This window comes from Rattus norvegicus, chromosome 16 (genome assembly GCF_036323735.1).
Source record: "Rattus norvegicus strain BN/NHsdMcwi chromosome 16, GRCr8, whole genome shotgun sequence".
In the NCBI taxonomy this organism is placed as follows: domain Eukaryota; kingdom Metazoa; phylum Chordata; class Mammalia; order Rodentia; family Muridae; genus Rattus; species Rattus norvegicus.
The window spans coordinates 27272132-27344220 of record NC_086034.1 but is presented as its reverse complement, the minus strand read 5'-3'; the positions used below and the strand labels follow the sequence as shown (position 1 = coordinate 27344220).

The 72089-nt window shown below is 39.0% G+C and overlaps 1 long non-coding RNA gene and 1 pseudogene across 1 annotated transcript; both read left to right on the top strand.

Annotated features, from left to right (window-relative positions):
• The first annotated feature begins 2123 nt into the window (after positions 1-2123).
• On the top strand, positions 2124-3459 carry Eno1-ps8 (enolase 1, pseudogene 8; annotated as a pseudogene).
• A 26310-nt stretch (positions 3460-29769) lies between these two features.
• LOC120097535 (uncharacterized) lies at positions 29770-47049 on the top strand. The gene is made up of 3 exons (XR_005495039.2): positions 29770-29894; positions 40426-40551; positions 43157-47049. It is a non-coding gene; the product is annotated as an uncharacterized LOC120097535 (long non-coding RNA).
• The last annotated feature ends 25040 nt before the right edge of the window (positions 47050-72089 follow it).

The window sequence follows — 72089 nt, the reverse complement described above, 5'->3', positions numbered from 1 at the left end:
GGTCAGAGAGGATTGGGAAGCTGCAGCATGTGGGCTATTACAAAGGCCATCATACCAGGACCCTGGAATTGGAGGAGAGGAGAGGAGAGGAGAGGAGAGGAGAGGAGAGGAGAGGAGAGGAGAGGAGAGGAGAGGAGAGGAGAGGAGAAAGAGATGAAAATCTGCTGTTAGGCCACCTCCTTTTCTCTGGTTTGTTTCCTTAGTGCTTAGTTTCGTTTTAAGTTCTTTGTACATCCTAGATGCTAAACTTTTGTCAGACATTCAGTTTATTGAGAAAGAATCCCATTCCCTCCCTTCTGTGATTTCTCTTCATCCAATTAATGTTTTCCTTCGCTGTACTGAAGCTTTCTTGTTTTATCAGGTCTGATTTGTCAGTTATTGGGTTTTGTTTCCTGAGTGTCCAAATTCTTACTTATAAAGTCATTTCCCATGCCTGTAACTTATTATAGTCTACTATCTTCCCTTTCTCTAAGTTTTAGAGTTTCAGGTTTATGCTAAAGTCTTGATCCATTTGGAGTTTATTTTTGTTCAGGATGAAACATTAATATCTAGTTTAATTCTCCTGCATATAGATATTCTGTATTCCCACAGCATTTATTGAAGTTACTATCATTTCTCCAGTGTATGCGTGTGTGTGAGTGTGTGCGTGTGTGTGTGTGTGTGTGTATGTGTTTTTCTGTTCCAGCATCATGCTGTGTTTATTACTTCATCTCTGAAATATAACTTGAGGCCAAGCATGGTGATAATTTCCACAGGGTTGATTTGTTCAGCATTGTTTTGCCTATCCTTGGTCTTTTGCATTTCCATACATATTTAATATTAGGTTTTTTATTTGTTTGCTTGTTTCTCTAAAGAATGGCCTAAGAATTTTCACTGAGATTGCACTGAACTTGTAGATTGGTTTTGGCAAGACGTATATTTCACAGTATTCATTATTCTCTTTTATGAGCGTAGGAAGTCTGTTTATCCTCTAATGTTTCCCTCAACTTCTTTCTTCAGTGTTCTTAAGTTTTCATTGTATAGATATTTCATTTCTTTGGTGAGTTAACTTTCTTATTATAGTTCAAAAATGTGAAGAAGATATTCCTAATCTCAGTGAGTAATATTTAACTACTTTAAAAAATATAAACATGTAGCACATATTAATTACAGGAATGAAATCTAGATTAAAAATTAAAATGACTGTCAGAAAAAAAGGACTGCAATTTTAATGTTTTTAATGTTGGCATCAATCAGAAATAAGTTTTTATTGTCTATTGATTTACTATCATTGGTGAGATTATCTGGAAGTTAATAAACTCAGTAACTTATGGTGGAACTTTATTTAACTTTGTTTAACAAAGGGTTTCATTTGCCTTTGAACCTTCAGAGATTGTCCTTGTCATGGTGTGCATGGATAGTGTAGTAGAAAGTACATGTGTTAACATTTAGATAACTGGGGGTTGCCCAAATCCCCCAAACATCCCCAACAGATGACTTCAAACAGACACAAGATGGTACATGTCTGACTCTTGGAAGAATTCCACTGAACAAGATTCCAATACCTAAGAAAGCAATAAGCTAGTTTACCTCAAGGCTTCCTGCTACTCACTATTTCCAGGGCAAGTATAAGATTGGCAACTTTTAAAGTAGAAGAACATCTGTGAATTTCAAAAAATATTTTGTTCAAATAGAAACAGAGATATTGTCACATGAAATGTCTGAATGAAGTGTTCAGTTTCTAGATTGAAATCTATTATTACTTTCAATCACATGTTGGTGTTTATGATTTCATGCTTGATACCAAGTGCAACAAGCAATTTTGGTTGTCAACTCTGTATACTTATGACTTTTGAGTCCTGAGGAACATTCCAATAGTTTGTAGCATGAAAATATAAAGTGAATTCCCAAGATGTGAGAGTAACGCCTAATAAGTTATCAATTAAGAGTTAAACACTAATGGCATTTCCTTAGGGAGAAATCGGTGTATGGCTGATATTTTCTTCTTGTATTTATAACCTGTAGTGTAGGCATTAGTGATAAATTGTAGAATATATTCAAGTATTTAATTTGCTGAGAAAAATACAGAACTTGGGTATTTTCTAACTAAAGGGATGATTTGAAAATCAGGAGTTTCGCTCTTTCCTTACTCCGCAGCGATCCTACTGCCAGAACTTCACCATGTCCATTCTCAAGATCCATGCCAGAGAGATCTTTGACTCCCGTGGGAATCCCACCGTTGAGGTGGATCTCTACACTGCAAAAGGTCTCTTCCGTGCTGCGGTGCCCAGCGGTGCGTCCACTGGCATCTACGAGGCCTTAGAACTCCGAGACAATGATAAGACCCACTTCATGGGGAAGAGTGTCTCAAAGGCTGTTGCACCTGCTCTGGTTAGCAAGAAACTGAATGTTGTGGAGCAGGAGAAGATTGACCAGCTGGTGATCGAGATGAACGGCACCGAGAATAAATCTAAGTTTGGTGCAAATGCCATCCTGGGAGTGTCCCTGGCTGTCTGCAAGGCTGGTGCCGTGGAGAAGGGGGTGCCCCTTTACCGTCACATTGCCGACTTGGCCGGCAACCCTGAAGTCATCCTGCCGGTCCCAGCTTTCAATGTGATCAACGGCGGTTCTCATGCTGCAACAAGCTGGCCATGCAAGAGTTCATGATCCTGCCTGTGGGGGCATCCTCTTTCTGGGAAGCCATGCGCATTGGAGCAGAAGTTTACCACAACCTGAAGAACGTCATCAAGGAGAAGTACGGGAAAGACGCCATCAATGTGGGGTGATGAGGGTGGATTAGCACCTAACAATCTGGAGAACAAAGGAGCAGTGGAGCTGCTCAAGACTGCAATTGCAAAGGCCGGATTCACTGACCAGGTTGTCATCAGCATGGATGTGGCTGCCTCTGCGACCTACAGGGCTGGCAAGTATGACCTGGACTTCAAGTCTCCGGATGACGCCAGCCGGTACATTACACCCAACCAACTGGCCGACCTGTACAAGTCCTTCATCAAGGACTACCCAGTGGTGTCCATTGAAGATCCCTTTGACCAGGATGACTGGGATGCTTGGCAGAAGTTCACAGCAACTGCAGGCATCCAGGTGGTGGGGGATGACCTCACAGTGACCAACCCTAAGCGGATCGCCAAGGCTGCAGGCGAGAAGTCCTGCAACTGCCTCCTGCTCAAAGTGACCCAAATTGGCTCTGTGACCGAGTCTCTGCAGGCGTGTAAGCTGGCCCAGTCCAATGGCTGGGGTGTCATGGTGTCCCATTGATCTGGGGAGACTGAGGACACTTTCATTGCCGACCTGGTGGTGGGGCTCTGCACTGGGCAGATCAAAACTGGTGCCCCCTGCCGATCTGAGCGCCTGGCCAAGTACAATCAGATCCTTAGAATCGAGGAGGAGCTGGGCAGCAAAGCCAAGTTTTCTGGCAGGTCCTTCAGGAACCCCCTGGCCAAGTAAGGCATAGACCGGAGATCCCTGGAGCTACCAGATCCTCTGTCTCTGATGTCATCCAGGCGGCTCAAGGCTGGCCCAGTGCTTGCCCCTCCCATGTTACTGCTTCCTTAGACGTCCACCCCGACCACCTGGAGCCCTGATGGACCCCCCAGCTTTGTAATCATGTAATCGGTCTGAATCATTGTTTCTGTCACCTGACTTTCCAGCTAGTGTCTGGAGCACTCAGAACTCCAGCCTAATCTCTAGGATGCCCACACCATCAAGACTCCCCCCAGTGGTTTACATGCAAAAATAAAAGCCACAGAAGCCCATGGAAAAGAAAAAAAAGAAAAAGAAAAAAGAAAATCAGGAGTTTCAAACACAAGAGTTCAATACTAAAATATCAAAGCAAAGACTTGGCCTTTGACACGGCCCTGGGAGTAAGGTGATTGACACCAAGCCTAGAGAACTGAGTTTGATCTACAGGACACTCAGAGTAAAAGAACAAATTTTCACAAGTTGTCCTCTGACTTTCTCATGTTCTGATCCTCATGGATGAGCTCCCTCATAAATAAGTGTAATAAAAATTAGATTAAAAAGTGAAGCATTATTTTGGTATAGTTATATATTTTAATTTAAAATGCTTATACATAAAGCATACTGTTTTATTTATGTTAATCTTTTATAATATATTCTTAATTAATGCTTTCTAATGGTCCCTTTATCTACCTATCAACTTGCACAACAAACACCTGTGCTCCTTTGAATATAAGTAGACATGTTAAAGGCATATACTCTCAGATTTCTCCACTAAGGCATCTAGATGCATAGTTACCAAGTCATAGAATGAAAAGAAGTTAAGATATGTCAGTAAAAACGTATCCATAGTTTTGAAAGCATAACAAAACAGGTTTTATTCATAACTGCTACAGTGGGTACCAGTGCAGTGCAGTGCAGTGCAGTGCAGTGCAATGCAGTGATGGTAAAAGATTGAACTTAATTTCAAATATTTCATGGTAATCTGAGTATGTTCCAAGAGATGGGAAACCACATCAAGAATGATAGAGTGTAGGGATAAACAAATCTAATAGCACTTTTGCTGAAGACAGCCGAAAGTGATCTGACATAGGTATTTGGGAGTGGAGGATAAGAAATCTGGTTAGGGACTCAGCTGATCAAATACAGAGTGTAGACAGTTTTTGCTAAAACAGAGCTTTATAAGGGAACACACAGATGGGCCTTGGAGAGTTTGGTCAAGAAAAGAATCTTTGCCAGATTGTAGTGTGCGCTAACAAGATGTGATGATGAGTATGATGATGGTGGTGGTGGTGGCAGTGGCGGTGTGTGTGTGTGTGTGTGTGTGTGTGTGTGTATTTTAGGAAGAAGATTTGAAGCGATAAGCTTAAGGTACTTGCTCAGGAATAGCCCAAATTTTAATTCTTTTAGAACTATCAAAGACAGAGAGAGGGGACTAAGTGCTTATTTTGAAAATAAATGTGTTCTGTGTTCTGTCACATTGACCTGGTAGAGCTTAGTCTGGCTGAGCCCCACTGTGAAGTTCAGATGCTTGGCATTGGGATAATGGGTACCAGGCAGGCAATCTGCGGGAGAGATCGAGTTATGACTCACTCCAGTCTCTGAGCCTGTGCTTATAGAGTTGGGCAATGTCTGTGTTTCAGGTTTATCTGCTTCTAGCATGCACATTTTATAGTGCTCTAGCAGCATCTGGGATGGCTTTTTTTTCCTCTAGACTTGTCACATTTCTTAACCTTTTGATATTGAAAAATATTTATATCACTGCTATTACTAAATATTATGGCTTATAACCTTTCTTCAAAAGAAATTCAGGAAAAAATTTTTAGCTGTATTATTTTTCAAGGATATAAAAATATGTTTACCCAAAATAAACATATTAGTCACTCTTATCTATAGTCATAGAGCTATGTAGGACAAAGGTTCTGTTCAAATAATTTTTCTAGACAATTTGTATAATAACTGTATGCATCTGTACACACACACACACACACACACACACACACACAACTTGTATTAATTCCAACAGAATGTTGCTTGTCTCCGATGTATATCAGGATATGTTTTCAAGATAAGTATGCAAAAAGTCAGAAAGAATTAAATAGTATTTCTTATAAGCTGGATGTTTGTCAAACAAACTGTTTTTGAAATAATCAGTAAGTATTGTGTGTAAACATTACAGAAAATCGAGTTTCTATATATTAAGGAATGAAATGAATGGGACCAAAAACATCAGAAGGAAACTACCGCAATCCCGCTCTTTCTATGGGTGTTTTTGGTGTGTACACTTGCTGGTAGGAATCTACTCAATAACTGAGTGGAGATGGACCTAGTCCGATCCTAAATCACCAGGGAGAACAGGTCCCTACCTTTTCCTGAAATCAAAGTCCACTTTGGTAAGGTCTTTCTGTCTGTCTGGGTTATACAAGACTTTCATGGGGTGTTCTAAAATGAGAAAAATTTAAATTCTTGAGAATGTTTTCTCTTGCACTCTAGTACTCACTGCTCTTACTTTTAACACTCACAACATTGTCCTCACAAGTTTCCTGGCATGAGAACGGGCTGGTAGGGAATGATTATGAATAATGTCCTTTTAGGATTTATTTTAAGTAAACCACTGAGAAGATAACAGAATTCTTCCTGAAAAAGACGATCTTCATTCAGACCAAATACATGATCAACTCAGAAATGAAAAATGGTAGTTTACGCTACTTGTAGTAGAGAAACAATATTTATTTATTATTTAGCATAAATTATGTCTCTGGGTCAAGTTGGAGGGTCTTCAAGTGAATTGTCCACTGTTAGGAAACTTATAAACATCAAGAAGAAATGGAACTTTACTTAAAAGCATGTTCTCATATATTTAGTAATGAATGAAATCAAATAAATTATAGTCACTGCTGGAAAGGCAACCCGCCATTTTGAAGGCCGTTCTAACTCTGGAAAAGGCAAACACACAGGCTCACTTCTGTGTCCCAATTCCTCCACTAGAGTCTTTGCTGGTGTCTTCAGTCCTAGAACCCAACAGTTTTTGTGAGCTTCAGCTTCCTCACTGGAGAGGGCCATAGAAAGGAATAACTGTTCAGTGTTTGTAGGGCAACAGTTGACTGAAATTTTCTTAACAAAAAGCCAAAAGCAGAGTGAGCAAGAGTGAAGTCTCCCGAGTTTACTAGCAGCAGAAAGCCATTCGCACTCAAGTCTCCAAAGCACCAGCAGCTGTATCAAATGACCACAGGGGTCTGACAGATGAACACATGCAGCTTTCTTCAGCCATGGTTCCATGAAGAGGGAGTCAGGATGCATAAGTTCTTCTTCGTTGCTCTCACTTCTAGCTGGTACCTCCAATGCAACAAGATGGTTGACATATATATGTATTGATAGTGTGCTATTGAGAGCACCCAGGAGTTGAGAGCCTAAGAGGGACACTATGCGAAAACAGGAGTCACGCAGCTATTAGTTTAAGTATACACTTTATGTCAGGCAGGGCAAAAATGACCACCTAACCCCTAAATCATGTTGTACTATGAACTTTCTCCACATCTAGCAAATCATCTATTTCCTTATTCTTTTCATAAGCTATGTTTTCTCCCAGTGAAAATCAAGATAATGGGTCCGATATTATAAATAGCTTAATGTCAGGAAATAAATAAAGAAAGGGGCAGAATAGAAAGATAAACGTATCAGTAGAATAGGAAGCCAGAGCCAGGAAAGGATTTAAAGACATAAGACTCTTGAGAACTTAGAAGTTTTCTACAACGTTATTTAAATTTTCTGCAAACCATGAAAGGAAGATATATTGAAAAATGTAACTAGTAAGTAACCAAATCTAATACACAAAAGCAATAGAAATATCCCAAGTAAGACATAGAAGGGCAGAAGGGAATAAAGTAAGACAGTGAGCTTGCTCAGATATGAGATGAAAATGAATAGAATTGTTACAGTAAGACAGAGACGTGTGCAAGGATGTGTCCCAAAACAGGTAGTGCATGACTAGCCAGTAGTCTGCTGTGTATCATTCCTCTGTCTAGGAGTTAAGAAGGTAGAAGGCAAGTTTCATGGCTGCTGCCAGAAGACATGAGATTTCTCTATCAGGCAAGAAGGACCTATGGCCTGGCAAGCAGCATGAGTTCATGAAAAGGAGCTTGTTTGTGCTCCTTTTCATTTGTTTGTGTCTCAGTAGAGTGGTTGAAATGGGCCTGGTAGCTACCTGCGTAGATATTTTGCTGCATTATTGAACTTTGAAAACATATGCTGTAAGTTTAGCATTTGTTTTACTGTCCCTATCTTCCAAGTCTGTTTACTTGACAGATACCCATGAAAATATTGTCCACCGTAAAGGACAGCCAATACTTCTCCAAGGAGACATGGAGAAAGGAATTTCAACATTGATGCGACTTTCAACCAAATGTAATTGTATTTGAGAGAAATGCCTCAAAATTTTAATTATTCTTAAATCTGCTCTATATAGACTTCTATTACTAACAAATAAAGAGAAGAAGGCAATTTTTTAAAATTTGAACTTTGTCTTACAGGATTTAGATATTCATACTTTATAGTTGCTGAGGAGAAAGAAACAAGGACACTGATAACCAGGGAGGACTCAATAAGTCAGTCCAGATTTTTTTTTAACATAGGATGATATGCCCAGGGGACAATTTGAGGTAAATTATGGTGTTTGTAATTAAACTAACTTTGGCTCAAATCCCAGTACAGATTTTTGTAAAGCTAAACTGGATTCACATAATTTCATTGTGATGCTCTTTGCTCTTGTTAAGGTTAATGGTCCATTTTTAAACTACTGGTGACTCGTGCCCTGGTGTATCATACCAGATCTTCAGAGAGGCACACAGAGTTAACGTTAAAGTAATTGGATGGATCACACAACAAACCCTAAATAAATACAACCATAAGATGGTGGCTTATGGATGTAACTAACTCTCTCCAAAGAATTACCACTCTGAGCCTGATTGCTGGGGTTGCTTATCCTTTTTGGCATTCAGATTGATTAAAGAATGACAGCAATTCTCACCTCTTAGAGGAAGAGAACTTCCATAATCAAATTAAAAAGAAGGAGAACAAACTTTTAGATACAGGCCTCCATTATATGCACAAGCATGTGTTAAATGCATGGCTAAGCGTGCATGTGCGAATGAGCGTGTGTGTGTTTGTCCTGGGTGTACATGCCTAGAACAACCTTGGATGTCATTCTTCAGCCACTAGCTACCTTGTTAGAGAGCCTCGGGGATCTGCCTGTCTCTGCCTTCTAGCTACAACTGCTGAGGTCACCGGGGCGCACCATCACACTTGGTTTATTCATGTGAGTTCTAGGGAGAGAAATGAGATTCCCATGCTTACAAAGAAAGTGCTTTATTAGCCATGACTACATCGTCCCCATTCATTCTTACAATGGTCACTTCTGTGACTTTAGTAATGACAGTTGCTGATGCTAACTTACATTCTGAAGTAGAATATCGGACAAGGTTTTCACACTTCGGTGATTTTTTCCATGTAGTTCAAATGAACATCAGAAATTGCTACCTAGATTTGCACTAGCAGTCCAGGCGCTGGCTCTAAAGCCTGCTACAACCTGCTTTCTCTTGATCTGCAAGGTCATCCCTGTCAGCTGTAGCCAGTAGATAGATGCTCTTCTATGGGATTTGGCAAAGCCTTCTTCCCTGCTAGAAGATGAAATTAGTTCCAGCTGGATCCCATCTTCTGAGGATGAAGCTCAGACTGTGAATTGGATCTTGAGGGAGTATCAAAAGACCTAAATCTGTGGTGAAGAAAGGAAAGCTTTATATCTTTATTTTTCAGTAGATCGATCTCTCTCTTTCTCTCTCTCTCTCTTTCTCTCTCTCTCTCTCTCTCTCTCTCTCTCTCTCTCTCTCACACACACACACACACACACACAGACACACACACATTCACAGACACTCACGTACACACACAACACACATTCACAGACACTCACGTACACAGGTCCATGGCTAAGAATCAATTTAACTCCTTTATTGATGCTTTTCTGTCTCATATTTCCTCTATTTTAAATGGAATAATAGCCACGATCCTATCACTAATGTTACACTACATAGGCAGACAGTGGGAATGTTGGGATGGAGCCATGATTAGCTTCACTAGCCTTCCATTTACTTCACATCTGCTTTTGGCCCTGAGCTTGAAGGTTTTCATCCCTAGTTAATAGGCTGTTAGTCTATGCCAGGATACCTAGAGATAACCTCTCACTGACATGTATGTAGGCGGTAGTTAGCTGATTATAAACTTTTGGTACTGGATTTAAATTTAAAGCTAAATAATAGACACATTAATTTAAAAAAATGAAGGCATCAGTATTTACATAAGAGTAGTTGCCTGTAAGAAAGCAAAGAGAGCTGTATTGTTATGACTACAGTAAGGAGAAACTTAAAATAGCTTCAGATATAATAAGACACCAAGAACATTGGAGGCATGTGATCTTGTTAAACGTTCAATGTTCAGTGCCAGAAAGCAAAGGAATCCCCCTCCACCTCTACCTCTGCCTTCTACATATAAACAAGTTTAAAGGGCTGATGTGGTGGAGGGCCAGAATTAACTCTCAAGACCAGAAGTTGAAGAAATGAGTTGGGATTAGAGTGCTCATTAAAGTATCTACTCCATTCCCCGGAAGGGTGGCTATAAAACAGCGGTAGAGTTATTTGACAAAGTATTTGCTCTGTACCCTAAACCAAAGTTTGGAAGCCACAGTTGTTCTGATTACCAAGATGGTTATATGCTCAATTAAAAAGGATGAAGACACATTCTCGGGTCATGGAAACAGATATCAAATGGTGGTTCCAAAGCTTCCAGTAGGAAGGGATCCAATAAATTATTCTGCTAGTAAAATATTTCAGTGAGAGCTGAATTTATAATATATATATATATATCTTAAATGTCTGATGGCCTTTTTCTTTTCTTTTTTTCATCTTTATTGGTTATTATATTTATTTACATTTCAAATGTTATTCCCCTTTGCAGTTTCCTCACCACAAACCCCATATCCTCTCTCCCTTCTGCCTGCCTCTATGAGGGTGCTCTCCCACCTGCCTACCTGCTACTGCCTCAGTTCCCTAGCATTCCCCTACCCTGGGTCACTGAAGCTCCACAGAAACAAGGGCTTCCCCTCCCACTGATGCCCAGTAAAGCAGCCCTGTGCTACATATACAGTTGGTACCGTGGGTTTCCCCATGTGTACTCTCTGGTTGGTGGTTTAGTTCCTGGAGGCTTGGGGGGGGTCTGATTGGTTGATATTGTTCTTCATATGGGGTTGCAACCCTCTTCAGCTCCCAACTGAAGGCCTATTTACCTTGGATTTATGGACAACAGAGCTGTGATTGATAGTTAATAAACAATTTTAGATTACATTTTCTCAAAACAGGTCACCTCTGATTAACATTTCAAAAATTTAAATGTGTAAAAAAATATTGAAAGTTAAAAGCTTGTTATCATTTTACTAACTCATTCAGGGTGCCAGTGTGGTACATAGCTCTTAGGAGAAGAAAGAGAACAAATGGTTCTGGAGAGGTGGCTCTGCAGTTAATAGCACCTGCTGCTCTTGTAGAAGATCCCGGTTTGGTTCTTAGTATCTACATAGAAGCCCACAGCCATCTGCTATTCCAGTTCCAGGGTCTCCGATGCCATCTTCTTGTTTCTATGGACACTGAATTTACATGAAACATATACATGCTGGCAAAACACCCATATACATTAAATAAAAATAAGTGAATCTTAATCTAAAGAAAAGGAACAATTAGTGTTTTTATCTAAAAGAATGCAAACATAAAAACTAGGCCTATGCAACAGAAAAAAAAAAAAACAGAAACAAAAACCAGATTCACCTAATTGTGATCCAACAGGACAAGAAGAAATACATTGTACTAAAAGGTAACTGTATAACTATAATTGTTTATGTGTGTCCCATTTAGGTAAATAATAGATTAATAAATGGTTGATAGACAAATAAATAACTTGTAAGTAAAACATCTTTAGTGCACTTGATTTCAAAATAGAAATCCTCTCTATAACAAACATCATTCAGAACACGAAAAGAATATAACCATATGATAAGAAATAATTTAAAAGCCTCTTAAAAACATGAGTCAATTGAAGAAAAGTTATGTAAGTGGAAATGATAGCTTTTGAAGACAGCAAACATTCTTTTTGGAAAGTAATTGCTCTTGAATGACAAAATCATTGACTGTTATTCTCCATTACTTAATATTCTATATCCATAACAAGTGTCAAATATATACTTAAATTCTTTCAATAATATTTGAGCTATTAAAATTCTAATTCTGTAGGGCTTGTTGGTAACATCACAACATCTGGCTAGGTTATCTTCTGGGAATAATTTACCATTAGGTATCTAAATATGTTAAATAATTCTAACCATATTAAATTCTACAATTATAACTCTGCTAGGTACATACACATAGACTATTGCCATTTAATCTTTGTCTGTGATATATTGAATTGACAAATGATACTTATTAAAAAAACCTTAGCCACATAAATAGGAATAGAATTAAAACATTTTAAAATATTAAAGTCCATATTCTTTCCATCTGTTAAGGAAGAATAAACAGTATACCTTGTTGGAATCTTCACTTTCCCCACATTCAGTAGTAGATATCACTAATTGATCTTTGCATATTCTTTTGGTTCATCCAAGCTTGCCCTGAGATTTGATTCAACATGATAATTTAGGTCCAAACTTCCAAATTATTAGATATGCTATAGCAGTTGAAAATCCTGGACCAGCTCTATACAAGGATTCCTGTCTCCTTATGCTTAACAAATGATTAATGATAGACCTTTTCACTGAACTCATAATCAAAACACAGGTAAAGAGAACTGATGGCACCCACACCGCCATGGTACCAAGAACCAGGGATAGGCCTGGGGTATTTAACAAAAGACAGAGACTCTGGTCATTCATGCTACAAGAATGCTAAAACTATACTGAGGTTCACAGTATATATACATCAAGTCCACTGGGTGGAAAAACCCCGGAAGCACATTGATAAAACAAGTTTACATTCTCAGGATAAAAACAGGAACTGACCCAAAGGTGTTACTGCCTAAGGGCCAAACAGCAAAGGCCAAGATGTTCTTTTCTTAAAAACAAATATTTCCACATGCATCAACAATGCTCGGCCAAGGCAAATACTGAGGGAGCACAGGAGGGTCCAACAGAGAACAACTATTGTGGACTTTATGTTTCCATTATATACAAGAGAAAAATATTGGAGGAAAGTTTCTGAAAGAAACAAGTTCTCTTCTTAGACTTCTAGTTACATATAGAAATGTTGAAAAGATAATCAAATTAGTAAGGGATGCTAAAATTCCTCTCAGAGAGTAAATTTGCTGAAGAAGACATGTTGAGATGTTACCTGAGCTGGATGAGATTTGCATGCCTTTAGAGTTTATAAATAAACCAGAGGAAAATTGTTCCCTATCATATTCTCCAGAGAGCACAGAAAGTGATGGGTCAAAAGAGAGGAAGTGGAGAAGGGTAGGAGGGAGATATTGGTACCCTCAACAGAGGGAGACATGATAAAACCCCCTTTACCAATGTAGCATAGTTTTATTCTCTGGTGGTTTAAAGGAGAAATGCTCCCATAAACATGGGGATGTGAATATTTGGCCCCCATGTGGTGGTGCTGTTTGATGAAGTTGTAGAGTCTTTAGGACATATAGCATTACTGGAGGATGTACGTTACTGGAGGTTGACTTTGAAAGCATATATATATATATATATATATATATATATATATATATATATATCTTTACCCTACTTCTACTTTATGCTTGCACTTGAAGATCTGCTCACTGAACATCCTACTCCACCAACCTGGCACCGTGTCTCCACACTATGATGGGCATATCCACTGAACTATAAGCACCAATACCTGAAACCGGAGAGCCAGTTTTCAAACATCAGTCCCTATGATTTACTTCCAACTCTAAATTCAAACTTCATTTTGTCTATTTGCACTTTTGTGCCATTTATGTAGCCTAGCAGGGAAAGGCATATTGTTCTGATGGAAAAAGTAAACCAATGAAGTTTAATATCGCATCTCTTTAATTTAAGAATGAGTCATTTGGAGGCTGGAGATTGAGGAGAGCTACAGTTCTTATAGAAAACCTGAGTTTGGTTCTTAACACCCATGTTGGGTATCTCAAAACCATCAGTACCTCTACCTCCAGGGTTCTAATGTCCTTTCCTAGCTTCCACATTGGTGCACATACACACACACACACACACACACACACACACACACACACACAGAGAGAGAGAGAGAGAGAGAGAGAGAGAGAGAGAGAGAGAGAGAGAGACCCACACAGAGGCACACGCAAATAAATAAAAATAAACATAAATATCTAAAAATGAATAATTTTGATATTTTATACTTTAAAACACTATCAGAGATGCATCCCACCAAAAGAATCTGTTTAACATGAAAAACATTCTGTTGTTAGCTAACATATTCATAGGGAAATTTTCTGAATTAATTAGATGATGACAATCACAATGATGACATTTCTTAAGTCTTTTTTTTTTTTTTATTAACTTGAGTATTTCTTATATACATTTCGAGTGTTATTCCCTTTCCCGGTTTCCGGGCAAACATCCCCCTCCCCCCTCCCCTTCCTTATGGGTGTTCCCCTCCCAACCCTCCCCCCATTGCCGCCCTCCCCCCATAGACTAGTTCACTGTGGGTTCAGTCTTAGCAGGACCCAGGGCTTCCCCTTCCACTGGTGCTCTTACTAGGATATTCATTGCTACCTATGGGGTCAGAGTCCAGGGTCAGTCCATGTATAGTCTTTAGGTAGTGGCTTAGTCCCTGGAAGCTCTGGTTGCTTGGCATTGTTGTACTTTTGGGGTCTCGAGCACCTTCAAGCTCTTCCAGTTCTTTCTCTGATTCCTTCAATAGGGGACCTATTCTCAGTTCAGTGGTTTGCTGCTGGCATTCGCCTCTATATTTGCTGTATTCTGGCTGTGTCTCTCAGGAGCGATCTACATCCGGCTCCTGTCGGTCTGCACTTCTTTGCTTCATCCATCTTGTCTAATTGGGTGGCTGTATATGTATGGGCCACATGTGGGGCAGGCTCTGAATGGGTGTTCCTTCAGTCTCTGTTTTAATCTTTGCCTCTCCCTTCCCTGCCAAGGGTATTCTTTTTCCTCATTTAAAGAAGGAGTGAAGCATTCACATTTTGATCATGCGTCTTGAGTTTCGTTTGTTCTAGGGATCTAGGGTAATTCAAGCATTTGGGCTAATAGCCACTTATCAATGAGTGCATACCATGTATGTCTTTCTGTGATTGGGTTAGCTCACTCAGGATGATATTTTCCAGTTCCAACCATTTGCCTACGAATTTCATAAACTCGTTGTTTTTGATAGCTGAGTAATATTCCATTGTGTAGATGTACCACATTTTCTGTATCCATTCCTCTGTTGAAGGGCATCTGGGTTCTTTCCAGCTTCTGGCTATTATAAATAAGGCTGCGATGAACATAGTGGAGCACGTGTCTCTTTTATATGTTGAGGCATCTTTTGGGTATATGCCCAAGAGAGGTATAGCTGGATCATCAGGCAGTTCAATGTCCAATTTTCTGAGGAACCTCCAGACTGATTTCCAGAATGGTTTTACCAGTCTGCAATCCCACCAACAATGGAGGAGTGTTCCTCTTTCTCCACATCCTCGCCAGCATCTGCTGTCACCTGAGTTTTTGATCTTAGCCAATCGCACTGGTGTGAGGTGAAATCTCAGGGTTGTTTTGATTTGCATTTCCCTTATGACTAAAGATGTTGAACATTTCTTTAGGTGTTTCTCAGCCATTCGGCATTCCTCAGCTGTGAATTCTTTGTTTAGCTCTGAACCCCATTTTTTAATAGGGTTATTTGTTTCCCTGCGGTCTAACTTCTTGAGTTCTTTGTATATTTTGGAAATAAGGCCTCTATCTGTTGTAGGATTGGTAAAGATCTTTTCCCAATCTGTTGGTTGCCGTTTTGTCCTAACCACAGTGTCCTTTGCCTTACAGAAGCTTTGCAGTTTTATGAGATCCCATTTGTCGATTCTTGATCTTAGAGCATAAGCCATTGGTGTTTTGTTCAGGAAATTTTTTCCAGTGCCCATGTGTTCCAGATGCTTCCCTAGTTTTTCTTCTATTAGTTTGAGTGTGTCTGGTTTGATGTGGAGGTCCTTGATCCACTTGGACTTAAGCTTTGTACAGGGTGATAAGCATGGATCGATCTGCATTCTTCTACATGTTGCCCTCCAGTTGAACCAGCACCATTTGCTGAAAATACTATCTTTTTTCCATTGGATGGTTTTGGCTCCTTTGTCAAAAATCAAGTGACCATAGGTGTGTGGGTTCATTTCTGGGTCTTCAATCCTATTCCATTGGTCTATCTGTCTGTCTCTGTACCAATACCATGCAGTTTTTATCACTATTGCTCTGTAATACTGCTTGAGTTCAGGGATAGTGATTCCCCCTGAAGTCCTTTTATTGTTGAGGATAGCTTTAGCTATCCTAGGTTTTTTGTTATTCCAGATGAATTTGCAAATTGTTCTGTCTAACTCTTTGAAGAATTGGATTGGTATTTTGATGGGGATTGCATTGAATCTGTAGATTGCTTTTGGTAAAATGGCCATTTTTACCATATTAATCCTGCCAATCCATGAGCATGGGAGATCTTTCCATCTTCTGAGGTCTTCTTCAATTTCTTTCCTCAGTGTCTTGAAGTTCTTATTGTACAGATCTTTTACTTGCTTGGTTAAAGTCACACCGAGGTACTTTATATTATTTGGGTCTATTATGAAGGGTGTCGTTTCCCTAATTTCTTTCTCGGCTTGTTTCTCTTTTGTATAGAGGAAGGCAACTGATTTATTTGAGTTAATTTTATACCCAGCCACTTTACTGAAGTTGTTTATCAGCTTTAGTAGTTCTCTGGTGGAACTTTTGGGATCACTTAAATATACTATCATGTCATCTGCAAATAGTGATATTTTGACCTCTTCTTTTCCGATCTGTATCCCTTTGATCTCCTTTTGTTGTCTGATTGCTCTGGCTAGAACTTCAAGAACTATATTGAATAAGTAGGGAGAGAGTGGGCAGCCTTGTCTAGTCCCTGATTTTAGTGGGATTGCTTCAAGTTTCTCTCCATTTAGTTTAATGTTAGCAACTGGTTTGCTGTATATGGCTTTTACTATGTTTAGGTATGGGCCTTGAATTCCTATTCTTTCCAGGACTTTTATCATGAAGGGGTGTTGAATTTTGTCAAATGCTTTCTCAGCATCTAATGAAATGATCATGTGGTTCTGTTCTTTCAGTTTGTTTATATAATGGATCACGTGGATGGTTTTCCGTATATTAAACCATCCCTGCATGCCTGGGATGAAGCCTACTTGATCATGGTGGATGATTGTTTTGATGTGCTCTTGAATTCGGTTTGCCAGAATTTTATTGAGTATTTTTGCGTCGATATTCATAAGGGAAATTGGTCTGAAGTTCTCTTTCTTTGTTGTGTCTTTGTGTGGTTTAGGTATAAGAGTAATTGTGGCTTCATGGAAGGAATTCGGTAGGGCTCCATCTGTTTCAATTTTGTGGAATAGTTTGGATAATATTGGTATGAGGTCTTCTATGAAGGTTTGATAGAATTCTGCACTAAACCCGTCTGGACCTGGGCTCTTTTTGGTTGGGAGACCTTTAATGACTGCTTCTATTTCCTTAGGAGTTATGGGGTTGTTTAACTGGTTTATCTGTTCCTGATTTAACTTCGATACCTGTTATCTGTCTAGGAAATTGTCCATTTCCTGAAGATTTTCAAATTTTGTTGAATATAGGTTTTTATAGTAAGATCTGATGATTTTTTGAATTTCCTCCGAATCTGTAGTTATGTCTCCCTTTTCATTTCTGATTTTGTTAATTTGGACACACTCTCTGTGTCCTCTCGTTAGTCTGGCTAAGGGTTTATCTATCTTGTTGATTTTCTCAAAGAACCAACTTTTGGTTCTGTTGATTCTTTCTATGGTCCTTTTTGTTTCTACTTGGTTGATTTCAGCTCTGAGTTTGATTATTTCCTGCCTTCTACTCCTCCTGGGTGTATTTGCTTCTTTTTGTTCTAGAGCTTTTAGGTGTGCTGTCAAGCTGCTGACATATGCTCTTTCCTGTTTCTTTCTGCAGGCACTCAGCGCTATGAGTTTTCCTCTTAGCACAGCTTTCATTGTGTCCCATAAGTTTGAGTATGTTGTATCTTCATTTTCATTAAATTCTAAAAAGTTTTTAATTTCTTTCTTTATTTCTTCCTTAACCAGGTTATCATTGAGTAGAGCATTGTTCAATTTCCACGTATATGTGGGCATTCTTCCCTTATTGTTATTGAAGACCAGTTTTAGGCCGTGGTGGTCCGATAGCACGCATGGGATTATTTCTATCTTTCTGTACCTGTTGAGGCCCGTTTTTTGACCAATTATATGGTCAATTTTGGAGAAAGTACCATGAGGAGCTGAGAAGAAGGTATATCCTTTTGCTTTAGGATAGAATGTTCTATAAATATCCGTTAAGTCCATTTGGCTCATGACTTCTCTTAGTCTGTCTACATCACTGTTTAATTTCTGTTTCCATGATCTGTCCATTGATGAGAGTGGGGTGTTGAAATCTCCCACTATTATTGTGTGAGGTGCAATGTGTGTTTTGAGCTTTAGTAAGGTTTCTTTTACATATGTAGGTGCCCTTGTATTTGGGGCATAGATATTTAGGATTGAGAGTTCATCTTGGTTGATTTTTCCTTTGATGAATATGAAGTGTCCTTCCTTATCTTTTTTGATGACTTTTAGTTGGAAATTGATTTTATTTGATATTAGAATGGCTACTCCAGCTTGCTTCTTCTGACCATTTGCTTGGAAAGTTGTTTTCCAGCCTTTCACTCTGAGATAGTGTCTGTCTTTGTCTCTGAGGTGTGTTTCCTGTAGGCAGCAGAATGCAGGGTCCTCGTTGCGTATCCAGTTTGTTAATCTATGTCTTTTTATTGGGGAGTTGAGGCCATTGATATTGAGAGATATTAAGGAATAGTGATTATTGCTTCCCGTTATATTCATATTTGATGTGAGGTTATGTTTGTGTGCTTTCATTCTCTTTGTTTTGTTGCCAAGACGATTAGTTTCTTGCTTCTTCTAGGGTATAGCTTGCCTCCTTATGTTGGGCTTTACCATTTATTATCCTTTGTAGTGCTGGATTTGTAGAAAGATATTGTGTAAATTTGGTTTTGTCATGGAATATCTTGGTTTCTCCATCGATGTTAATTGAGAGTTTTGCTGGATACAGTAATCTGGGCTGGCATTTGTGTTCTCTTAGGGTCTGTATAACATCAGTCCAGGATCTTCTGGCCTTCATAGTTTCTGGCGAGAAGTCTGGTGTGATTCTGATAGGTCTCCCTTTATATGTTACTTGACCTTTTCCCCTTACTGCTTTTAATATTCTTTCTTTATTTTGTGCGTTTGGTGTTTTGACAATTATGTGACGGGAGGTGTTTCTTTTCTGGTCCAATCTATTTGGAGTTCTGTAGGCTTCCTGTATGTCTATGGGTATCTCTTTTTTTAGGTTAGGGAAGTTTTCTTCTATGATTTTGTTGAAGATATTTACTGGTCCTTTGAGCTGGGAGTCTTCACTCTCTTCTATACCTATTATCCTTAGGTTTGATCTTCTCATTGAGTCCTGGATTTCCTGTATGTTTTGGACCAGTAGCTTTTTCCGCTTTATATTATCTTTGACAGTTGAGTCAATGATTTCTATGGAATCTTCTGCTCCTGAGATTCTCTCTTCCATCTCTTGTATTCTGTTGGTGAAGCTTGTATCTACAGCTCCTTGTCTCTTCTTTTGGTTTTCTATATCCAGGGTTGTTTCCATGTGTTCTTTCTTTCTTTTTTTTTTTTTTTAATTTTATTTTTTTTTATTTTATTTTATTTTTTATTATCTTGAGTATTTCTTATATACATTTCAAGTGTTATTCCCTTTCCCGGTTTCCGGACAGACATCACCCTCCCCCCTCCCCTTCCTTGTGGGTGTTCCCCTCCCAAACCTCCCCCCATTGCCACCCTCCCCGCATAGTCTAGTTCACTGGGGGTTCAGTCTTAGCAGGACCCAGGGCTTCCCCTTCCACTGGTGCTCTTACTAGGATATTCATTGCTACCTATGGGGACAGAGTCCAGGGTCAGTCCATGTATAGTCTTTAGGTAGTGGCTTAGTCCCTGGAAGCTCTGGTTGCTTGACATTGTTGTACTTTTGGGGTCTCGAGCACCTTCAAGCTCTTCCAGTTCTTTCTCTGATTCCTTCAACGGGGGACCTATTCTCAGTTCAGTGGTTTGCTGCTGGCATTCGCCTCTGTATTTGCTGTATTCTGGCTGTGTCTCTCAGGAGCGATCTACATCCGGCTCCTGTCGGTCTGCACTTCTTTGCTTCATCCATCTTGTCTAATTGGGTGGCTGTATATGTATGGGCCACCTGTGGGGCAGGCTCTGAATGGGTGTTCCTTCAGTCTCTGTTTTAATCTTTGCCTCTCCCTTCCCTGCCAAGGGTATTCTTTTTCCTCCTTTAAAGAAGGAGTGAAGCATTCACATTTTGATCATCTGTCTTGAGTTTCCTTTGTTCTAGGGATCTAGGGTAATTCAAGCATTTGGGCTAATAGCCACTTATCAATGAGTGCATACCATGTATGTCTTTCTGTGAGTGGGTTAGCTCACTCAGGATGATATTTTCCAGTTCCAACCATTTGCCTACGAATTTCATAAACTCGTTGTTTTTGATAGCTGAGTAATATTCCATTGTGTAGATGTACCACATTTTCTGTATCCATTCCTCTGTTGAAGGGCATCTGGGTTCTTTCCAGTTTCTGGCTATTATAAATAAGGCTTCTATTTCCATTTTTAATTCCTTCAACTGTTTGATTGTGTTTTCCTGGAATTCTTTCAGGGATTTTTGCGATTCCTCTCTGTAGGCTTTTACTTGTTTATTAATGTTTTCCTGTGCTTCCCTAAGTGTGTTCAGGTCTTTCCTGAAGTCCTCCAGCATCATGATCAAATATGATTTTGAAACTAGATCTTGCTTTTCTGGTGTGTTTGGATATTCCATGTTTGTTTTGGTGGGAGAATTGGGCTCCGATGATGGCATGTAGTCTTGGTTTCTGTTGCTTGGGTTCCTGCGCTTGCCTCTCGCCATCAGATTATCTCTAGTGTTACTTTGTTCTGCTATTTCTGACAGTGGCTAGACTGTCCTATAAGCCTGTGTGTCAGGAGTGCTGTAGACCTGTTTTCCTCTCTTTCAGTCAGTTATGGGGACAGAGTGTTCTGCTTTCGGGCGTGTAGTTTTTCCTCTCTACAGGTCTTCAGCTGTTCCTGTGGGCCTGTGTCTTGAGTTCACCAGGCAGCTTTCTTGCAGCAGAAAATTTGGCCTTACCTGTGGTCCCGAGGCTCAGGTTTGCTCGTGGGGTGCTGTCCAGGGGCTCTCTGCAGCGGCAGCAACCAGGAAGACCTGTGCCGCCGTTTCCGGGAGCTTCAGTGCACCAGGGTTCCAGATGGTCTTTGGCTTTTTCCTCTGGCGTCCGAGATGTGTGTGTAGAGAGCAGTCTCTTCTGGTTTCCCAGGCTTGTCTGCCTCTCTGAATGTTCAGCTCTCCCTCCCACGGGATTTGGGTGCAGAGAACTGTTTATCCGGTCTGTTTCCTTCTGGTTCTGGTGGTGTCTTAGGCACAGGGGTCCTGCCGCTCCTGGGCCCTCCCCCACGGGAGCCCAGAGGCCTTATACAGTTTCCTCTTGGGCCAGGGATGTGGGCAGGGGTGAGCAGTGTTGGTGGTCTCTTCCGCTCTGCAGCCTCAGGAGTGCCCACCTGACCAGGTGGTTGGGTCTCTCTCTCACCGGGTCTGGGAGCAGAGAGCTGCTGCGGGCCGGGATCCGCGGGTGTGGGACTAAGTCTTAAAAATATACTAAAAGGTAAAGTACCTCAATTATTGTTTTAATAATAACAATTTTAATTATCATATCAAATGATATGCAAAATATCTTCAAAACATTTGACCATTGTGCATTTTAAGTAGTTACCAAACTTTTTTATGCTGTTGAGATGTTTAACATTTGCAAATTAAAGAAACTATATAGGGTAGTTTAAGATGTGGCAGGTACACAGATTAATCACATCGGACAGTGAGATTTTGTTCTACTTTTCCATTTGTTGAAGAGGGCTTCCTCACTATAACAGAAGTTATACATTGTACAAAGTAAATGAACCTCTTCTGGAAGACTTGGTGCCTTCAACAATTCTTTTTGAAATTAGCACCATATTTCTAAATTGGGTTAAAGGACTTGTCTGCAGCATATGCTTCCCAGGAAAAGTCTGACTTCAGTATTTTATTTTTGACTTCTCATCTTCAATATAAGAAATTATGCATACTGGATTTCTAAAAATCAGCACTAATTCAATAATGTTAGAGGCTAAAAAATTGATAATAATGCTTCTTGTTGTAGTATTATGGAAACATCTACTTCTGTTTCCAAAATGTTTTGTTTCCTAGGTTTACCTAACCATTATAGTAAATATGCTTGGCAGAAGACAGAACTCTATTTCTTTGCTTAATCAAATGCAGTATAACATGTCTTGTACTGTGTATAGTACAATTTTCATCACTACAAAATTAAATTATAATATACAAAGAATATAAAACTAAATAGAAAAGGCAAAACATGTAGTCTTTAAAATGTATATGTAAGAGTCAGAAAGGAGACAAAAAAAACCCCCTGAAGACTAAATGAAAAGAAAAGAAGGATTAAGGATAAAAAAGCAGAAGAGAGAATATAGGGGAGTTATTTTAAAACTATACAGTGATTTAAAAAAGCCAAAATATTTGCATCGGCAATTATATTTTACTTTGTCAATGAAATCATTATTGTGAAAACAATGTATTTTTATTCAAATATATTTGACTTATTTAGAGCCCAGTAATTTTATATACACATGAATATACCGATTTTAAGGCACAACTTAGAGCAATACCTTTCATGTGCAATTTTGTCTTTCTCATTTACCTTCCTTTGCATTGTCAGGGTTACTGAAACCATTAAAAATGAATGCCAACTCTGACAATGATTTACATTTGTGACTGGTTTTTGCATACAGGCTCTCTTTCACTCATTTTTCTTTATGTAATTTAGTCTAGAGGGGAGACAGATACAGGCAGAGTTAAATGGTGGCTTTAAAGTCCTCAGCTTTAGACTCTTGCAAGCCTTGTTACCTACTACAGGACACTTCAAATCTGCCACCTGAGTATGATTCCTACTTGGCAGGCAAGTGTGGGGCAGACTGATTGTTAATGAGACATGTCAAGTGTGTTCTCTGAAGCTATAAGCAATCTCTCAGATGTAAAGGTAGAATGTATGTGAAAATGACAATCACCTAGGTTAGAGTAACATTAGCGATTGTGAAGGGGATTAAACATCTAACGCTTATATCTGAAAACATTACCATCATCTCTTGTATATTGTTTGGCATTAACTGGCATGGTGTTGACTGACAGTCTAAGCATAAGATGCAATAAGAGTCTACCTGCCAATGAACAGACACACACTCTACATATGGGAGGCCTCAAGAAGAAGGCTAATAGAATTTTAAACATGACGCATGGTTTAGAAATTACAAAGTTAGATGTCTTAAACACGGTGTATTGGGTGACACCTGAGCTAGTTATTGGCTGAGCAGCTCTGGGATTTGATAGTAGCTGATTCTGAAAATGGTTATTTTATTTTTAGAACCATAAGGTAGGTGTGCTATTTTGTTTCAGGTATACAAGGCTATTTTAGGTGATATGAGTTGTGGAGAAAAATGTCTGATGTGCATATTCAAGCAGGAGGATGGAGGGTTTTCTGCCGGCCTCTTGCAGAAGGGCCAATGTGGAATGTTGAAGGGAGAAAAGCTAATGTCAGGACTAAACCATCCGTTACTGCAGGAGAAGTACAGCTTTAGAGTATAAGGTAGTTCACATGTAAATGATGACTTATAAATAGTAAAAGACAAGTATAATAAAGACAAGACACCCATCACAGATTGCTAAAGAATTTAAGACAACACTTGCCTAAGAGTTTGAGAGACAATCTTCAAATTTATGGGTGAATAAAATGAATCTTGCAGCTTATGAAAAATTTGGTTGTATGAACTTATTTATCTGGAACTATGTTTATATGTGATTACAACTGTGACTAAGCTAATGGGAAAACTTTATTCCCCCCTTTTTATTTTCAAAGGAATTGGCCCAATTACATAAAGTGTAAAGAAGCTGTGGGAATTAATGCCTGAAAACCATACTTGTAGATGATAATACTCTAGAAGAGAGGTAACCATTGCAAATTGGGCTAAACTTTCTATTTTTAGTATTATTTGATGTTAAGAAGTTTTTGAGTTAAAATATATTTACACAGTATACAAAAGTATTTTAATATAGCTCTTGTCTTTAATACTTTAAAATTATTACTTTGCCAGATCAGTCTAAGACTGTATTTAATTGTACCTTTCATATAAAATACTGACTTTCTTAGTATCATTTTTCCTATATTGTCAGGGTCATTAAAACCAGGTCCAAGTGAAGCAAACACTCAATAATTAATGTGTCTGTTTATTCTTTGTACTCTCTTATTCTTACATATTATTCAAATAATATTTATTTATTTATTTATTTGTTTGTTTACTTCTCTCTGTGTGTGTGTGTGTGTGTGTGTGTGTGTGTGTTTTCACACTTATGTGAGTGCCAGCAGAAGGTGTCAGATCCCCTATCACTGGACACCAGACAGTTATGATTCGCCTGATACTGATGGGTACTGGGAACAAAGTTCTGATCTTCTAGAAGAGAGGAAAACACTCTTAAGTTCTGTGCTGTCTTCCATTCCCTATTCTTCTTTTTCTTACATCATTTAGTGCAAAGGGAAAAACACAATGAAAAGTTAAGCTATTGCTCGTAAATGGGAAATGACCTGCTTCAAAATCCTTGGCTCCAGGCTACTGTCTGCTTTGGATTCTAAACCATTTTGCTCATGTTACATTGCTCTGGATTTTGACATATTATCAATATTATCAATAGGTCCCTTGATATGTCTCAATGTGGTAAAAACAAAATCATATCTAACTGTCATTGTCCTATTATGGCTCAGATGTGGACTTTCATGTGAAAATTATGTTACATCCTTTATATAACTCCACTGGGTTTAGAAAACAAAACACAACACAACAACAACAAAACCTAGAGGAATATAGTGAGTCCAGCAATGATTTTTGTGCAGACAAATGATCCAGCCATACAACGTGGAGCAGTTAGAAAGGAGTTTAGAGTGAACTTTATTCTACTGCCAACATCTACTTACCATGAAACTCTAAAGTGGTGATGTCAGTGGTAAGATATTTAAGTCACAGTGTAATAACTTATCTTGTAGTTTTCATTATTATCCTCAGTTAGGAAGATTGTTTGTAAATATCATGATAAGGAACATCCATACACATAAACATACAAAGCCTTTGAATATTAGTCTTTGAAATATCACTCTCTTTGTTAGCGTTTCTATTGCTGCAATGAAATCACCATGACCCAAAAGCAACTTGGAAAGGAAAGGGTTTATTGAGCTAATACTTACAGATTATATAGTTCATCATTAGAGGAAGTCAGGACAGGAACTCATGCAGGGCAGGAACCTGGAGGCAGGAGTTGATGCAGAGGCCATGGAGGATGTTGCTTATTGGCTTCCTCCTCATGGTTTACTCAGCCTGCTTTATTATAGAACTCAGAACCACCAGTCCATGTATGGCACCACCTACCATATGCTGGTTCCCCACACACATGGATCTCTAATCGAGAAAATGCCGTACAGCTGGATCTCATGGCATTTCCTCAACCGAGGCTCCTTCATCTCTGACAACTCTAACTTGTGTCAAGTTGACACACAAACCAGCCACTACAACCACCTTTGATATTCTAAAAATCCTCAGCTAAGATTCCTTTTAAAAAATATAGTCAATAAGCCAATTTGTTTCTTCTTTGATGCATTTGAATTATAAGGGTCCATGATTTGTCAAAGAATGATACCCCAGACTCAAATAGTATACGAAAGCAAAGAGCATTTATTCTGGATAATTACAGCATGAAGGGGTCTACCATTCGTCAAGATGGAGACTAGAGGGTAAATTCACAGGCACAATTTAAGGCAGATTAGGGGGATTCCAGGAAGGAGTAGGTGACCTTTATTTATCCTGGTAGGTTGACTCAGTCTTTAGGTGTATAGTATCTTTGGGATTGATTTGGACTCTGGGGCCTTTCCAGATCCACTGTTCGGGGGTAGGGGGGCTGGAAACTGTTACTGAAGTACTGTTCTTAGTCTAGATGATGAGGCAGTTTTTAAACTTTTTTTTATTAGATATATTTCTTTACTTACATTTCAAATGGTATTCCCTTTCCCGGTTTCCTGTCCATAAGACGGCATCCCCACCCCTCCTCCATATGGGTGTTCCCCCCATCCATCTCCCTTACTGCCCCCCTGACATTCCCCTGCACTGGGGGTCAACCTTGGTAGGACCAAGAGCTTCCCCTTCCACTGGTGTCCCAACAAGGCTATTCTCTGCTACATATGTAGTTGGAGCCCTGGGTCAGTCCATGTATAGTCTTTGGATAGTGGTTTAGTCCCTGGAAGCTCTGGTTGGTTGGCATTGTTGTTCTTATGGGGTTGCAAGCCCCTTCAGCTCTTTCAATCCTTCGTCTAATTCCTCTAAATGGGGTCCTGTTCTCAGATCAGTGATTTGCTGCTAGCATTGACCTCTGTATCGGACATGCTTTGGATGTGTCTCTCAGGAAAGATCTATATCTGGTCCCTTTCAGCATGTACTTTTTTTTAGCTTTATCAATATTATCTAGTTTGGTGGCTGTGTATATATGGGCCACATGTGGGGCAGACTCTGAATGGCCATTCCTTCAGTCGCTGCTCTAAACTTTGCTTCCATATCTCCTCTTATGGACATTTTTTTCCACTTTCAAGAAGGAGCGGGAGCATCTGCAGATAAGGCAGTTTTTGATTAGCTGCCCTTAGACTGTTTTTTTTCCAGTAACTGACTTACATAGATGTGCCTAGTTCCTGGAAACAGAAACTAAGTCCTAGTCTCTCAAAATGTCTGTTTGAAGCCTGTCATGGAGTCAGGCTGGCTCAGCCCTCTCATTTCCTTCGTGAGCAATGGGCCATCTTAATCCTTGAGATGTTTCCATGGTCTGGTAGTGTTTTTTGAGACTCATCAGTTGAACAGTGGAAATCTGTTCCTTAACAAACCAAACTTAAACTACAGGTTAAGGCAAGCATCAATAGGATAAATGGGCTGGTCAGAGTGGGACAAAGACAGTCAGTCTTCCAAGGAGACCAGTTCAAAAGGGGGACTGAGACTGGTCTCTTTCTATCGTTCTGTCTTGTAATCTCTTTCTGACTAAGGCCATGGATTCTTTGACCACCCCTGAGTGGTCAACATAGAAACAACATTCCTCATCTAAGGCTGCACAGAGTCCTCCCTGTGAGAGGAATGGCATGTTTAGGCCTTTTCTGTTTTGTAAAACTACTTCTGCTAGGAAAGAAAGGGAATACTTCATGGCCATGATGGACTTTTTGGGCTCCTATAAATCTGTATCTACAGCCATCTATAGAGCCTCATAATTTTTGTCCTAAAGTATTAGGGCTGAGGCCCCTATACTAACAGTTTCAGCCAGCCCTATGCCAAGGAAGGATCCCAGTGACACAGCAGAAATGCCTGTTCTCTTTACCCAATTGGATAGAGATACCAGTTAGTTGAAGACTTACCACTCCCCTGAATAGTAATCCAGCCTAGGGACCAGTACCAGAACACAAAAATCCCCAGTCATATTTATAATCAGGCCATAAATGCATGGTGAAAGCCCCAAGGCATAGGCCCATCAAGTATGCTCTGAGGGCATAATGCACCCCACAACAGCAAGGACTACAGTATGGTTACAGATGTGAGAACAGGCTGAAGGTATGCTATTTCCAATGCAAAGTCCCTGACCCATTATGATTGTAGGCATACCTCTGTCTGACTCTCGCCATCTACATTAAATACCATCTATGGTCTATTAATAGTCCCCAGGGAGTGAGGATAGATATATATATATATATATTCATGGTAAGGACCATTAAGCATAACCAGCAGTTCTGAGTTAGATATAGGCAGGAGGAATTGAGGACCTGAAAGATAGCTTCTAATAGGTATAAGGGCCCTGACTTAGGCATTGGAGTGGGTAATGGAGCTGGATCTTGCTGGGGAGAATAGAGGGACCTGGAACAGGAGTGAGGGCAGGCAGTGGCAAAGGTTTATTTGACTCTGCTAATGCCTTGCTGGAACTCAGTGGAAAGCGAGGACCAGGTGACTTGATAGCTGGATGGCGAACCTAACTCCTGAGTCCTAGGCCCAAGTCCTCATGCAATGTCTCATCAACAATGGTAGGCGCCCAAGTAAATTGTCTTTTGAAGCCTCTCTCCAAATCTTGCAATTTGAAAGCAAACAGAGGCCGGCTTTTGCGTGCCAGAGGCAAGCTGAAGAAGGCATCCCTCAGTTGGAGCACAGTATATATACTGTGCTTGGGAGGGAGGCTGCTCAGCGGGGTGTATGAGTTTGGAACCATGTGAGGGCTGTCTTTCCCTCACATTTTTACCTCCCTCAGATCCTGCACAAACCAGTAGTCCTTGGCATGTGTTGAGGATCAGCCTCAATTGTTTCAGAGGTCTTGAGAATGGGAGGATTGGATGGGCATAAAAACCAGTCTCAGGCTAGGATTAAGGTGAAAAGTGATGGGTTACTTGTTACTTTGAAGCTGTGCTTGAAGACAGCTTGCAGGCTCGCTCCCCCCCCCTCTCTTTCCCTCCCTCCCTCCCCCTCTTTCTGAGTTTATCTCAGTCTTTTATTGCTTACACACTTCTTTATTATACACTAATACATAATCAAGAACATTTTTATTATTTTTCTCAAACACATTATTTTCCCCCAACCCCCTCCATGTATCTATGTGACCAGAAAGCACAAGGCTCACATAAAGTCAAGTTCAGTGTCTGCAAATCCAACATTAACTTTTAACTCTTGAAAAGACCCTCCAAATCACAGGTCATCAGGGCATCTACTTGTAGCTACAGCATTAGCATAAAAACAAAAAGGTGCTAAAAAGATGGGAATAATGCTAACAATTTTAGGAAATTTGGATTTGCAGGATCTCATCCTCAGGTTTATTGAGCTCATCCAAATACCCATTTCTACAATGCTTTTCAAACTCTTTCCCATATGCAATATTAACTTCTCTTGCATCTTCCCCCAGGGCTCTTTCATAAGCCTGAGTTCTGTCTCTTAGAACTTATACCCTAATTTCCTTAGGCAGGCAATGCCAGGGGCTCAAATTAGGATGTTCCAATCTTTCCAGGAAGGTCAGTTCACTAATCCAACAGCCCCCTTGAGGGGTCCAAACTCATCTACCCATCCTTTATCTTTTTTATTATACATATATCTTCCAATTAGCCCCAGTTATTGTTTCTGAATCACGCCTTCTATTATTAGCAATCTCCCCTTGTGGGGGGCTCTCACCATTGCTCACTGATCCAGTAGGCCCAGCTATTTTTTCCTCTATCTTGTTCCTTGTATGTCTATGAATATCCCTATCCTTAGCGACCCAGGCCCAGTGTTCCTGCTTCTTGGGGTCTTCAATTTTCTTAACTACTGAAACTTCAGACTTCTCAAAAACATTTCCTGCTTCAAATATTTCCTAGTACAACATAATCATTATGAGTTGGCCAAAATTTTCCAGAGAAAAATTAAGGCAGTCAGCCTCCACATTCAGAACCCATTTATTTCCCTTTGTCCTGTTATATCTACCTTGATTATTTCAGTGTCCATGGCCAGAAAAGTTTGTCCCTGATAGACATTAGTCATTTCCTTCTTTACTAATGCCTCAATCCCTTCCCCAAAAATTTTAACCAGAATTGTATTTGAGGGCAAATATAGTATAGAAAAGGTGACGCAGACAAGCCTAGAAGAAAGAGCAATGTCTTCTGTGCACATGAATGGCATTTTTCAGGTTGATGGTGCTCTCACAGCCAAAACTGTGTCATATAGCTACATTCACAACCATGTCACAACAGGAATGGGACTTCTTGACTGGACGGAGAGGAATGTTCCATGCCAACTGGCAAGGAATTAGAATCCCAACTTCCCAGAGCCAGTTGATGTGTGGGGCAATCCCCAGTCTGGGCTCTCTGAACTCAGGCAGGATGGCCCTGACTTTTAACAAACTAGAACCAGAGCCAAGTCCTCAGGGACTCCTGGCAAACTTTTGGAGTGATGGGGTAAGAAATGGGGCTGGCTGAGTAAACACTTTGTATTCTTCTAGGGACAATGTCAGAACATGGATAGAGCCATTCTTTTGTTTTTAATTATTTTATTTATTTACATCAACTGTTCCCCTTCCTGGTTTCCCCTCCAAAGCCCCCTTCCCTATACCTGCTCGCCTTTGCCTCTAAGAGGGTGCTTCCACACCCATGCATCCACTCCCGCATACCACTCCAGCACCCCCCTTTGCTGGGGCAACAAGAATCCACAGAACCAACCACCTCCTTCCAACAGATGTCAGTCCTCTGCTATACATGTAGCAGGAGCCATGGACCCACCCACATATACTCTTTGGCTAGTTGTTTAGTCTCTGGGAGCTCTGTGGTATCTGGTTAGTTGATATTGTTCCTCATATAGAGTTACAATCCACTTTATCTCCTTCTGTCCTTCCCCTAACTCTTCCATAGGGGTCCCTGGACTCAATCCAATGGTTGCCTGTAAGTATCTGCATCTGTTTTAGCCAAGTGTTGGCAGAGCCTCTCAGAGGGCAGCCATTCCAGGCTCCCTTCTGTAAGCACTTCTTGGCATCAGTAATAGTATTAGTTTGCTGTCTACAGACAGGATGGGTCTCAAGGAAGGGCGGTCTCTGATGGCCTTTCTTCAGTCTCTACTCCACTTTTACTTCCTGCATTTCCTTTGGACAGGAATAATTCTGGGTTAAAATTTTTGAGATGGGTGGGTGGCCCTATCCTGCTACTGGGGGCCAGGTCAGAAGACTGGAGGTAGACTCTTCAGGTTCTATCTCCATGCTGTTGGGTGTTCCAGCTAATGTCACCCAATCGGGTACTGGGAGCTTCTCCCATCCCTGGTTTCTGGGACTTTCTAGTGGTCCCTTCATATCATTCCCTACCCTCTACTACTACTTATTTTATTTCATTCTCCTGGCCCTCTGTATTTCTCTCCTTGCTCTTCCCAGGATCCTCCCTCCCTGCCTCCCATGATTATTTTGTTCCCGGTTCTAGGTGGGATTGAAGCTTCTTAGGATCTATGGGTTATATCGTGGCTTTTCTGAGTTTTGGGTCTCATATCCACTTATCAGTGAATATATACCATGTATATCCTTTTGGATCTGGGTTAACTTATTCAGGATAATATTTTCTAGTTCCATCCATTTGCCTACGAAACTCATAATGTCATTGTTTTTAATAGCTAGCAGTCTATTTTGTAGATGTACCACATTGTTTGTATCCAGTCTTCCACTGAGGGACATTTGGGTTGTTTCCAGCATCTGGCTATCACAAACAAGGCAACTATGAACATAGTGGAGCACATGTCCTTGTTATATGTTGGCTCATCTTTTCAGTGTATTCTCAGTAGTGGTATAGCTGGGTTTGGAGGTAGAACTATTTCCAGTTTTCTAAGAAACTGTCGGATTGATCTTCAAAGTGGCTGAACCAAGTAGCAAGCATACCAGCAATGGAGGAGTGTTCATCTTTCTCCACATTCTCACCAGTATCTGCTGACACCTGAGTTTTCGATCTTAGCCATCCTGACTGATGTAAGGTGGAATCTCAGGGTCATTTCAATTTGTATTTCCATGATGATTAAGAAGGTTGAACATTTCTTTAGGTGCTTCTCAACATTCAAGATTCCTAAATTGAGAATTATTTGGTTAGCTCTGTAATCCATATTTAATCGGGTTATTTGGTTTTCTGGAGTCTAACTTCTTGAGTTCTTTGTGTATTTTGGATATTAGTCATCTATCGGGTGTGGGGTTAGTGAAGATTTTCTCAATCTGTTGGTTGTCATTTTGTCCTATTGTCAGTGTCCTTTGCGTTACAGAAGCTTTTCAGTTTCATGTGGTATTATTTGTCAACTGTTGATCTTAGAACCTGAGCCATTGATGTTCTGTTTAGGAAAATTTTCCCTGTCCTGGTGTGTTTGAGGCTCTTTCCCACATTCTCTTCTATTAACTTCAATGTATCTAGTTTTATGTGGAGATCCTTGATCCACTTGGACTTGAGCTTTGTACAAGGAGATAAATATGGATCAATTTGCATTCTTCTACATGCAGACTTCCAGTTAGACCCATAGCATTTGTGAAAATGCTTTCTGTTTTTCCACGGTATGGTTTTTGGCTTCTTTGTTAAAGAGCAAGTGACCATTGATTTGTGGGTGTTACAGTAAATTTCCAACCCCAATAAGCCCATGCAAGGAAATTCCAACTCAGTTTTATATTTATAAACTGCTCAGTTATATATTTATAAATATATTTATATTGGGCAGATATGCCTCTATACCACTTTCTTCCCCAGCTAAGAAATTACTGCTACTTGCAGATTCCCCAGGTCATGCACTTATGTTCCATCTTCCCTCCAACTTCTCTTCCTCTGTCCTCTCTGCTGTCCACCTGCTCTGCTCCTTTAACTCCAACTCCTCCCCTTCTCTTCCTGTCTTGCCTGGAAAACCTGCCTCCTCATTTTTGCCCAGTGATTGGCTATGTATAACCTTTATTAGCCAATCAGATAATTAAGGGAAATTCCTCTAGGTGTAGGTTTATTTCCAGGTCTTCAATTCTATTCCATTGATGTACTTGTCTGTCTCTGCACAAACACAATGCATTTTTTATTACTATTGCTCTTTAGTACATCTTGAGGTAAGGAATAGTGATGTCCGTGGAAGTGCTTTTATTGTTGAGAATAGTTTTCTATTCTATTTCTGGGTTTTTGTTTGTTTGTTATTCCAGATGAATTTGATAATTGCTATTTCTATCTCTGTGAAGAAGTGAGTTGGAATTTTGATGGAAATTGCATTGCATCTGTAGATTGCTTTTGGCAAGCTGACCATTTCATATTAATCCTATCAGTCCATGAGCATGGGAGATCTTTCTAACTTCTTAGGTCTTCTTCAATTTCTTTCTTCAGAAACATGAAGTTCTTGCCATATAGATTCTTCACTGTTTTAGTTAGTTACACCAAGATATTTTGTATTATGTGTGACTCTTCTGAAGGATGTTCTTTCCCTAATTTCTTTCTCAGTCCATTTACTTTTTGTGTAGAGGAAGGTTACTGATTTATTTGAGTTAATTTTATATCCAGCAACTTTGCTGAAGTTGTTTATCAGATGTAGGAGTTCTCTGGTAGATATTTTGGGGTCACTTATGCATACTATCAAATCATCTGCAAATAGTGATACTTTAACTTTTTCTTCCTTTCTGACTTATATTCCTTTGTCCTCCTTTTGTTATCTAATTGCACTCTAGATAGAACTTCAAGTACTATGTTGAATAAATGAGAGAGTGAGCAGCCTTGTCTTGTTCCTGATTTGGGTGGGAGTGTTTCAATTTTCTCTATATTTATTTTGAAGTTGGTTATTGATTCATTGTTGCTTTAATTATATTTAGGTATATACAATGAATTCCTGTATTTTGTCAAAGACTTTTTCAGCATCTAGTGAGGTTGTTTATATAGTGGATTATGTTGATGGATTTCTGTATATTGAATCATCCCTGCATCCCTAAGATGAAGCCTACTTGATTAGGGTAAATGATCATTTTCATGTGCTCTTGGATTTGGTTTGCGAGAATTTTATTGAGTATTTTTGTATTGATATTCATAAGCAAAATTAATTGGTCAGAAGTTCTCTTTTGGGGGGGTCTTTGTGTGGCTTAGGTAATGGTGTAACTGTGGCTTCATAGAGTAAATTAGGTAGTATTTTTTCTGTTTCTATTTTATGGAGTACTTTGGAGAGTATTGGTATTAGGTATTCTTTGAAGGTCTGGTAAATTCTGCACTAAACCTACCTGATCATGGCTTTTTTTTTTTTTGATTGGGAGATTTTTAGTGAATGCTTCTATTTCTTTAGGGGTTATGGGACTGTTTAGACTATTTATCTGACCCTGATTTAACCTTGGTAACCAGTATCAGTCTAGAAAATCATCCATTTCACCCAGATTTTCCAGTTTTGTTGAGTATATGCTTCTGTAGTAGGATCTGATGAGTTTTTTTAATTACCTCAGTTTCTGATGTGATGCCCCCTTTTCATTTCTGATTATTTTTAGTTTGGATATGGTATCTGTGCCCTCTGGTTAGTTTGGCTAAGGGTTTATCTATCTTGCTGACTTCCTCATATAACCAGTTCTTAGTTTTGTTGATTCTTTTTGTATCCTTCTCTTTGTTTCAATTAGTTGAGTTTAGCCTGGAGTTTGATTATTTCATGCATGTACTCCTCTTGGGTGTGTTTGATTCTTTTTGTTCTAGAGCTTTCAGATGTGCTGTTAAGTTGCTAGTGTAGGATCTCTCCAGTTTCTTTACTGAGGTACTCAGTGCTACAAATTTCCCTGTTAGTACTGTTTTCATTGTGTCCCATGAGTTTGTGTGTGTTGTGCCTTCATTTTTGCTAAATTTTATAAAGTCTTTAATTTCTTTCTTTATTTCTTCCCTGACCAAGTTATCATTGAGTGGAGAATTATTCAGTTTCTCTGAGTATGCGGTCTTTCTCTTGATTTTGTTGTTTTGTTGTTACTGAAGACCAGCTTTAGTCCATAGTGATGATAGAGTGCGTGGGATTATTTCAATCCTCTTGTATCTGCTGAGGCTTGTTTTATGTCCGAGTATATGGTCAGTTTTGGATATGGTACCATAAGGTGCTGAGAAGAAGGTATATTCTTTTGATTGATGGTGAAAATTTCAACAATAGTGTTGGGTTTGGTGTCTGCAGATGGGACAGATCCCAAGGTGTGGCAGTATCCGGATGGCCTTTCCTCCAGTCTCTGCTCCATTTTTCATGCCTCTATTTCATCTAGAGAGGAATAATTCTGGGTTAAAAATGTTGAGATAGATGGGTGGCCCTATCTCTCAGTAGGAGGCCATGTCTACCTACTATAGGTAGCCTCTTCAGGATCTATCTCTCCACTATTGGTCATTTTGGCTAATGTTATCCCCAGTGAGTTCCGGGAGTCTCCCATATCCCTGGTATCTAGGACTTTCTAGTGGTCCCTCTGTTCCCTACTCCACACTGCTGCATATTTGAATTCATTCTCCTGGCCCCCTGGACTTCTCTCTTGTCTCTTCTCATACCTGATCCTGTTCCCATTTTTCCCTCCACCTTCCATGCTTTATATAAGAAATGTGTCTATTTTAAATTCGCTACCAAGATTTTCATACTTAGACAGTAATTCATGAAATATATTTTTCTGTTCATGAACTAGATGTTGAAGGTATAGAGTAAGAGGATATTCTCTTCCAGCTGTAAGGGCAAAACAGGAGGCTACTTTTACATCAAGCTTATGGATATTACACTGCTCCCTTACTTGACCTCCCCATCTAGATTGTGAGATCTTTTTAAGCAAGTTTGTGTTGGAATATTTGTGTCAGGCATGTACTAGGTGTTGTAGTTACTGTTCTTTTACAATGAGGAGACACCATTACCAAGGCAACTCTTATAAAATAAAGCAATGAATGATTATTGTTGAGAGCTTCAGAGTGTTAGTTCATGATCATTATGACAGAAAGCAGGGAGGCATTAGTGTCAGAGTAGTAGCTGAGGGAGCTTTACGTACTTATTTCAAAGCTACATGGAGGGGTTGGGGGCTGGATGTGTTTTAGAAACCTCAAGGGTCATCCGCAGTGACACACTTCCTCCAACAAAGCCACAATTCTTAATCCTTTTCAAACACTTCTACTCAACTGGAGGTCAAAACTCAAACATATGAGCCTGTGGAGACTATCCTCATTCAGACCACAATAGTAGACATTTCATAAATATTTGTAAGAGAGCAGAGAGAGAGAGAGAGAGAGAGAGAGAGAGAGAGAGAGAGAGAGAGAACCTGCTTGCAAGTCAAATAGATGGGCAGTTTACAGAACAAACATAAAATGCATTGCTAGTAGACATTTAAAATTTTTTCACGGGTTAGGGATTTAGCTCAGTGGTAGAGCGCTTGCCTAGCAAGCACAAGGCCCTGGGTTTGGTCCCCAGCTCCGAAAAAAAGAAAAAATTTTTTTTTCACTAGAAATGAAATAAACTGCAGCCTAAGATAATTTGTCACTATAGTATATATCTGTTTAGCTCAGTGCTGCACCAGTATGATTTTAAAAGCATAATTCTAATATTTTCTTGTGTTTGATAGTCATATATACCTTTTATTTATTATTTAAATTGAAGTATGGCTCAGTTAATTCATTCAAGACAGAATTCAACTCCATGTAGAAGCCAAAATCTTCAGCATTGCTACCTCTTCTGATGTTAAAAATCTATTGTCAATAAATGTTTATTAAGTAAAGTGACGAGAGCATCAACAGAAACCAGATCAAAGGGTTTCAAGACACATCTATTAAAGATGCTCTTGAAATTTTTAATGCCTATCTTGTTGATTTTCTCAAAGAAGCAGCTTCTAGTTTTGTTGATTCTTTGTATATTTCTCTTCATTTCTATTTGGTTGATTTCAGCCCTGAGTTTGATTATTTCCTGACATGGACTCCTCTTGGGTGTATTGGTTTCCGTTTGTGCTAGAGCTTTCATACATGCTGTTAAGCTGCTAGTGTAGGATCTCTCCACTTTCTTTATGGAGACACTCAGGACTATGAGTTTTCCTCTTAGCACTGCTTTCATTGTGTTCCATAAGTTTGGATATGTTGCACCTTCCCCTTCTTTAAATTCTAAAAAAAAACTTTAATTTCTTTCTTTATTTGTTCCCCAATCAAGTTATCATTAAGTAGACAGTTGTTCAGTTTCCATGTGAATGTGAGCTTTCTTGTGCTTTTATTTTTTGTTATTAAAGACTAACGTTAGTCCATGGTGGTCTGATAGAATTCATGGGATTAATTCAGTGTTCTTCTATATGTTCAGGTTTGTTTTGTGTCTGATTATATGGTCGATTTTTGAGAAGGTATCATGAGATGCTGAAAAGAAGGTGGTGTTCATTAGTTTTAGCATGAACTATCCTGTATGTGGTGTGTGTGTGTGTGTGTGTGTGTGTATGTATGTGTGTGTGTGTGTGTGTGTATAGTTAAATCCATTTGTTTCATAAGTTCTATTAGTCTCATTGTGTTTCTGTTTAGTTTCTGTTTCATGATCTGTCCATTGGTGCGAGTGCGGTGTTGAAATCTCCTACTATTATTGTGGGAGATTCAATGTGTGCTTTGGGCTTCAGGAACATTTCTTTTACGAATGTGGCTACCTTTGCATTTGGGGCATAGATTTTCGGAGTTGAGAATTCATCATGGTGGATTTTTTCTTTGTTCAGTATGTAGTGTCCTTCCCCATCGTTTTTGACAACTTTTGGTTGAAAGTCTACTTTATTGGTTATTAAAATGGCTACTCCAGCTTGTTTCTTGGGACCATTTGTTTGGAAACTTTTTTCCCAGCCTTTTACTTTGAGGTAGTGTCTTTATCACTGAGGTATGTTCCCTGTATGCAGGAAAATGCTGGGTCCTGTTTATGTATCTAGTCTGTTAGCCTATGTATTTTTATTGGAGAATTGAGTCCATTGATGTTGAGAGATATTAGGGACCAATGATTGTTGCTTCCTATTATTTTTGTTGTTAGAACTGGAATTATGTTTATGTATTTCTTTTCTTTTGTGTTTGTTGTGAGAAGAATAATTTCTTGCTTTTTCTTAGTTTCCCTCCTTATACTGACCTTTTCATTCTATTATCCTCTGTAGGACTGTATTAGTAGAAAGATATTTTTAAACTTGGTTTTGTCTTGGAATACCTTGGTTTTTCCGTCTATGGTAATTGAGAGTTTTGCTAGGTATAATAGCATCAGATGGCATTTTTGTTCTCTTGGGTCTGTAATGATATCTGCCTAAGATTTTCTGGGTTTTAGAGTCTGTTGAAAATTCTGGTGTAATTCTGATAGGCCTGCTTTTATTTGTTACTTGACCTTTTTCTCTTACAGCTTGCAATATTTTTTCTTTTCTCTTGCATTTGGTGTTTTAATTATTATGTGATGAGAGGAATTTCTTTTCTGGTCCCATGTGTTTAGTGTTCTGAAGACTTGTTGTATGTTTATAGGCAACTCTTTCTTTAGATTCAGGAAGCTTTCATCTATAACTTTGTTGAAGATGTTTGCTGGTCCTTTGAGTTGGGAATCTTCACTCTCTTCTATACCTATGACTCTTAGGTTTTGTTTTTTTATTATATCCTGGATTTCTTGAATGTTTTGAGTTAGGAGCTTTTTGCTTTTTGTATTTTCCTTGACTTTTGTGTCAATGTCTTCTTCTATGGTATCTTCTACACCTGAGATTCTCTCTTCTATCTCTTATATTCTTTGGTGATGTTTCCATCTCTTGCTTTCTTTATTAGGTTTTTCATCTCCAGAGTTGTCTGCTTTGAGTTTTCTTTATTGTTTGTATTTTCATTTTTAGATCCTGGATGGTTTAGTTCAATTCCTTCACCTCTTTGTTTGAGCTTTCCTGTAATTCTTTAAGGGATTTACATGCTTTCTCTTCACTTACCTGTGTTCTCCTGTATTTCTTTAAGGGAGTTATTTTTGTCATTCTTAAAGTCCTCTATCATTTCCATGAGCATCAGCATCTTAACATCTTAAAACATATTTACCAAAAAATAAACAACTTTTAGACAGTGTCTAAGTAAAAGTTAAGATGTTTTTTTCAGTAGGTACTTGTTAACCCCATTGCTGGAGGCTAGAGACTGACTGGTAGAGCCCTGGAGCCTACCAACCAACTAGTCTATCAGAGAAAGAGAGAGAGAGAGAGAGAGAGAGAGAGAGAGAGAGAGAGAGAGAGAGAGAAGGAGGAGGAGGAGGAGGAGGCGGAGGAGGAGGAGGAGGAGGAGGAGGAGGAGGAGGAGGAGGAGGAGAAGAAGAAGAAGAAGAAGAAGAAGAAGAAGAAGAAGAAGAAGAAGAAGAAGAAGAAGAAGAAGAAGAAGAAACCTCTCAGCAACAAAATCAAAAAGTCAGTGTGCCTCAGCATTTTGAAGGGTAGGGGGCAAGGAATTACTAGATTTCCTCTTATCAGGAAGAATCTAATTATATTAATATCCTGAAGAAGTTTTTCACATTTTGCTAGATTTTAGTGGCAGCTAACTTATCTATATTAAGAGTGAAAATTAAATGTAATAGGAAAGTTAAGTTTGTTTTTTTTGTTAGTAAACACTTTTTTTGTATTTAAAAAATTAAATTATTCTCAAACAAAATACTTTATTAAAGATCCCCAAATTAACCTAGCAAATCATTAAACTCAATAATTTTGAAGATTTGTTAGAAAAACTCCTCTGTGGACTATGAAATGACAAGAATTATAATTCATTTTAAAATGCATTGTCTGAAAATTAGGAACTACTTTTTCTGTTTGTTGAAATAACATAACTGAATTAGTATTTAGTGTCACTGAGTACTCATGGAAAACACAGTGTTCAAAGGGGAAAGGCAAAAAGCAAAATCTAGAGTACACGGTATAGAAGAAAATGTCTTCTGATTCACCTGAAACATAGGATTAAAACCCTGATGTACTATTTAATAATGTGTGCTCCTGTGTGATGACAGAAACACTATTAGTCAATTTTAGTGTCTTGGTGCTATTCTTCCTTCTCTATAGATTGGTGCTGTTATAGAGCTGAAATCATCCAGTATAAGTGCCAATATTAGTCCATTCTCCATTAACTATTACAAAATGCCTGAGGCTTGGGACCACATAAAGACACGAGTTTTTGTTTAGTTCATCATATTGGGTGCTGAAATCCATACATCATCATGCTGGGTATGGTAGAGTCCTCACAGTTGCACCATATCATAGTTGGTGATATATATATAAGAAGTGATTACATGGCAAGTCAGTAAGCTGAAATGAAGACAGCCAGTAAAACTTTTGAAAACTGTCTGGCTTCACACAAGAACATCTAAATCACAAAATTGCCGTTGTCCTTCTACTAGGCTCCAGCTTTGAAAATGTTTTTTTCCTAACTTCACCAAACTGAGAGCCAATCTTCCAACACAAGCACCTTGGGGTACAGACTATGCTGGGGTTCCTTAATCTTTATACTGTCAAAGTTAATTTACTGACACAGTAGTCCATATCTTCCCCCTACCTTTAATTTGCTGCTTCTAACTTTATCCTACCATCCCTTACCTAAATGTTTACTTTATGGAAGGAGCTTCTCTCAACAACATTGTCTTAGGGTTCTGCTGCTGTGAATAGACAACATGACCAAAGCAAGTCTTATAAAGGACAACATTTAATTGGGCTGGCTTACAGGTTCAGAGGTTCAGTCCATTATTATCAAGGTGGGTACATGGCAACATCCAGGCAGGCATGGTACAGGAAGAGTTGAGAGTTCTACATCTTCATCTGAAGAGTATTCACCTCCAGGAAACTAGGGTGAGGGTCTTAAGCCCACATCCACAATGACACACCTACTCCAACAAGGCCACACCTTCTAATAGTGCCACTCCCTGGGATGATCATATATAAATCATCACAACCATGATCTTCCTCCAATATAGTTAGCAGCTCCAATTTCTTGTGCTTCTTGCAAGATCACTGTTTTAGAGCTAATATTGTCTTGACTTACTTTTCCATTCATACAGGTATGTAGTGTACTGTCAAAAACATCTGCTGTGCAAGCTCTTTACCTGTGCACTGCTACCTATCTTGAAGACTGGTTCACTGATGATGTCATGGACATTAGAAATACAGTCTTTTGATTCCCACAAGTAAGTATGTCAATTTTTTGTTCAATTTCTCTCTTTCTAAATTGCCAAAAGCCATATATATGTATATATGTATATATTAAAATTAATTTAAAAATAAATAGGTTTGACTATTATTTGCTATTGATACATATTCACATATACTTTCTATGGTAAATAACATATTCATTTAATGAGCATCTCTTCTGCCTATAGAAAGTCTGAGTGTAAAACCATCATATGTGTTGATATGTTAATAAAATATTGCAGCATTATATACTCATTATTTAGCAATCTTTATAGTTTACAGAAAATACTTGTAACAGTCACATAACTCAGGAATCAGGACAACACGGTCTGCTTAGGCAGAGCCATGGGATGAGAGAAGCAAATAAAGAGCATCCAAGCAGGACAAAGAACAATTCAGTGTTCAGACAAGATCACTTATATATAGTAAATCCTTAGGATACAACAATAGAAAATATTTAGACCTACTGAAAATTCAGTAAAATTTCAGAGTAAGTTGTTAATAAAAAACATACAAAATGTAAAAGTTTTCTTACACATTAAAGACAAACTTGTAAAAGAAATTGAGAAAACAATCTCATTCATCATAGGTGCAAAAATTCTATTACTTTGAAGGAAGTTCAACCCAGCTTAATGATCTATACAATAAAAATTACAAAACATGAAGGAAAGAAATTGAACTACACACACACACACACACAAACACACACACACATATCACACATCACACATGAAATATGATCATTCTGCCCAAAGCAATTTAATTAAATACTTATCAAAATGACATCTTAAAGAGAAACAAAAACACAAATACTGAAATTCATGTGAAGCCAAAAAAGATCCAAAATGTTAACAGAATTTTGATCAAAAATCAGAAAGGTAAAAGCAAAATATTACCTGCCTCAATTACTTTTATTGCAAAAAATAACTGTGAAGCGTCATGCCATAGGCCCTGGAAATGTACTCCTTAAATTCTACAAATAGCCTTGGTAGGATGTAGCATAGCACTGAAGGAGAAGGAAGAGAAATAAGCCAAGCACCACATCTGACTTTTCATGTAGGTAGCAGAGACATACACCTTTGAAACAGCATGTCAGTTATAAATGATATTGGAGAAAAATGTATATCCTTATGAAAAGTGAGACCAGCCACAAAGTCTCAGCATATACAAAAATCAACTCAAAACTGATAAAAGACATAAATGTAAGATCTGATATTATGAAAATGCTAAAGAAAAACTTAGGAAGAACCTTTCAAGATATCTGTATAAGCTATTTTATGATCACAAATGCCAAAACAGATAAATTAGAAATGGCTAAGAAGGAGCTGATGGAGAGAGTGAAGACTGCCTAAATGAATGTGATGAAATACTGGGGACGAATCCGTCCAGCAATGGACACATTTTCCAGATATACACAGAACTCAAATAATCCAACAGCAAAACAAAAAATAATGACTTAAGGAGAGGAAATGGTAAAGGGTCTGTGCAGACATTTTTATGAAGGAGATATACAATTAGTAAAAGAAAAAATTGCTACTATCCCTAGTCACCAAGAAAATGTCAATCTAAAGTACAAAGTGGTGTAGCCACATTCTGGTTGGGTTAGAATTAACAAAAGAAAAAAAAATCAACAACACTGACCTGGAGGCAGAGAAGCAACAACTCTGACACAGTGTCAGTGGAAATGTAGACAGCTCTCTTAGGGTCTTATTGCTGTGAACAGACACCTTGACCAATGTAAGTTTTATAAAGGAAACATTTAATTGGGGCTGGCTTACAGGTTCAGAGGTTCAGTCTATTAACATCGAGGTGGAAATGTAGAGAGCTGTCTTAGTTAGGGTCTTATTGCTGTGAACAGACACCTTGACCAATGTAAGTTTTATAAAAATTGGGGCTAGCTTACAGTTTCAGAGGTTCAGTCCATTTACATCAAGGTGGGCACATAGCAGCATCATAACATCCAGGCAGGCACGGTGCAGGAGAAGTTGAGTTCTACATCTTCACCTGAAGGAAACCAGGAAAAGACTGAGAATCCTCAGGAAGCTAGGAGGAGGGTCTCCAAGCCTATCCCCACAGTGACACACTTCTTCGAACAAGGGCACAGCTTCTACTAGTGCCACTCCCTGGGTCTAGCATAAGCAAACCATCACAGCAGCTTTACAGAAAACAATGTGGAAGCTCTTTCAATTCTAAAATTAGAACTGCTATAAGCTCAGGAACACAGATCAGTTGAGGTCTTTTTATTTACATTGTTTATTGTAAGGAAAAAAAAACAAGACACAGAACAAGTGAGTTGTCCATGTATGGATGCATGTGTAAAGAAAATGTGGGATATGCAAATAAAATTGGACAAAAAATCATTCAAAATTAGCCAAAGCTTATTTTTGTTTTTCTAAGAATTGCTTAACATAACTGCAGAGTCTAAATAAAATCTCTCTCTCTCTCTCTCTCTCTCTCTCTCTCTCTCTCTCTCTGTCTGTCTCTCCCCCTCCCCCCTCTCTCCCTCCCTCTCTCCTTTCCTCCCTCTCTCCCTCCCTCCCTCTCTCACTCCTCCCTCTCTCCCTCCCTCCCTCCTTGTCACTTGCCCCATGCACATTGCAGTACCTACGCAGTCCACAAAGGAGTGTCCTTGGATCCTTTGGAGTTATCCGTGAGTCACTGTGTGTGGGTGCTGAGATCTAAACTCCTGTATTCTGTTGGAGCAGAAAGTGCTAACATTGATCCATTGCTCTACTCCTTATTTAAAAAAAATTATAAGAAATATCACAGTGGTTTTATTTTCTCTGTGTGGTGTGATTTAGAGTGTTTGGTTAAGATGTCTTTAATAGGTTTCGTTTAATAATCAAAGGAAGACCAATAGTATGAAAAACGTCATGAAGCTCTTTATGTGCCATTCTACTCACGGATAGTTTTACTCTTTCACCTGTAGGTAAAATTTAGGTCTGAGTCTCTCTCAAGGAGACTGTTGAGAGAGTCTCTTTCACAGAAATTTTTGTAGACCATTTTTCTAACCAAAATATAGCATACTTCTTTGAAGTGTAAGTTTTTACTTTCATTGGAAACTCAGTTGTATAACTGATGTTGTTCTGGAAGCTGTCTTATAAGGCCAAACAGATGCTTGAGGAGATTTTTGCTGAAAGAGGCATGCGAGATGTGTTGCAGATGGAGATAAATGAGAGGGTCCGTGATATTTGGAAAGAGTATTAGTAGAACCCCACAGTCAATGAAAGGACTCTCTTACATTTCTACACCTTGCAATGGTTTGCTGGTCTCTGCTGGTCTTTACTTCGTAGAGAGAAGCATGCGAGGTATTCCTGCTGATTCTGCTCACTTCGGCTGACTCCTGGCAGTTCAGGGGAAGTGCCCTTGCAGTTTTGGCTGGATGGAGCTGCCACTACTGGCCCTGTGCTCTGGGACTGAACTGCTAGTATCCTGACAATAAAGAGTGAAATTGCGGGAAAGGGCGGCTCAGGTCCTCCTGGTTGCTGCCCTCCCGGAGAGCTCATGAGCAACACCCCACCAGCAAACTTGAGCCTTGGGACCACAGGTAAGACCATCTTTTCTGCTCCAAGCGACCTGACTGGTGGCCTTAGGACACACAGAGGCAAAATTCCTCTAGGACCTGACCCTTCCGGTTTTTAGCAGGATTCCCACCTCGAGAACCCCGCCCCCAGCTCACTGCTCCCAAACCCTGTGGGAGAGAGAGCTCTCCACCCTGACAGGTAGGCACTCCTGAGACTGCAGAGCAGAAGAGACCACCAACACTGCCCACCCCTGCCCACATCCCTGGCCCAAAAGGAAACTGTATACGGCCTCTGGGATCCTGTAGATATGGGCACTGGAGCAGCAGGTCCCCGGACCGAGACACCTCCGGAACCTGAAGGGACCGACCAGAAAAAGAGTTCTCTGCAGCCAAATCCCATGGGAGGGAGAGCTAAACCTTCAGAGAGGCAGACATGCCTGGGAAGCCAGAAGAGACTACATTCTGCCGACCATTTCTGACTCCAGAGGAAAACACCAAAGGCCATCTGGAACCCTGGTGCACGGGGGCTCCTGGAAAGGGCAGCGCAGGTCCTCCTGGTTGCTGCCCTTGCGGAGAGCTCATAAAAAACACCCCACAAGGAAACTTCAGCCTCGGGACCACAGGTAAGACCAACTTTTCTGCTCCAAGAGACCTGACTGGTGAACTCAGGACACAGGCCCACAGGAACACCTGAAGACCTGTAGATAGGAAAAACTACATGCCCAGAAGCAGAAGACTCTGTTCCCATAACTGGCTAAAAGAAAACAGGAAAACAGGTCTACAGCACTCCTGACACAGGCTTATCAGACAGTCTAGCCACTGTCAGAAATAGCAGAACAAAGTAAAACCAGAGATAATCTGATGGCAAGAGGCAAGCACAGGAACCCAAGCAATAGAAACCAAGACTAGATGGCATCATTGGAACCCAATTCTCCCACCAAAGCAAACAGTGAACATCCAAACACACCAGAAAAACAAGATCTAGATTCAAAATCATATTTGATCACAATGCTGGAGGACTTCAAGAAAGACATGAAGAACTCCCTTAGAGAAATGCAGGAAAACATAAATAAACAAGTAGAAGCCTATAGAGAGGAATCACAAAAATCCCTGAAAGAATTCCAGAAAAACACAATCAAACAGTTGAAGGAATTAAAAATGGAAATAGAAGCAATCAAGAAAGAACACATGGAAACAACCCTGGATATAGAAAACCAAAGGAAGAGACAAGGAGCTGTAGATACAAGCATCACCAACAGAATAAAAGAGATAGAAGAGAGAATCTCAGGAGCAGAAGATTCCATAGAAATCATCGACACAACTGTCAAAGATAATGTAAAGCAGAAAAAGCTACTGGTCCAAAACATACAGGAAATCCAGGACTCAATGAGAATATCAAACCTAAGGAGAATAGGTATAGAAGAAAGTGAAGACTCACAGCTCAAAGGACCAGTAAACATCTTCAACAAAATCATAGAAGAAAACTTCCCTAACCTAAAGAAAGAGATGCCCATAAGCATACAAAAAGCCTACAGAACTCCAAATAGATTGGACCAGAAAAGAAACAACTCCCGTCACATAATAGTCAAAACACCAAATGCACAAAATAAAGAAAGAATATTAAAAGCAGTAAGGGAAAAAGGTCAAGTAACATGAAAAGGCAGACCTATCAGAATCACACCAGACTTTTCGCCAGAGACTATGAAAGCCAGAAGATCCTGGATAGATGTCATACAGACCCTAAGAGAACACAAATGCCAGCCCAGGTTACTGTATCCTGCAGAACTCTCAATTAACATAAATGGAGATATTCCATGACAAACCAAATTTACACAATATCTTTCTACAAATCCAGCACCACAAAGGATAATATATGGTAAAGCCCAACATAAGGAGGCAAGATACACCCTAGAAAAAGTAAGAAACTAATCGTCTTGGCAACAAAACAAAGAGAAGAAAAGCACACAAACATAACCTCACATCCAAATATGAATATAACAGGAAGCAATAATCACTGTTCCTTAATATCTCTCAACATCAGTGGTCTCAACTCCCCAATAAAAAGACATAGATTAACAAACTGGATACGCAATGAGGACCCTGCATTCTGTTGCCTACAGGAAACACACCTCAGAGACAAAGACAGACACTACCTCAGAGTGAAAGGCTAGAAAACAACTTTCCAAGCAAATGGTCAGAAGAAGCAAGCTGGAGTAGCCATTCTAATATCGAATAAAATCAATTTTCAACTAAAACTCATCAAAAACGATAACGAAGGACACTTCATATTCATCAAAGGAAAAATCCACCAAGATGAAATCTCAATCCTAAATATCTATGCCCCAAATATAAGGGCACCTACATACGTAAAGGAAACCTTACTAAAGCTCAAAACACACATTGCACCTCAGACAATAATAGTAGGTAATTTCAACACCCCATCTCATCAATAGATAGGTTATGGAAACAGAAATTAAACAGAGATGTAGACAGACTAAGAGAAGTCATGAACCAAAAGGACTTAACAGATATTTATAGAACATTCTATCCTAAAGCAAAAGGATATACATTCTTCTCAGCTCCTCATAGTACTTTCTCCAAAATTGACTATATAATAGGTCAAAAAACGGGCCTCAACAGGTACAGAAAGATAGAAATAATCCCATGCATACTATCGGACCACCACGGCCTAAAACTGGTCTTCAATAACAATAAGGGAAGAACGCCCACATATAAGTGGAAATTGAACAATGCTCTATTCAATGATAACCTGGTCAAGGAAGAAATAAAGAAAGAAATTAAAGACTTTTTAGAATTTAATGAAAATGAAGGTACAACATACCCAAACTTATGGGACACAATGAAAGCTGTGCTAAGAGGAAAACTCATAGCGCAGAGTGCCTGCAGAAAGAAACAGGAGAGAGCATATGTCAGCAGCTTGACAGCATACCTAGAAGCTCTAGAACAAAAAGAAGCAAATACACCCAGGAGGAGTAGAAGGCAGGAAATAATCAAACTCAGAGCTGAAATCAGCCAAGTAGAAACAAAAAGGACCATAGAAAGAATCAACAGAACCAAAAGTTGGTTCTTTGAGAAAATGAACAAGATAGATAAACCCTTAGCCAGACTAACGAGAGGACACAGAGAGTATGTCCAATTTAACAAAATCAGAAATGAAAAGGGACACATAACTACAGAATCAGAGGAAATTCAAAAAAATCATCAGATCTTACTATAAAAACCTATATTCAACAAAACTTGAAAATCTGCAGGAAATGGACAATTTCCTAGACAGATACCAGGTACCGAAGTTAAATCAGGAACAGATAAACCAGATAAACAACCCCCTAACTCCTAAGGAAATAGAAGCAGTCATTCAATGTCTCCCAGCCAAATAGAGCCCATGTCCAGACAGGTTTAGTGCAGAATTCTATCAGACCTTCATAGAAGACCTCATACCAATATTATCCAAACTATTCCACAAAATTGAAACAGATGGAGCATTACCGAATTCCTTCTATGAAGCCACAATTACTCTTATACCTAAACCACACAGAGACCCAACAAAGAAAGAGAACTTCAGACCAATTTCCCTTATGGATATCGAGGCAAAAACACTCAATAAAATTCTGGCAAACCGAATCCAAGAGCACATCAGAACAATCATCCACCATGATCAAATAGGCTTCATCCCAGGCATGCAGGGATGATTTAATATACGTAAAACCATCAACGTGATCCATTATATAAACAAACTGAAAGAACAAAACCACATGATCATTTCATTAGATGCTGAGAAAGCATTTGACAAAATTCAACGCCCCTTCATGATAAAAGACCTGGAAAGAATAGGAATTCAAGGCCCATACCTAAACATAGTAAAAGCCATATACAGCAAACCAGTTGCTAACATTAAACTAAATGGAGAGAAACTCGAAGCAATCCCAGTAAAATCAGGGACTAGACAAGGCTGCCTACTCTCTCCCTACTTATTCAATATAGTTCTTGAAGTTCTAGCCAGAGCAATCAGACAACTAAACGAGATCAAGGGGATACAGATCGGAAAGGAAGAAGTCAAAATACGACTATTTGCAGAAGATATCATAGTATATTTAAGTGACCCCAAAAGTTCCACCAGAGTACTATTAAACCTGATAAACAACTTCAGCAAAGTGGCTGGGTATAAAATTAACTTAAATAAATCAGTGGCCTTCCTCTACACAAAAGAGAAACAAGCCGAGAAAGAAATTAGGGAAACGACACACCCTTCATAATAGTCCCAAATAATATAAAGTACCTCGGAGTGACTTTAACCAAGCAAGTAAAAGATCTGTACAATAAGAACTTCAAGCCTCTGAAGAAAGAAATTGAAGAAGACATGAGAAGATGGAAAGATCTCCCATGCTCATGGATTGGCAGGATTAATAGAGTAAAAATGGCCATTTTACCAAAAGCGATCTACAGATTCAATGCAATCCCCATCAAAATACCAATCCAATTCTTCAAAGAGTTAGACAGAACAATTTGCAAATTCATCTGAAATAACAAAAAACCCAGGATAGCTAAAACTATCCTCAACAATAAAAGGACTTCAGGGGGAATCACTATCCCTGAACTCAAGCAGTATTACAGAGCAATAGTGATAAAAACTGCAGGGTATTGGTAAAGAGACAAACAGATAGACCAATGGAATAGAATTGAAGACCCAGAAATGAACCCACACACCTATGGGCACTTAGTTTTTGACAAAGGAGTCAAAACCATCCAATGGAAAAAAGAGTATTTTCAGCAAATTGTGCTTATTCAACTGGAGGTAACATATAGAAGAATGCAAATTAATCCATGCTTATCACCCTGTACAAAGCTTAAGTCCAAGTGGATCAAGGACCTCCACATCAAACCAGATACACTCAAACTAATAGAAGAAAAACTGGGGCAGCATCTCGAACACATGGGCACTGGAAAAAAAATTCCTGAACAAAACACCAATGGCTTATGCTCTAAGATCAAGAATCGACAAATGGGATCTCATAAAACTGCAAAGCTTCTGTAAGGCAAAGGACACTGTGGTTAGGACAAAACGTTAACCAACAGATTGGGAAAAGATCTTTACCAATCCTGCAACTGATAGAGGTCTTATATCCAAAATATACAAAGAACTCAAGAAGTTAGACCGCAGGTAGCAACCCTATTAAAAAATGGGGTTCCGAGCTAAACAAAGAATTCACAGCTGAGGAATGCCGAATGGCTGAGAAACACCTAAAGAAATGTTCAACATCTTTAGTCATAAGGGAAATGCAAATCAAAACAACCCTGACATTTCACCTCACACCAATGAGAATGGCTAAGATCAAAAACTCAGGTGATAGCAAATGCTGGCAAGGATGTGGAGAAAGAGGAACACTCCTTCATTGTTGGTGGGATTGCAGACAGGTACAACCATTCTGGAAATCAGTCTGGAGGTTCCTCAGAAAATTGGACATTGAACAACCTGAGGATCCAGCTATACCTCTCTTGGGCATATACCCAAAAGATGCCCCAACATATAAAAAAGACACGTGCTCCACTATGTTCATAGCAGCCTTATTTATAATAGCCAGAAGCTATAAAGAACCCAGATACCCTTTAACAGAGGAATGGATACAGAAAATGTGTTACATCTACACAATGGAATATTACTCAGCTATCAAAAACAATGAGTTTATGAAATTCATAGGCAAATGTTTGGAACTGGAAAATATCATCCTGAGTGAGGTAACCAACCCAATCACAGAAAAACACACATGGTATGCATTCGTTGATAAGTGGCTATTAGCCCAAATGCTTGAATTACCTTAGATGTACAGAACACATGAAACTCAAGACGGATGATAAAAATGTGAAAGCTTCACTCCTTCTTTAAAAGGGGAACAAGAATACCCTAGGCAAAGAGAATAGAATAGAGAGGCAAAGATTAAAACAGAGACAGAAGGAACACCCATTCAGAGCCTGCCCCACATGTGACTGATACATATACAGCCACCCAATTAGACAAGATTGATGAAGCAAAGAAGTGCAGGGCGACAGGGTCTGGATGTAGATCTGTCCTGAGAGACACAGCCAGAATACAGCAAATACAGAGGCAAATGCCAGCAGCAAACCACTGAATTGAGAACAGGACCCCCGTTGAAGGAATCAGAGAAAGGACTGGAAGAGCTTGAAGGGGCTCGAGACCCCTTATGAACAACAATGCCAAGCAACCAGAGCTTCCAGGGACTAAGCCACTACCCAAAGGCTATACATGGACTGACCCTGGACTCTGACCTCATAGGTAGCAATGAATATCCTAGTAAGAGCACCAGTGGAAGGGGAACCCCCAGTGAATGTGACTGTTGGGGGGAGGGTGGTAATGTGGGAAGGATGGGGATGGTACACGCATAAAGAAGGGGAGGGGGATGGTTTGGGGGATGTTGGCCTGGAAACCGGGAAAGGAAATAACAATCGAAATGTAAGTAAGAATTACTCAAGTTAATAAAAAAAAAAAGAGTGAAAATTGCCCCAAAGAACTACTTCTAAACATTTCCACAACCACTGTTTCCTATAAACCTTCTGTTTCCTACCTCTGGTCTGTGGGCTAGAAGTGAGGCTGAAAGCATTCAAGTTCTTTAAAGCATTAACAAGTTGTTATGTGTTATACAAACCTGGACACCTCACAGAACATGGCGATACTTTCTGAACAGTGTAATAAATAAACACATGCTAAGAGAACCGGGAAAGGGAATAACAATGGAAATGTAAATAAGAAATAGCCAATTTAATAAAGATGGAGAAAAAAAAGAAATTTGAAACCAAAAAAAAAAAAGTTTCATTTGAGCATTGTTGCTGAAGATCCTGAGGGAAGGCCTCTTCTTTCTGCAAAGCATAACTCACTCCTATCCACATGCTTACATGTCTCAGGTTCATGGCTGAATGACAGTGTCTTATTTCTTTTATTGGGCTGCTTTTCCTCTACAGTAATTTTGGGACCTTTCTCTGTTTATGTTTTTTTGCCTTTTCAACTTGCAAAATCACTGGTATATGAGTAACTGCAGTCCACACTCCTCACCCCTTACCTCAAATGCTCTGTTTTATTTGCAGGAGCCTCACCTGCCCTGCTGGCTCATTTCCTGCATTGATTTCTGCCCAGGAGCTTTCATGGAATGGTAATTTTTAATTGGATTTAGAATGACAAAGGATAATCAAGCTGAAGGAGATGCATTTGATTGCTTCAAATTTCCCCTCCTGCATTAGAACAGTAAGCCTTGTCTTTTTGTGTGATGAGACAAAATATGGGAAATGAGTCGAGGAAGGAACAATGCAGAAAGAAAAGCATTTTTCAAATCTACTTTGAAGACCTTCCCACTCTCCTGTCTATAAGCTATCACTTTGTGATTTCAACCAAATCCCAAAGAGCTTGTTCATCTCCAAAATTTTAACAATATTTATGAGATGACTATGTTTGTTTTGTGTTATGAAATGTCAAAAGTCATGTCTGGTGTTTCCTAGTACTTAAACAGGATGGCTGATGAATTACCTAGCAACTCCTAGTAACACACGCTTCAGCTCTTTCCTCAGTTCCATTATGATATATAAAATTTAATCTCTTTGATATCCACTACATAGGCATATGAAATAATTCATGATTTGTCCAAACTTTATTGTAATCTATGGAGTTATTGTGCACACACACACACACACACACACACACACACACACATATACCAGGTTTATTGTGATTAGTAAATTACATAAGATAAATAATATACTTCGCAATTCTTTGCCATACCGTCAATCTAAAATGATGCACAAACAAATTCATTCACTTAAGAGAAGTCTTTAAACAGCTGTCCTTCAAACTGGGATCAATGTGGAGGCTGTTTAATGCATTCAGACTTGTTAGATTAGCTTTCCTCTGACTGTGACAACCAACTATGGTGGAGGAATATACTTTGAAAACACTCATTGAAAGATGTGATTATCCTTTAATGCCTCCCTCAGAGGGCTTAAGAGTATTATGTAGATTTAGGGATTAAGTGGCATAAGGCATATAAAGCCTTGATATACAGAGTATCCTTGTTAAAATTTTAGTGACTTTTCTGATATTATGATATTATGGCTTAAATCTAATAGCCAGTCAAATACAATTAAGAAAAAATGCCCACTGGCAATATTTAGAGTTAATTAGATCCTGAGTGTTTAATGGTACTGAATAAAAGACATATTTATTCTGTAATTTTCATGGAAGTTATGGTGAAAGGTTTCAGTAATTGTAAACAACACTGGTGTTCACTCTAAGACATTTTCTTTTCCAGAAAGTAAAGCTAAGCCCTTTTCATTTTGGTGTCCTATTGTTCTGACATTTCCATGTCCAAAACACCTACTGTGAGATGCCCTCTAGAACACAGTTAGCTTTGACATGTTTTATGAAACACTAACTTATGAGCATAATTTTTTAGCACATTGTGAATAGAGATGTATCCTTTTTCTCAGGCCTTCATTTAGAGAGTTAATATGTTTTTTTTAATAATTACTGAAGTATATTGAGGTATTCCACATATTATATTGTTTTTTCCACATATAAATAGAAAAGTTAGAACTATTTTTATTGTCATTATCTATCCACTGTGAGCTTTCCATTTAAAATAACTGGAGAAAGGTCAATTTTAATGTGACTACTTACAACATTCCCTTATAAGTATGAAGGTGCAAACATGTATTACAACAATTTGCCAGAGCTTCTAGTTATACACTATCAAATAAGGGTGCTAAAATAAGCCGTGGACACAGCTCTATTCTTGTAGATTCATTTGCATCCTGGGCATTCTCTAAGCCAACATCTGTGCATCAAGACCTGTGAAGCGGCTGGCATTTTATTTGACTGTAAAGCTAAGTTAGCCAGTGTGGTCTTATAGACATGACTCTTTTTTTAGAGACAAAAGACACTACATTATTCATACCCAAAACAGCAACCAGCATTGACGTCACCCACCCCAGTGCAATACCCACAGGATAGTAATGAAAAGGACCAGGAGACACCTACGTACCCAGCAGACTGCATTAGATAAGAGGAACAGAGTATATGGAATACATATCTTTTGTTGTGGCTAAATCTTCCCTTTGGTCTGCTGGGAAATTAATGTCTTTGGAAGATTGTGTCTCAGTTTGCAAGATGTGCAGAACTGTGAAATGGGGGAGGATCCGCTTTCATGATACCATTGCCAGCACTGTGCACAAACCTTCTGAAGCTATCTAAGACACTACTTAGTTTCATGGGTCCAGCTTGGTATTCAGGAGGAAGTCAGCCTGTACTAACTCTGATAGCAGCCACGGCTGGGAAAGAGCAGTGTGTTACTCATACATTTTTCTGACTAGATGACTACCTAGGTCCTTTACTTTGGGACTTCCGAGTACTGTTTAGTTCTTTCCCTTTCATAAGAGGTATTCACTCTTGATGTTTCTTTTTTTCCCCTGGTGGCTTTCACTGCTTTATTAAAAATAAATAATCTGCGCATGAGATCAGCCATGGGAACTCTAAAGTCTTCTCATGAAAATTTAAAATTGCCCAAAGTCTTGGTCTGGCACAGAGTGTACCTACAGTGATGCTAGTAATCTCTTAGACTTGATTAGTCACCAAGGTTAGTTCTTCTTTAGACTTTTACAGAACTATTTAACAATAGCCCGTCAGCCCTTCCATCAAGCACACAGAAATTGGAGCAGTAGAAAGTACAGTGTTTTATCATTTTTAGCATGGTAAAAACAATGGAAATTCATAACCCACTTGTGCAGAACACAAACAATAATGAAAGCACACCACAACAGATTGTGGTTAATGAGGCCAGAGTCATGTGCTCTATGCTAAGAGGTAAATGACATGTTTATTCCCAGGTAATGCCTAGCAACCAACCTCCATTCTTCCTAGGCTAGACCACAAAGCTGCCATCATGCAAGATTTGCCAAGAGCAAATCATTGTGGCTTTTTGTGGCACATTGAGGAGGTGTCCCAGTGAAGCACAGCTCCTCTGAAGCCTATTTGAGGTCACAACAAAAGCCTGTAAGTTTTGGGCTTCTAGTTTCTGTCAAAAGCCTGATCAAATATATTATACACACATAGATGAACAATTCATCATACTGGATTCTTGGTTCCTCTCAAGTATAACCATCTTCCCACATAACCTCCATTATCCATATTAAAATATCACATCATATAACAGTTTTTAAACTCTGCACAAACATCAAATAAGGATAAGACTTGAGGTAAAATTCACAATGGCTGTATTTATGTAGAAACCTCTTCTAGCAAAGTCCTACCTATGTCCAATCTACCTTCCCATCACCTGAATCTCCAACTTGCTTGGGATTCCTAGTCTTGTAGCTGTATTATCCATTATCATAATGCAAGACAACCAAGCTTGCATATTTCCATTAAATCTATTCCCTCTATCACATAAAATCAGTGAGAATGCCAACATCATCAAAACCTCCCTTTGAATATAGAATCCATGAATTGTTGCAAAAGCCTATATGCCCTAAAGCTTTGGGTTATATTAACACTTGTAATATCTACTATAGATGAATATAATTTAAAGGCACTCATTTCCTTTACCTGCGTGTTCCTAAGCAGACAACATGAGACTAGAGTGTTATGGGCAGTAGGAAGCACTGAAATCACGCTAAACCCATGGTCACTCATCAGAGAGCCACAACCGATTACTTCTTTGTAATCAACAAATACATCATTTCGTCTTTTATTTCATTTCTTTTATTGGATATTTTCTTTATTTACATTTCAAATGTTATTCCCCTTTCCTGGTTTCCCCTCCTGATAACCCCCATCCCATTCCCCCAACCCTTGCCTCAGTGAGGCTGCTCACACATCCTGGCCCTGACATTCCCCTACACTGGGGCATCTAGCCTTCGCAGGACCAACACCCCCTTGTCCCATTCATGCCTGACAAGCCCATCTTCTGCTACATATGCAGTGGGAGCCATGGGTCATTCCAAGTATACTCTTTGGTTGGTGGTTTAGTCTCTGGGAACTCTGGAGGGTCTGGTTGGTTGATACTGTTTTTCTTCCTATGGGCTTACAACCCCCTCAGTAACCTCAGTCTTTTCTCTGACTCCTTCATTGGGGACCCCATTCTCAGTCCAATGGTTGGCAGCAAGCATCTGCCTCTGTATTTGTCAGGCTCTGGCAGAGCTTCTCAGGAGACAGCTATATCAGGCTCCTGTCAGCGTGCATCTCTTGGTATCCCCAATGGTGACTGGGTTTGGTGAATGCATGTGGAATGGATTCGCATGTGTGGCAGTCTCTGGATGAACTTTCCTTCAGTCTCTGCTCCACACTTTGTCTCCATATTTCTTCCTGTGAGAATTTTGTTCCCCCTTCTAAGAAGGTCTGAAGTGTCCACATTTTTGTCTTTCTTCTTCTTGAACTTCATGTGGTCTGCAAGGGCACTCACAATCAGAAAAGAAACTTTAGTAAAGCTCAAAGCACACATAGCACCTCACGCAATAGCAGTTGGAGACTTCAACACCCCACTCTCATCAGATCATGGAAACAGAAACTAAACAGAGACACAGTGAAACTAACAGAAGTTATGAACCAAAAGGATTTAACAAATATCTATACTACATTTCATCCTAAAATAAAAGAATATACCTTCTTCTCAGCATCTCATGGTACCTTCTCCAAAACTGACCATATAATCAGTCACAAAACAGGCCTCAATAGATACAAGAAGATTGAAATAATCCCATTCATCCTATCAGACCACGGACTAAGGCTGGTCTTCAATAACAACAAAAGAACAGAAAGCTCACATACACATGGAAGCTGAACAATGCTCTACTCAATGACAACTTGGTCAAGGAAGAAATAAAGAAAGAAATTAAAGACTTTTTGCAATTTATTGAAAATGAAGGCACAACACACCCAAACTTATGGGACACAATGAAAGCAGTGCTAAGAGGAAAACTCATAGCTCTGAGTGTCTGCAGAAAGAAACAGGAGAGAGCATATATCAGCAGCTTGACAGCACACCTAAAAGCTCTAGAACAAAAAGAAGCAAATACATCCAAGAGGAGTACACACCAGGAAATAATCAAACTTAGAGCTGAAATCAACCAAATAGAAACACAAAGAACTATACAAAGAATCAACAATGCCAGGACCTGGTTCTTTGAGAAAATCAACAAGATAGATAAACCCTTAGCCAGACTAACCAGAGGGTACAGAGACAGTATCCAAATTAATAAAATCAGAAACGAAAAGGGAGACAGAACAACAGAAATTGAGGAAATTAAAAAAATTATCAGATTCTACTACAAAAGCCTATACTTAACAAAACTGCAAAATCTGGAGGAAATGGACAATTTTCTAGACAGATACCAGGTACCAAAGTTAAATCAGGATCATATAAACCATCTAAACAGTCCCATGACCCCTGAAGAAGTAGAAGCAGTCATTAAAAGTCTCCCAACCCCAAAAGCCAAGGACCAAATTGATTTTTGGATCCATCATCCCCAGTATGTGCCACAATAACTTTCTCCACTCTACTCAAACTAAACGTGTCAGCAGTATCTTTCCCCCCCAGTTTCAGGGAGAAAGGGAAAGCACAGAGAATTTTCTGTTTCATAGCTGGATCTATTAGAAAGTTCTCAAATGTCAGCTCCTTTCTCTATTCTTCTGATACAATAGCGAGATACATTTCTTTCTAGCTGAAACCCATAATCCCTTATCTTACTGCTGCCTGTTCAGCAGAGTCTTGCTTTTGGAACACAAAAAATTCAACTATCAATTACCCTTCTGTGACTCCATTTTCCATGGTTTTGTTCCCCCTAACAGTTTCTTTCTTTATTAGAACATCCCTTATTAAACTCACCACTTACACTGTTCTTTACCCACCTTGCACAGATAACCCTTCACGGTTTTCATCTCCTGTTAAATACTCACAAATGCCTACTACATATTTCCCATTGTTGTTGCACTAAAATGGCACTAAAATGGTCTCAGAGTAGAAAAGAAATTACTTCCTGCTATTAGTTTTCCGTTCTCACGTTAGGCTTGAACTTTCCATGGCTCTAATTCCTTCTTAGCAGTCCACTTACTTGCCTCCCACAATGTCTGATGACCTTTGGTTTTTCAGATTGTTCGCTTTTTTCCTTTAAGATTATTAAACTTTAAAGTTTTTATAACTCAACCCTAACTTAATTTCACATTCCCTCTATCTTGGATGATGACCCAATGCTTTGTTAGGCACTAGTCTCCAGGAATACTAATATTTTGTATGTTTTAAGTAATCAAGCCCTCCCAGTATTTCACTAGAATATATCCTGTATCATCACCTCCACTCTCAAAATGAGGTGGTGGGAGTAAAGAATGGTCAAGGGATTCTGAACAATGTCGCCGATGAGTGCCAGGATCAAGATGCGAGTACAGTTTGCCTCGTGCCAAAATTCACATTCTAATGAACTGATTATAATGTTGAAGTTTAGGCTTAGCACTCATCCAGTTCCACCTTCTAGGTATATCTAAATTTTGATGGTTCTTGTGCTTCAGTCTTTGAAATAGACGTTATCACTAAGCATTCCAGCATATCACGTGATCATGTCAATGACATATATTCAGGCTTAGTTCGTTGTCTTCATCCACATCTGCTTGACATTTGTTTTTTGTTCTACTGCTTCAAGTGAGTCAACAACATGACATTTTCTTCTACCTAGAAGTTCAAGTTAAAATTCTTGAGTTATTTTTGACTTTTTCCTTTCCTTTTAGTACTTAGCAAATCAGCATGTACTCTCAATTTGAAGTATTTATCAAGTATATCCTCCTATTCTTGACATCACATTCTCAATCCAGGCAGCTTCATGTCTCAGATGTAATTATATTTTAATTTAAAAAAAATGAACACTAAAGTAGACTCCCAACATCTCCTAATTTTTAGTCCTCATTTCTTAAGAGAATTTATTTTCAAGGAAGGTAGAGTGATGTTTTTTAAGATTCAAATACAGTCATGGTATTGGTTGCTGAAAAATTTTTTAAATAAGTCTTATGTTTGCACTGAGTATCGTGGCCTACACATTTAGACCTAGGAGTCAGGAGATAGAGGCAGGTAGATAGGTAGATCTTCATGAATATGAAGCAAGCTCTTTAATGGATTCTAGATTAGACCTGTGTTTAAAAAAATCAGTATACAGCCAGATTTTTTAAAAACAATTTATTTTTTAATGTGTATGGCTGCTTTGATGCCATGTCCATCTGCAGGCATACCAGAAAAGGACATTACTCCTGTTAAATTGTGAGCTGCCATATAAGTGCTGGGAGTTGAACTTAAGACCCCTCCTAACTGCTGAACCATCTTCCAGCCCCTGTGAACGCTTGCAGAATCTTTAAGAAATGGGCCTAGCTAGGGACAGTAGGTTATTAGGAGATTAGAACTAGTCCCTCCCCTCTCTCTGCTTCCTTAGGCTCCTCATGTCCCCTCCTGCATGATCGACTACTTTCCCCATAGGCCCAAATCAAACAAGCTGCAGCAAATGTGTCCTTCCTCAAGCTGTTCCTGTCAGGTAATTCATCCCAGCAGTAGAAAAGAAACTAAGACACTAGCAAAGTACAAAGCTTTCATATCCTCCTCAGCTGGAAATAAGTAAATTTTCTTGTGTAACTTTATTGTCCCTTTCCAGGGTATGTTTTTTCTTATTTCCTAGACCTCATGCTGGGCCCTACTCAGTGTATTCATATGTCATATTTCCTAATAATTAACCCAGTTATTTTTCTATTTAAAAGTGTAATCAGAGCTTATGATAACTGAAACCATATGTTTTTTAATTAGTTACCTTTAGTTTTAGTAGCAGAACTGAAGACAAGCACAGAAGTTTCCCATATAGCCTTACCCTTGGTCTTTTATAACTGCTGCCCTGAGTTAGCACATCCTTCACCAGGGTCATACTCTGCCATAACTGCTGACAATAGTGACACACCATTATCATCCCGACTCCACTCTGGACTTTAGCACCATACAGCTGTAGGCAGATGTGTAACGGCATGTGATACCATTTCACTTCCTGAAACCCCTGTGGTCCTCCCACTCATTCCCAGGCTGATTTCTAGTTTTATGCATTTTGTTTGTTAATGACTATGTCCCTTGCACTTGGCAAAGTAAGTCTGCGACCTGAACTTATCCTTGTCTGGCTGAGTGATACCAAACTTCTTCCTCAGGCAACTGTGTAAGCGATTAATAAAGAGGCTACATAAAATGCCTTAGATATTGGGATCTAAAGACTGACATATACAGCGTAACACTTTTATATCCTGATCAAATGTGATACATCTTTGAATATACAATGCTAGATAGATGAAGGGAGGGTGTGGTACTTCATATACATATACACATACATATTCATATTCTATATCATCTTGAATGTGCGTTGGATACACACAGAGAGACATATATGAGGAAACTACATTCTTCCTTTCATTCCCTTTCCCTGTAGAGATGACATAGCACATCAGGAAGAATGAATGAGCTCTTTCCAATGTCATTTTTTTCACTTTTCAATTTGATATTAGGTCAACTCTATTCTTTCTACTCACATTTTCTTCCAGACACAAAAACCACAACTGGGCTTTATTATAGAGCTTGGCTTAATCCATTTCTCAGTACATAAAATCTTTTGAAAAGTATGTAAGTAGGCAAAAAAAATTTCTAACTTCTACCTCAGTGAAAAGTATCATTTAATTGTAGGTAACTCAAACAAATATCATCTTATACAAGATATCTAAAATAGTTATGTCAGTATGTATTTACTTGAAGTGTTAATATTTTTTTAAATCAATGTATCATTCAGTGCAGTGAAAATATAATGTGAAAATTTCTGAAGTTTCTGACACTGACCAGTTTTACCATTAAGATGTAACCCAACAAATCAATGTAGTAGAATAATAAGGAAAGGAAATTTAACATACAACTCACAATACTCAACTTACCATACTAACATAAAATTAAAAATATGGCTATTTCATATTCATGGGTTCTAACTCCGGGTGACACTTAGATCTATGCAAAAACTGAAAAAGTTGCATCAGAGTTATCATGGTGTATGAGAAAGACTGGACATTATAGGCCTGAGATGGCTGTCCGGAATAAGACTGTGTTTTTAACATTGGCTCCTCTACTGTGAACAGTAATTTGGTTTTATGGATGTCCTCACAATTCCCAGGTCTCCTGAGGGTGGCTAATAGTGCTTTCTACTCTGTGACAGTGGTGTGCATTGTGTTGAACATTTACTTTCCTTGATAATTTAGCTCCTGGTAGAAGCCCTGGGAGCCGAGTCTCTAATGAACTCCCCTGGTGGACACCTGCCATCGCTGTCACTACTAGCTGCTAGAGGACTTAAGTGGATCCTCTGTGATTCCTTTAGCAAAGTCCTGTTGGAAACTGCTGCCTCGCCTTTTCTGCATACCCAGTGAGCTATTCCCTTTTCTAATTTTGCTTCTGATCCATTTATTATAATGTCATATTGTATCACGAGTTGGGAGTCCTCTTAATAAATCATCAAAATGGAGCAGTTTTGAGCTCTCTTGGGTATGTGGTTAGCAATAAAGCTCATATTAACTATGAAATCACTGGAGTAGCCCTTAACTCTCAAGAATATACATACATAGAAATACACACACACACACACACACACACACACACACACACACACAAATTTGAAGATAAAAAATTAACAGCAGATATGAAGAATCAAAAGTTTTACATAGCAAATTCTAAATCTCTTATATGTTATGTTATTGTCACAAGGTAGATAAAGCTGGGACACAAGCTTAGAATTGTGAAGACATCAAATAGAACAAATTATACTCTGTCTGAACATGATTCTTACCCTGGTGGAAAATGAGTGGGTCCAAGGTTACTGGATAAGAAGATGTAGACAGAATTTAGACTGAGAAACTTCGATGTCTGAGTTATCCTTAATTGCTCATGTTACAATTGGCTTTCCCCATCCCTGCGAATCTCCAGGGCACCTCTGCATGAATCCTTTCCTGGGCCAGTCGATCACTTTCTGATCTGATGTTAGTCCTTATGGAACTACCCTTCATTGCATCTCTCTCCTATAGGATTGCACTGAATTTGATCCTACGTTGATCTACTACAGTTGAAAGGTTTCGAACTGGCACAGCATGAGACAAGTTGCATGCACTCTAAGGCAATGTGCATATCAGATTCCTCTCCTCTTTATCGGATATATTTTCAGAAAGCTTGTGAGACCGAAGGATGCATGGGTATTTGACAAAAAGAGGAGGAATAGAATAATTTGTGGACAACGTTCAATCAAGTCAGGATTTGGAATACAATGTATCCCCCATGGTACCTAACTGTGATAACAACATCCCAAATGAGAGTTGGTCCAGCAACAGCGTATGCTAATGAAACCAGTATACTAGCTATGCTGGAGTAATGCAGAGGAGAGAGCCTTACATTTAGGAAGCTAGGAATATGGGAACACATTTAGACTGTAGAATACCATATCATTCCCACAGTCCTGGAAGATATACTTGAAATTTATATTGTCAGTAACTGTAGAATTTTAAAGCTGAATTTATAAATAGTTAAAGACCAGCAAAAATCTATAACTTCCAGACTCACACCTCAATCATTAATATACCAAAAAATGTCACATTGGTGTATGTTTTTGAAATAATCATTGGCAATAGGGATAATGTTAAAAACTAAAGATTCAAATATGGTGTTCGATTACAAACATTTATGTCTGTTCATCAAACAAGAACTATGGATGCATAATGCACATTTTGGATATTTACCATGAACTAAACCAGCAATATGGCCATTCATGCCCTCGTTTTAGAAAGCTGTGTTATTTTTACTAGCACAGATCAATATGAACCCCACTTCCTGGTGCTTAGCTGTTGGGTTGTCACATGTTCTCCACCTTAATCTCAGTCAGTGATCTCAGTCAGAAATCTGTTCCCACAGAGCTTTAATAATAGTGTACATTCTTTATGTAGCTGCGAAGCCATTATTCTACTATGTGTTCTCTTCTTCTTCTTCTTCTTCTTCTTCTTCTTCTTCTTCTTCTTCTTCTTCTTCTTCTTCTTCTTCTTCTTCTTCTTCTTCTTCTTCTTCTTCTTCTTCTCCTTCTCCTCCTCCTCCTCCTCCTCCTTCTTCTTTTTCTTCTTCTTCTTTTTCTTCTTCTTCTTCCTCTTCCTCTTCCTCTTCCTCTTCTTCTTCTTCTCCTCCTCCTCCTCCTCCTTCTTCTTTTTCTTCTTCTTCTTTTTCTTCTTCTTCTTCCTCTTCCTCTTCCTCTCCCTCTTCTTCTTCTTCCTCCTCCTCCTCCTCCTCCTCCTCCTCCTCTTCTTCTTCTTCTTCTTCTTCTTCTTCTTCTTCTTCTTCTTCTTCTTCTTCTTCTTCTTCTTCTCTCTCTTTCTCTCTCGTCTCTCTTCCTCTCTCTCCTCTCTCTTCCTTTCTCTCTGTCTATTTCTGTTTGTCTTTCTGTCTCCCTGTCTCTCTGTCTACCTTTCTCTGTCTTTGTCTCTCTGTCTGCCTGTCTCTCGCTTGTCTGTCTGTCTCTCTCTTTCTCTGTTCCCCTCTTCTCTGTATATGTGTGCGTGGAAAGACATACAGAAAGACGGGGGGTGGGATACAAAGAGATGAAACAAGAAGACCTTGAATATTCTGTCCATTGGTACAATATGATTGGTAAACTATCACAATGGTTCACAACATTTGTTGCCTTTACATTAATAGGTGTTATTAATCAAGGAATAGCTGCTCCTCTCTACATTGTGGTGAGATCTGTTCTATAGGGTCGAAAATATAACTTGGAAATCAAAACCCTAATGCCTGTGATGTTTGCGAAGATCTCCATGCTAGGGCAAGATGAAGATTGTGGTGAGAACAGGGTAGAAACTGCCTAAGAAGTTTTACAGTAAGGGAACCCCCTTCCCTAAAGAGCAGTTTTTCCTTGGCTAACATTACAAAATGTACTTGGTTATTTTGGCAGTTCTATCCTTGGCACAGGCTAGAGAATGAAAATGTTTAAACTAAAATAGCATTGGTTCTACCTAGAAAGAGTAAGATGCCAAAGATCTGAATTTTTCTTATGCCTCTTCGATCAAATGAGCACTGTGTCTGGAATCTGTATGTCAGGGTACGATAGAAGTGAAGAGATGCTTGCATATCTCATGATCAGGCTAACTTCATGACCAGGTCATTATTCCTCCTGCCTCCATCCAGTAAAGTCTTGTTAACTCCAATATGAGAACACTCTATGGGATCACCTTTCTTGGAACTTTCTCTTGTTTCTCAGAAGCCTCATCTTCTTTCTTTCAAACTCCCAACTATGAATCCATAATGAAACCCCTTTCCAAACTCACCCACCCATTGTCTATTGAAGTGGAAATTTCTAGTTTCTTTGGAGACTTAGTTGTGTCATATGACGATTTTCTGGAAGCTGGCTTATGAGGGGATGTTGTGCTGAAGCAGATATACGAGAGGATATTTTGCAGAGGCAGACACTTGAGAGGACGTATGATGTTTGGAAAGAGTCTAAGTGTAACGCAACAGACAGCACTGCTTCACCTTGCTGGTCTTTGCTGATCTTCATTTCTTATGACTTCACAGAGAACAAAAGAGCCAAAGAAACTTCTCATGGTATTCCAGCTGCTTCTTGCTGCTTCCGCGGACTTGTGCCAATTCGGCAAACCTTTGCAGTTTCTTCTGGATCAAGTCACTGCTACTGATTAGTATTTGGTGTTTGCTGATTGGACTGTATGACCATTACTGATTCATGTTTGAAATTGTACCAAAGAATGAGTTATAAACAGGTCCACATCCCCTTTGTCCTATTAACCATCGTTCTCCCCTACCTTTGTTTAGTGGGCTAGAAGAGAGGTTGAAGCATTTAGAAACCCTTATTAAAAAAGTCTTGAAAAACCCAAGCCTACTGTGTATGGAGTATTATGTATGACGCAAGAATCTGAGTTCCAAGGTCACTGAATTAGTTTTGTATGGCTGGATTAGTAAATACCCTAACTCCTGAATTAAAGCTCATCTGAGGCTCAAAAATCTTAACTGTTGTCCAAGACTCCCCTTTCTCTATGATTTCCTCTTTGTGGATTCCAACATTATAAGAAGTGGCAAACTGCCTTATAATTTCATAAAAATATGCCAGTTGACTTATTTCCCAATCCTTTTATTGGGTGACCTGTAAGTATACATTATATGTGGATCTCTAGGCAAGAAAGACCCTGTAACTGGTTCAGGATGTAATACAAGCCTATTGCTCTTTAGGATTTATGACCCAGGAGGACAAAGGATGAGAATGGCTACAGAGATGGGGCATGGTACCCAATGCTTACACTGAACATCCAGCATCCACTCTTCTCTAGCATGCTCTGTCCTGCAGAAGCTTCTACTGATTATGACCAGGATCACCTCTTCAGTCTTGTTTCCCTTTGGGAAGAAATAGTGAGAAACACCAGCAAGAATAGGAAGAAAAGGTATGGAAGAGAATTAAGTGTGAATTACTCAGATCCCTTCCTTTTGGTTTTGCCTTGACCTATTGCTACCCATCAATAGAAGTTCTCTGTTCTCTGTGGTGCCAGCTGCCTCTCTTCTACATCCCCTCTGCCTTAGTGTTTAGCAGTGGGGACAATTCTCCCACCATCAGGCTGTTTACTTTTTAAGCTATGTGCTTCCTTGTCCTTGCTGATTTTATGGTCTTTGTAAATATACACACAGTTCAAATCATCTGCATCTTAGTGTGCCATCTGTCCCCTGTTATGACAAACTGAAGGGAAATGAAACAAAGTAGGTAGCTCTCACTCATCTGAAAGTAAGGAAGAAGAGTATGACAGTAAATCTACTGGGGAATAGAAGCAAAAGGCACAAGACACAGACTTGTGAATAGTAAACAATGACAAAAAATGACTTCCATATATTGATGTGAGAGAATGTAAAACATTATAGATAGTGATCAGGCTTTGACCTTAAAAGTGCAGAGAACCATCTGACGAAGTAATGAAGGGTACGTGATGGGTCAGGCTAAGGAATATCTGGCACTGCTAATATCATCATCAACCCTCACCATCATCATCCCCACCATCACTATTATATTAGAATTTATATCACTATGATAAAACACCATGACCAAAAGTAACTTGGAGAGAACTGAGTTTGTTTGACGTATACTTCTAGGTCACAGCCTATCATCCTGGGAAGTTAGGGCAAGAGCTCAAGGAAGTAACCTTGAAGCAGAAACTGGAATAGAAGACATAGAGGAGCGTTGCCTGCTGGCTTCCTCGTCATGACTTGTTCAGACTTTCTGATACAACCTAAGACCACCTGCTCAGGGTCAGCACCTCTCCAAGTAGATGAGGCCCTTCCGCTTTCATCATCAAGACAATACCTCACAACCTTCTGTACAGACTGATCTTATGAAGGCACTTTTCTCAGTTGAGGTTCCCTCCCCTCAAATGATTCTAGGTATATCAATTTGCCAAAAATGTAGCGAATACAGTGACCATTAATCCTCAGTATTATTAAATTCTAGCACCACCAAACACCACCGTCATCTTCATCACCATCATTAATTCTCATCATCATAATCACTAGCAGCAGCAGCAGCAGCAGCAGCAGCAGCAGCAGCAGCAGCAAGTACCTTCAGTAACATAGAAATAACAAGAATAGTACTATTATAAAGAATGCTGTAAGGGGCAGGAGGGTTTGTATGCTATTCTTGCATGTAGGAGCCTAGCATAACCATCACTGGAGAGGCTTCACCCAATAACTGATGGAAACAGATGCAGAAACTCACATCCAGACATTAGGAGGAGCTTGGAGAATCCTGCAGAAGAAGGGGAGGAAGAGCCACAAGGGTCAAGGACACCACAAAAAAACCCTACAGAATAAACTATCCTTGGCTCACGGGGGCTCAAACAGACTGAACTGCCAACCAGGGAGCACACATGGAATTGATATAGACCCTCTACATACATACATACACACACACACACACACACACACACACACACACACACACACACACACATATGGAACTCCTAACAGTAGTTGCAGGGCCTTTCTCTGACTTTGTTGCCTGCCTTTGGGACCCATTCCACCTATTAGTCTGCCTTGTCTAACCTCAATAGGAGAAGATGTAGGCTAGTCTACTGCAACTTGATAAGCCAAGGCTGTCTGATACCCATGGGAGGCCTTCCCTCTTCACAGGAGAAAGGGAGGAAGAGTGGATGAGGAGGGTGGGAGGGAAAGACTGGTAGGAGGGGAACAAGGGGAAACTGCTGTTGGAATGCTGTTGGAATTAGTTAATTAATTAATTTTTAAAAAGGAAAATAGTCCTCTATTTTGGACAAAGCCAAAATTGTAAGATTAGTGTGGGCAAATGGATGTTTGAAGATATAGAAAAACAATAAAGTGAACTTGACCGAAAAAGGAGATAATATAATACAGAATCCTGAGATGACAGCAAAGGTTTTGAGAACTAGAAAAACATGTCCTCACTCAACCACAAATATTTATTTACCTTCTTTTGTATGTCAGGCACTCTCATAAATACAGAGGCTGCACCAATGAGCAAAACAAACAAGGTCTCATTTTTAAACTGCCTTTATTCAAGGCTGTGTGAGCAGCTTGTGAATAGGATTATTGTTCTTATAATTTTACCTCTGCTTGGATGTTTAGCTAATTCAACTAAGCATTACTTTAAAATGCCAGTATTCTCAGCTACATTATTCCACTTTTCAATCTGTATTTAATCATCAAAGAAGTAGGTTTCATTAATGTGAGCACATAAACTAAAAACAGGACCAAAAAGAAAAAGAAAAATATCACTATGTATCAATTGAGACTGGAAATGATTAAAGCTGACAGCAGCATGGCATAAGAGTTTCAGTTCACTAAAGCTCATCTTTCTCACAGGTCTGGTTTACTGGGCAAGTAGAAATCAACATTAAAATGGTTTAAATTAAAGGGCACAGCTCAGTGTGATTTCTTACTCCTCCAAAACTCCACTCCCCTGTTCCCTTAAATATTAACCCACTTTATATGTATATATATGAATCTCAGGGTAAAATGATAATGGTCAAACTATTTTTATCTGTATTTCTAATGTTTTAAACTTGAATATAAAGACAGGGGTCCTATACTAATCATTATAAGTTACTCTAAGTCACTATACTAACTATAGTGCCCTATAATGCTCTATTACTATACCAAGTATAGTACAGTAAGTTACTCCAAATAATTACATTAAGTAATTATAGTATATTAAGATACCTTAGCTTTATTTTTGATTTTCACGTTCAGTTCTTAAAAAACATATTTATGGCAGTAGGAACAGTTAAAAGGGACCTGATCGATTATCCATTGATATCCATTTACTAACTAACCAGAAGAATGAAATACTAATCCAATCAAAATGTTGCATACTAAAAAATGTAAGGGGTAGACAAATTGATGGGAGGTCAGATGCTAGGCAACATAGATAGATGGAGTGTGTTCCATTTGGACTTGTAGATATGAGTTAGGCCTACATATTAGCAGAGGCAGAATAATATGACATGTTGAGTCCTACTTCTCTGTTGTAACATTTGCCTCTCCCAAGGAGGTGAATCAATTTGTACTTTTCCATCACCCTTAAAGATTGTCGATATTTAATTTGAATATAATTTTTTTTCTTTCATTTTGCTTTACTTTAACAAACTGGATGGCAAATCTTTTTGAAATGTTAAGGTTTATTTAAATGCATGAAATTTTACATCCACAGTTATGGAAATTATAAAATCTGTGTCCCTACAGAAGATAGAAATGTAAGCTGACTTAAATTATGTTTTCATTTTGATGATTGTTCTGGGCCAAGACTGTAGGTATACATTTTGATATGCTGATTTCAGATGTATTCTAGCAGGTATTAAGATTCTGGAGAATGAATCCCTTTGGTCTTGGACTTTTTCCCCTGTTAAAAGCATACAAATATTAGCCCTGCTTTAATAGTTAATGTAAATTTTTAAAAATCTTTTTTACCCTAGCTTCTGCCCAGAGTCTTCTGAGGTAGTTTTAATAAAGAGATTTCAGAGTCAGACTAGCCTGTGGTCCTGATTGTAGGTATTTGCATCAGTTGTTGGTATGCAAAGGCTAGCTGAGCAGAGAGAACAAAGCAGTGAACAGTTCTCAATGGCTCCTGTTTCTGCTCGAGCTTAAGATCCAGCCCTGACTTCCATCAGGACAGACTGTGACTTGAAAGTATAAACCAAACGAACACAGAAACAGAAACATAGAATGCCTCTTCACTGCTGAGTGAAAATAACGTTGAGGAAAACAGCATAGAGTTACCCTGTACACAAAACATTATTGGTGGCTTTTCTCCACAAGCATTAAATGTGAGCGTGGCTCTGTCTCGTGAGAATCCTACTCTAATCACAGTTTGCAAGAGGCTTTTATTACCCTGAAGTAGAAGTGTGCAAGCTACTTTTGAAACAAAATGCCTAATTATCTGTAAGAGTTCTGAATAATTATTGGCTTTTAAATACATATCTAAGTAATAGTAAAATATTATACACTTTGCAAAATCATCAGAATTGATATATATTACCTAGCATGCTTTCTTTTTTTTAAAGATTTATTTATTTATTATATATAAGTACACTATATCTGTCTTCAGATACACCAGAAGAAGGCATCGGATCTCTCTACAGATGGTTGTGAGCCACCATGTGGTTGCTGGGAATTGAACTCATGACCTCTGGCAGAGCAGTCGGGTGCTCTTAACCACTGAGCCACCTCTCCAGCCCTCTAGCATGCTTTCAATGTGGGCTTTGTTGGTTCCTTGATTAATTTTGAAGACAAATATAGATTTAAAAATATTTATATTTATTTTATATAATATTTATAACTTATAGTATCTATAAGAAAATAATTGTTTTGTTGTTTAATTTTATGAAGGCAGCATTTGTAAGAACAGGCTGTGCTAATTTACATGTATCTTACTGCACTTAATGTCGCTGATAATTATTTTTTGCATTAATCTGTCCTTCCTTGAAACCTCAGAGTTCCACTCTTCTTTTCTGAAGGCTGTTTATTTCCTACTCCTCCTTATCTTCCTCTTCTCTTCCCTCCTTCCACTCCTCCAGCCAGCCTTGTATCCTGCTCCCTTCCTCCTCCACGGCTGCTCTGCTTTGCTGAGGACCAACCCTGGAGCTTGCATATGCTAAATAAGTGTTCTATCTCCTAGCTGCATTCCCAGCTCTCACTGTGCTTACAGCAGAAAAAGAAAAACATGCAATTCTAAGATGCCACTACTAGCTTTCAATGATACATGCATATGTATAATATATGAATATATGACCAAATGACTAAAAATATGTCATTATCCAAAATATCAATTTATTAATAATTATAAAAATCAGACTCTTAGATGTCCTGATGAAATAGGCTGAAAACATTTGAGAAGAATTTCAACCAGCACAGCCAGTTTCGGTTCCAGCACTTTCTGCAACCATGACAGACATGCTGGGTAACCACTCTTCATGGGGAAGTCTGTAAAAAGATTACTGCCTTATGGATTTAAATAAATGGGGGACTGAAGTAAGCTCAGTTAGGCAGAGAAGCTGCACTTCATGAACAAATAAAAAGCTAAATCATATTCTCTCACTTCTCAGAAGGATTGTGTTAAATGTTGGACAAAGAGGCATTAAACAACAGAATGTAAATTTCAAACACAAATGTCAGCATGTACCTCAGGATAAAAGCGACACCTGGCAATGACATAGCTACCATGATTAGGACCAATTGATGGTAGATGTGCTAAACTATGGGCATCCCTAATACATTCAGATTTGCTTTTAACATTGTATCCAATTCCAGGGTACTCACACCATTTCATTCCCAGTAGAGCCCATCCACAATATCAGGCTGGCTGTTTTCTGGCTATAAAGTCTTGGAAAACGATTGTGATTGTGTTTGAGATATGATGCATTTTGAAAGTTTCCACAGGAGATAATAGAGAACAAAAGAAAGCTAGCTCCAGAAGCCAGTTTTCACAGGGAGAATTTGACCGCTGCTGAAGGAAGGAGCCATTATGGAGGAATCATCACAGCTGCTATGTAGAGATTGCAACATCCCACAAACCTCTGTGAACAGGCAGTCAGGAGATGGCCTTTACAGCTTTCAGAGTGGATAATTCAGCCAGAAATCACAGCACACATACACTCAGATACACACCTTCCTATCACCTATACGTGCATGTCTATGAATGTTTACACAAATGGAGACATGGTATATGAGAGAGAGCAAGGAAGCACATAGCTATATTAAAAAGATGAACTATTTTTTCTAACTTAAACTTAGGAAATCGTATCCTAAAAAGTTGTACTTTGTAAAATGGGATGGGTTTATGCTATGAGTTAACTCACTTCCTCCAACTTTCCATTCCATAAATAATGTCAGTAGTTGAAGCATTTAGCAAGCAAAAAAAAATGAGATGGAAGATTTTTCACAGGAAATATTATATGATTCATTGGACAGTCAGAGAAATTTAGTAAGACACCAGTTCATCATGGTACCAATTCAGATAATGCAGAGAACAGTACATTTTTAGCCAGTGATGAAAATTCTGGCAGAGCCTAAATTAAAAGCATGAAGACAGAATAAATATGACAGACGATAGTTATAGAATTTATATATATATGTATGTGTGTGTACATATATATAACTTTATATACACGTTATATGTACTTATATATTAGATAGATAGATAGATAGATAGATAGATAGATAGATAGATAGATAGATAGATAGATAGATAATGTATAAAGTAACTTTAGAGTTTTGGAGAATGGCTACCTAGCCACAGTACAAATACATAAAAAGTTTTTAGTATCAGAATTTGCTTATTAATAGACTACAAGGGCATTCAAATAATTGATAGCAACTGTGTCAAACTGTATTAGCTAATTTGTTGTATAATTGAATATTTACTGCTTACCTATGGCATCTCTGGTTTATTCTACACACCAGAGTTAAAACAAGGAGAGAGGGAGAGGGAGAGGGAGAGGGAGAGGGAGAGGGAGAGGGAGAGGGAGAGGGAGAGGGAGAGGGAGAGGGAGAGGGAGAGGGAGAGGGAGAGGGAGAGGGAGAGGGAGAGGGAGAGGGAGAGGAACTGTACTTGACCTCAGGTTACTTTACGTTAGAGTTGATACTAATGATGAGTAGATAGACAACCTTAAAGAAGCATACTGGCACAGCTGTCACTGGTATGTTTTTCTGTAGGAGAGCAATGGAAACTTCACACATGGTCTTGAAGAACTGTCATCCATGAGAAATCTAGATGAGAAGATGTAGTGAGTCAAAGAAGTGCCTATTGTCCATTTATGTGTTGTCCTGAACATTACGGAGGATCCAGAGCTTCCTATGAGGTCTCAACTATATTAACTGAACTCTGGCAATTATAATGCATTTATAACAATATTGAGAAATACGGGATGGGATGTGGGCACTGTTATGGAGAAGAGAAACATGAATAGTGGAGCTGGAAGAACTAAGTTCTCCAGACAGCCTAAGTCTTGTTTCTTATTCATGTTGTTTGCCAGTTTGTTATAAAACCATGGTCCCAGCTTTTATGATAAAATACTCCATTAAAAAACTAACAGAATAGCTTAACTCCAAGGCAAATGAAAATGTCTTAACCAACAGCCAGTTATGAGGTCAGTCATGGGGCTTTAGGCAATCTCATGCAGGCTTTGGATGTGAGATGGCCCAAAGACTGCAGCTGTCTCTCCTGAGACTCAAAATGTCCTTTGTGGCTAATATCCTTGGGGTGTAATTATGTTACTCTTGATATACCAGAAGTGAGGTACAAGTGCATTTCTCGTGTATACACACTACCCAAGGGCCTATATCTACTTCTGGGCTTCTCTAAAGGATATGGAACAAAATACCCCAAATGGAGATCCAGTCT